The following is a 72,089-nucleotide window of genomic DNA, read 5'->3' on the forward strand; positions in this document are numbered from 1 at the left end:
ACAATCCTGTTGAGCTCGTAGGGCTTTTAAGACTTCTGTGTTTGGAGAATGCTTATCTATGTTTGGCTAAGACGTATCTTTCGTAGCAACGTCCGTATTCTTATGTGACATCCTGTTTTCCAGATCAAAATCGTGGTCGTTGTCAAGGTTCTCTGCCTTAATGATGGGATGACTTCCAGGTTCCCTGGCAATGGTGCCAATATTCCGAGGGTTACCCAAAGTGGTAGGTCAATCTTGAACGAGATCTGTGATGGTGGTCAGAGCTGACGTGTCCGACTTGTTGGACTTGGTGGTGTTGCTGATCCTTCGTCACCGGAGGGTGGTAGTACCTGCAAGAGACTCCAATGCTTAAGTTAGCACATGCTTTAGGCAAGTTTTTAGTAGAATCAGAGTATGAGTTATACCTAGGTGCTCCAGTGTATTTATAATGGTGGAGAATGATCGATAAGATAAGTTAGTTATCTTATCTTATCATTTTGGGGTGCCGCCTTGTCTTTCTAGGCTTTGTCGCCTTTAGATTTGTGTTGTGCCCCCTTTTTTGGGCTTGCTTTGGGCTTCCATGGCGACCTGGCCAAACTCTTTGGGAAGAGGTCGGGGAATCCCAACCTGAAGAGGTCGGCTGGCTTGTCTTTTATCAGCCCGGGTTGTATAGCTCGACCCAAGGCATGAACAATGCCCCCAACTATTTTTCTGAAAGATGTCACACTGGACACCTCTGATCATGCTTTAGAGGCCCTCTTAGATATTCCGTATATTCTTCCGACTCGTGACGTTTTCCCTCAGATAGTGAAGGAATTAACATTGGGCAAGCTTTCACTAGATGTGGTTCTGAAAAAGATTGGCACTCCTGATGCCAAATGGGAGTACAGCGGAAGAGACAATGCAGTCCCACAGAGCATTACATGCATTGACCTAAATCTTGAGGCGAGGATATGGCAACAGATCATTGCCGACTACATTCTATCGAGCATGCATGCCACACATATTAGGGTCCGTGTGGTGGTTTTGCTTTGGGCTATTTTGGAGGGGAAGAGGATCTCTGTTCTTCCCCTTATCCGAGACTCGATGTAGAAGGTAACTCAACAGCAAACAATATTCCCTTCCCGTCGATGATCACCAGATTAGCCGCCTTATCTGGAGTGGAGAGATGTCCGACAGACCAGATGTCTGTCTTCATCAGTAAGCAGCCATTCCTATCATACGGTGACTATGAGGGACCGCCACAAAAGAAGAGGAAGACCATTGAGCCGCCATAATCAGCAGAGCCCTCAGCACCTTCTGCACCTCCTGTGCCTACACCTCGACCTCAGACACCCTATGACCAGGGTCCGGTGATCATTGAGACTCTTCACCGCTTTGAGCGCTGCAATGCTCGCTGATTTCAGCAGATCGCGGTGAAGTTTGAGGGTCGTGACAACTGGGCCACCTCCTCCAAATATGCTAAAGCATGAGTCCGAGACCGAGGAGCTGGTACCGGAGGAGCCAGCAGCTGAAGCTGGCTAGGCAATCGAGCCCCCAGAGTAGAGAGCGGAGGAGCCCACAGTTGAGGAGGATATAGTTCAGAGAGTTGAGGAGCTGGCTGCTGAAGCCGAGCCGAGAGTTGAGACAGTAGCAAAGCCAGCTGGTCAGGCAGCTGAGGAGCCGGCAGCTGAGCCCACCTCAGAGCCTTCCAGCGCCATCATAACATCATTGTGTTTCAGCGTCATCACCACCCACCACCGCCATACGGTGGAGCTTAGCAGAGCTGATCACCCCATACTGATTTTTGGCATGGAGGACTGTGCATGATTTAAGTATGGGGAAGGATCTACGATTTTTAGGTGTAAACATTCTCTCCTGAACACTTTGCATTTAGTTTATTTTGAGTTTTATTATGCTTTTGTAGATATTTACAGCACTTTACTTTTGCTACATTTTAGTACTTTGGTATATATATATTAGTTGTTTCTAGTTATATTTAGTATTGCGGTTTCATTTTGGTACATATATACATATTGCACTTTATTTTGCTTGGTATATAGTCATAGTATAGATATAGATTGTAATTGGATGATGTGAATGGCATGTGCCTAGCTCATTTTGGTCCTAATTGTTCATGTTACATTTTGCTTGTTGAAAATTAGGAAAAGAACTAGAAAATTTTGAAAAATTGGCATCCATCACAACATACATACATACATATAGGAAATAATTGTGGTGAAAAACAACAAAAATTTCCAAGAATTTTGTTTCAAGAGCATTCTATTAAATTGATTTGGAAAATTGCTTTCAAACTTGCTTGAATGATTTTTATGGAACATAGGAGAGTAAAAGAACAAATACCTTGTGAAGTTTTGAGCTTATATTGAGTGGTTACACATTTTAACCACTAATTTTGTTCATTGTGCGTTATATCTTTTCTATGATTGTAATCTTGGTTTTGCTTGATTCTTTAGTTCCAATGATTGATGTCTTGGATTGCATTGAGCATGATTGAGGCCATCTTTATTTAAAGCCTACTTTACCCATATAGCATACCCTTTGCATTTACAATTGTTAAGCCCTTTGAGCTTTAATTATCCCATTGTTCTTGACATTAGCACATTACAACCTTAAACGAAAAACCATGATTTACCTTGGATTGTATCCTTGATTAACTTAGGTTAAGGAGTGTGTAATATTTAAATGTGGGGGAATTTTGGGAAACATTGGTAGTGAATGAAAATGTTTAATTTGGGTATTTCGTTAAAAATTTTAGAAAATGGGAACAATCATGTATGAACTACTAAACCATATGCATTTATTTAAAAAAAACTTCATTAATAAAAAGGGAACAACAATTGCCCCGAAGAAAAGAAAAGTGAATAAGGAATGCATATGTGATGTGAATGATAAATCATACATGAGTGTTTCTGAAAAAGAAATGATGGAAGGTTAGGATTGCATTTTGTTTTGATTTGATTGATATAGGTTGAGTTGGAAGTTTAAACTAATCAAGGATTCAATCATTGTAGTCCACTTAGCCATATCTATCCCACCTTTACCCTAACCCCATTACAACCCTAATAAGTCCTCATGCTAATTGCATTCATGCATCACTTTTTTGTTGATTGTTAGATGAAAAGCAAACCCTTGAAAGCATGATTAAAGGAGATTTGAGTGAATTGACCCCTAAACACCGAGTGATTATAGTGTATACACACCTAGTGAGGGTTCAATTACTCAATTCTATATTTTCATACCTCTTATCATGCATTCTTGCAAGTTGCTTCATTTTGAAATTTGAATCAATTCTCTAGATTGTGGTTGCATTGGACTATTTCCTTGCTTGGCCCTATTTGTCTATACTTTCTTAGGAATTTGATTGTTTCTTTTCACCGACTTTATAGGAAACTATATATATATATATATATATATATATATATATATATATATATATATATATATATATAGGTATATATAGTATATACATACTTGCATGCATATAGATAGTTGCATTTAATAAGTTGATTGCCCCTTTTTATCCTTCTCCTTGTTGGTTTATCATGAGGACATGCTATTATTTAAGTGTGGGAGAATTGATGACTCCATATTTGATGACATATTTTGACTCAATTTGGATGGATTCTAGCACATAAACTCACACTTAAGTACCTAAATAGTATACTTTTGTGTTTTGTCCCTAATTTGATCCTAAATGTGAAAACATGCAATTTTGTGCTTAAATTGAGCAAATTAATTCCACTTTTATGCCATTCGATGCTGTGATATGTTTTGTGAGTGATTTCAGGTCATTGAGGCAAGTTTGGCTAGGCAAAAGTGGGAGAAAGCATGTAGAATGGAGAAAATATGAAGAAAACAGGGAAAAGCACACACAGCGAAGTGCGTGTGCGCACAAGAAGGAATTTACATGTGTGCGTGTGCACGACCACCTGTGCGTATGCACAGGTCCCTATTCAACAAAGTGTGCGTATGCACACATCTGTGCATATGCACAGGTCCTTACACGTGATTTCATTAATGAATCACGTGCTTCATGATTTCTGAGGCCTCTTGGCCCATTTTGGAGGGCTGAACTGAATTTGGATGCTATATGAAGGGGATATCAATATATATGAAGAAGGGAATTTTTTGGAGGGAGAAGGAGAGGCTTAGGGGGGCTAACTTAGATATTTTTAGACAGTAATTAGGAGTAGGAGTAGGAGTAATGTAGCATTGCTCTCTTAGGGTTCCATTTCCATTTCCATTATAGCATTTTATAGTAAGCTTTGATTTTGGATTTTACTCCTTTAATTGTAAGTACTCTTAATTTTCTTTTTAGTTATAGCAACATTTACTTCCATTTCCTTTTAGTTCAAGTTACTTTGTTCATAATTGCAATTTTAAGTTTCTTGAAGTTTTGATTGATAGATTTATGTTTCATGCTTCCCTTATGTTTGATTTCTTATTTGTATTTCGTTTTGTTGATAGTTGGTTAGTTTTCTATTTTTTTTTTGCAATTTTCCATGTTTCACTTTTATGCACACAAGGTGTTTGTGAAAATGCCAACTCTAGTGTTTGAGTAGATTTTCCCACCTTGGCTTGGGATTTGAGTTCCTAGGATACTAGAGTCATAATGTCCGACATTTAGTGATAATTCTTGGGTAGTTAGTTGACTTTTGTTTCCATTTACACTAGCTTTTTATCAACTAGCTTGGAAAGTTAGCTAGGACTTATGGATTAAGGTCAATTATGCTTGCTTGACTTACTCCTCGATGATTGGGGTTAATTGAGCGAGATCAACTCATCATAATTATCATAATTGTGGTTATGGTGATGGTAGGATTCCTTGGATCCTCATTATTCCCAAGTCAAGGCTCTTTTATGCAAATCTTAGCATTTTCACTAGTTTTGATCTTATTTCCTTTTTACTTACTTTAATATCAATTTTGATCATGTCATAGTTCTTTTACTTCTTAGTTCTTTTAATCGTTTGTTCTTTGATTTGAAAACCACCCCTTTTTGTCCTTCCACAACCAAGAGCGTAACACCTCCAATTGCATTCCTATGAAGAACGATCCGAGGTTGAATTACTCTTGAACTCGATTTATATTTGGGTTGAATTGTGATAACATTTGATTGATGCTCAATTATTGGGTTTGGACTATACTTGCAACGGACAATTTCATCTTTTAGTGTGAAAATCCAGATCCATGCTATTGGGTGTTTGTCACATTGCTTTTGTTTTTTAAATGTATGATTAAATAGTGCATATTTGAAGTTGAAATGTTAGAGTGTTGGCTCTTGAAAGAGTAAAGGAAAAAAGAAAAATATTATTGATAATCTGAAAAATCTAAAAATTGATTCTTGAAGCAAGAAAAAGCAGCAAAATGAAAAAGAAAAATCATGTTGCAAAAGAAAAAAATTAGATGCATGAGAAAAAAAATTATATAAATAAAAAGCAGAAAAATCCATTACTGCCAAAAATGCAGGAAAAGGAAGCAGATTGAAAATGCTAGTAACCCTTTAAACCAAAAGGCAAGAGTAAAAAGACCTAAGGCTTTGAGCATTAATGGCTATGAGGGCCTAAAGGAATAAAATCCTGGCCTAAGCGGCTTAATCAAGATGTCCCTAACAATGTGCGTGTGACATGAAGGTGTCAAGTGAAAAGCTTGAGACTGAGCGGTTAAAGTCGTGGTCCAAAGCAAAAAGAGTGTGCTTAAGAACTCTGGACACCTCTATCTAGGGACTCTAGCAAAACTGAGTCACAATCTAAAAAGGTTCACCCAGTTAAAGTATCTGTGGCATTATTGTATTTGGTGGTAATACTGGAAAACAAGGTGCTTAGGGTCACGGCCAAGACTCTGAAAGTTGTGTTCAAGAATAAAAAAGAGCTTAACTAGGAGAGTCAATAATATCATCTGGATTATAAGTTCCTAAATATGCGAACCATTTTGAGTTTCATTGGATAATGAGATGCCAAAACTATTCAGAAGCAAAAAGCTACTAAGTCCCGGTCAACTACTATGTTTTTAGTTGCTTGGGGACAAGCAATAGTTTAAGTTTGGTGTTGTGATGAGCGGATATTTTATACGCTTTTTGGCATCATTTTCATATAGTTTTTAGTATGTTTTATTTAGTTTTTATTAAGTTTTTATAGGTTTTAGTGTTAAATTCATATTTTTGGATTCTACTATGTGTTTTTGTGCAATTTCAGGTAATTTCTGGCTGAAATTGAGGAGCTAGAGCAGAAGTCTGATTCAGAGACAGAGAAAGCACTACAGATGTTGTCCGAATCTGACCTACCTGCACTCGGAAGATCTTTTCAAGAGATACAAAAGTCCAAATGGAGCGCTTTTAATGGCTATGGAAAGCTGAATTCCAGGGCTTTCCAGCATTGTATAATAGTTCATACTTTACTTTGGATTAGAAGGTCCAAATTTGGGGTCCAACGTCAACTTTCTGCCCCATTCAAAGCGTCCAGTGCCCAAAGAGCAGAGACCGGCGTCCAAACGCCCAGAGAGGACCCCTAGCTAGCGTTCCACACCCAAGAGACCTCATAGCATGTGGATCGCATCAAAGCTCAGCACAAACACTCACCAAGTGGGCCCCAAAAGTAGATTTTAGCACTAAATAGACTGTTTTACCCTTACTAGTCATATGTTCTGTATGTAAGAGTTATTTTACACAATGCTTCAGACGTCTTTTTGGAGGATACACATTATTTTCGAGTTTTACATTATTTTCACATCAGTATGAGTTTCTAACCCTCCTATGTTGAGGGGAAGAGCCCTGCCGAGTCCTATAAATTAATTAAAGTATTACTGTTTCTTCTCCGATCCGTGTTTGATCTGTTTCTAAGATGTATATCCGATCTTCATCATGGTGAATAGGATGATCGAACAATCAGCTTTTTTCATCACACTAAGACAAACGTGCCTGACAAACACCCGTGTCTACTTGGATTTGTGTGAATACATGACTGGAAAGTACGAGCCAACAGATATGTTTATACATCTCTTAGACGGTTAATCCACGACTTCGTTGGGGACTTCTCGAGACACCAGTTCAGCCGATTTCCAGGGAGATGAAGGTCTCCATGGTATAGGCTAGAATCCAAAGAAGTAGCGTTCTCTGATCCGAAAGATTCGACCTTGTCTGTGGCATTTTGAGCAGGATTGCCAGGAGAATGAACTGCTAGTGCTTCACCCTTCGTCAGATTGGATGACCACGGCCAATGGCATTCAATCTGTAGCAGAGGAGATTAATGACCACGACCCATGGCGTTGATCACATACAGCCTGCCATAGAAGACATCACTTACAAGCAAAGAAGATAGTAATACCAGAGTTAATTCAGAAAGGCAAAGCAGTTGTAATCCTTAACTCTATTCCCATTATTGATTCCATTTAATTCCTTATTCCTATTTATCATCCAAATATTTGATATAAAACGTAATTTACACAATGTTAAACCAACTCCTTCTGATCCGCCTGACTAAGACCTATAAGATAACCATAGTTTGCTTCAAACCAACAATCCTCGTGGGATTGACCCTGATTCGCTCAGGTATTACTTGGACAACCCAGTGCACTTGTGGGTACAACAATACGAAGGTGTGGGGATTCGTGCTACCATCCTACTAAAAAAATTTCACTGAATTCAAATCTCACCTTTAAATTTTCTAATTAATACTTCTAAATGTTCGAACCTATTTTGCATAATGAAATTATTATTTTATTTTATTTTGTTTTAAATAGTTGTTAGCTTTCAATTCTTACAATTCTTGCATCGGAAGACACCTGGTGCACGAAATTGCAATCATACTTTTGCAATCCCGCACAACTAACCAGCAAGTGCACTGGGTCGTCCAAGTAATACCTTACGTGAGTAAGGGTCGATCCCACGGAGATTGTCAGCTTGAAGCAAGCTATGGTTATCTTGTAAATCTTAGTCAGGATATCAGAAATTATCAGGATTGATTGTGAAAAGCAAAAGAACATGAAATAAGTACTTGTTTTGCAGTAATGGGGAACAGGTTGAGGTTTTGGAGATGCTCCATCTTCTGAATCTCTGCTTTCCTACTGTCTCCTTCTTCAAGCACGCAAGGCTCCTTCCATGGCAAGCTGTATGTAGGGTTTCACCGTTGTCAATGGCTACCTCCCATCCTCTCAGTGGAAATGTTCAACGCACCCTGTCACGGCACGGCTATCCATCTGTCGGTTCTCGATCAGGCCGGAATAGAATCCAGTGATTCTTTTGCGTCTGTCACTAACGCCCCGCCTTCAGGAGTTCGAAGCTCGTCACAGTCATTCAATCATTGAATCCTACTCAGAATACCACAGACAAGGTTTAGACCTTCCGGATTCTCTTGAATGCCGCCATCAGTTCTAGCTTATACCACGAAGATTCCGGTTAAAGAATGCAAGAGATATCTACTTAATCTAAGGTAGAACGGAGGTGGTTGTCAGGCACACGTTCATAGTTGAGAATGATGATGAGTGTCACGGATCATCACATTCATCCGGTTTAAGAACAAGTAATATCTTAGAATGGAAGCAAGCATGATTGAATGAAAAACAGTAGTAATTGCATTAATCCATCAAGACACAGCAGAGCTCCTCACCCCCAACCATGGGGTTTAGAGACTCATGCCGTGGAAGGTACACAAAGAAACGTGTAAAGTGTCATGAGGTACAGATACAATGTCAAAAGATCCTATTAATAGTGAACTAGTAACCTAAGGTTTACAGAAATGAGTAAATGACAGAAAAATCCACTTCCGGGCCCACTTGGTGTGTGCTTGGGCTGAGCATTGAAGCTTTCATGTGTAGAGACCTCTTCTGGAGTTAAACGCCAGCTTTCATGCCAGTTTGGGCGTTTAACTCCAAGTTTTATGCCAGTTCCAGCGTTAAACGCTGGAAGTTCTGAGGCTGATTTGCAACGCCGGTTTGGGCCATCAAATCTCGGGCAAAGTATGGACTATTATACATTGCTGGAAAGCCCAGGATGTCTACTTTCTAATGCCGTTGAGAGCGCGCCAATTGGGTATTTGTAGCTCCAGAAAATCCACTTAGAGTGCAGGGAGGTCAGAATCCAACAGCATCTGCAGTCCTTTTCAGCCTCTAAATCAGATTTTTGCTCAGATCCCTTAATTTCAGCCAGAAAATACCTGAAATCACAGAAAAACACACAAACTCATAGTAAAGTCCAGAAAAGTGAATTTTAACTAAAAACTAATAAAAATATACTAAAAACTAACTAAATCATACTAAAAACAAACTAAAAATAATGCCAAAAAGCGTATAAATTATCCGCTCATCACAACAACAAACTTAAATTGTTGCTTGTCCCCAAGCAACTGAAAATCAAAATAGAATAAAAAGAAGAGAATATACTATAGACTCCGAAATATCAAAGAAACATAGTTCCAATTAGATGAGCAGGACCAGTAGCTTTTTGCTTCCGAACAGTTTTGGCATCTCACTTTATCCTTTGAAGTTCAGAATGATTGGCATCTATAAGTACTCAGACTCAGATAGTGTTATTGATTCTCCTAGTTTAAGTATAATGATTCTTGAGCATAGCTATGTCATGAGTCTTGGCTGTGGCCCAAAGCACTTTGTCTTCCAGTATTACCACCGGATACACACATGCCACAGACACATAATTGGGTCAACCTTTTCAGATTGTGACTCAGCTTTGCTAAAGTCCCCAATTAGAGGTGTCCAGGGTTCTTAAGCACACTCTTTTTGCCTTGGATCACAACTTTATTTCTTTCTTTTTCTTTTTTTCTCTCTCTCTTTTTTTTTCGAAATTTTTTTTTTTGAATTCACTGCTTTTCCTTGCTTCAAGAATCAATTTGATGATTTTTCAGATCCTCAATAACAGTTCTCTTTTTCCCTCATTCTTTCAAGAGCCAACAATTTTTAACATTCTCAAAGCAACAAATTCAAAAGACATATGCACTGTTCAAGCATTCATTCGGAAAAACAAAAATTATTGTCACCACATCAAACTAATTCAACTAGTTTCAAGGATAAATTCGAAATCCTGTACTTCTTGTTCTTTTGTGATTAAAGCATTTTTCATTTAAGAGAGGTGATGGATTCATAGGACATTCATAGCTTTAAGACATGAATTTTAAATTTTATTAATTATGAATTAAGAACAAGACTCAAAAATAGATATAAGATGAGACTAGAGAAAAAATAGAAAACAGGAAATTTAAATAGGCTCCTAATGATAGAGGTTTTCACAGAGTTAGGACTCAACAACCTTGATTCTGAGAAGTGGATGCTCCCTCCACTTGAGGGGAGAGCTTTTGGCGTTTTATCTCTTGAAGCTCACGCCCCTGCTTCTCTTGTTCCTTCAGCAATTTGCAGAGCATGCAGTTCTGATTCTGCTGTTCTTCCTTAAGTTGCTCCATAGTTTCTTGCAACTTGGTGATAGATGCTTCCAGGCTGGCCTAGTAGCCAATTTCAGGAAATTCAGGGAGGAATTCCTGCGCCCTCCTTTTGATAGAGTTATCTTGTGTTTGTCCTTCCATTGACTTCTTGGTGATTGGATGTTCAATGGGTATGAATTCATCTACTCCCATCTTTACCCCAGCCTCTTTACAGAGCAAGGAGATCAGGCTTGGGTAAGCCAGTTTGGCTTCAGTAAAATTCTTATTTGCAATTGTGTAGATCTCACAAGCAATCACATGATAGACCTCCACTTCTTTTCCAAGCATAATGCAATGAATCATCACTGCTCTCTTGATAGTGACCTCAGAACGGTTGCTAGTGGGCAATATGGAACGCCCAATAAAGTCTAGCCAACCTCTTGCAATTGGTTTGAGGTCTCCCCTCTTGAGTTGGTTTGGGACACCCTTTGAATTGGTTATCCACTTAGTTCCAGGGAGGCATATGTCCTCTAGAACTTGATCCAACCCTTTATCTGCTCTCACCATTCTCCTATTAAAGGATTCAGGATCATCTTGCAGTTGAGGTAACTTGAAGATCTCTCTTATTTTGTCCAGATGGAAGTACATAACTTTCCCTCTGACCATGGTTCTGTAGGTATGGTAAGCAGTTCCAGTCATTCTCTGCTTATCTGTTAGCCACAGATTTGAGTATAATTCCTGAACCATATTCCTTCCAACCTTTATCTCAGGATTGGTTAGAACTTCCCATCCTCTGTTTCGAATTTGCTCTTGGATCCCCGGATATTCATCTTCTTTCAGATCAAATTTAACTTCCGAGATCACTAACCTCAGACCCATTATTTTGTGATAATGGTCTTCATGTTCTTTAGTTAAGAACTTCTCTTGATTCCAAAGATTCTTTGGATTATTCTCTTTCTTTCCTCTTAAATTGGTTTGTTTTCCCTTAGGAGCCATGATCTTGATGAATCTTGGCTTAGTGATCACGGAAAAGCACACCAAACTTAGAGGTTTGCTTGTCCTCAAGCAAAAGAAAGGAGAGAAGAGAGAGAGGAGAAGAGCAAATTCGAATGGTGTGGGGGAATGAGGAGGCCGAACTTGTTTTTATAAGGGGGAAAGGAGATTTCGAAAAATTGAAAAGAGATTTGAGAAGATATGGAGAGGATTTGAGAAAAGGGTGAGTTTTTGAATAAGATTTGGGGTTGATTTGAGATAGATTTGAAGAATGGTTTTGATTTTTGAAGATTTGAAAGTGGATGATGAAAAGTTGAAGTGTATTTATGTAGAAAGGTATGGGTAAGAAAAGGAAAGTTTGAAAAAATTTGATTGAAAAATGAAATCTTGGTCCCCCACCTTTCTGGCGTTAAACGCCCAGAATGGCACCCATTATGGCGTTTAACGCCTATTTGTTGCCCCTTTTGGGCGTTTAACGCCCAGCCAGGTGCCCTGGCTGGCATTAAACGCCAGAATCCCCTTTGTCACTGGGCGTTTTTCTAAACGCCCAGGATGCTGCACACCTGGCGTTAAACGCCCAGAATGGTGCCCATTCTGGCGTTTAACGCCCAAAATGGCATCCTCACTGGCGTTAAACGCCCAGAATGGTGCCCATTCTGGCGTTTAACGCCCAAAATGCCCCTTACTGGCGTTTTTTTGCCAATAAGTTCTTTTTGCCTGCTTTTTGCGCTGAATCCTTCTGTAACTCTGTGAATTCCTTCATTTTTGCTACTTGCCTCTGTAAAAACAAAACATATGACCTACTAATGACTGGGTTGCCTCCCAGCAAGCGCTTCTTTACTGTCTTTAGCTGGACCTTTACTGAGAATCACTCAAGTCTCAGTTTTGAGCATTCCTGCTCAAAATTGCCTTCAAGATAATGCTTGATTCTTTGTCCATCAACAATGAACTTTTTGTCAGAATCAATATCCTGAAGCTCAACATATCCATATGGTGACACTCCTGTAATCACATACGGACCCCTCCACCGGGATTTAAGTTTTCCTGGAAACAATTTGAGCCTAGAGTTGAAGAGCAGAACTTTTTGTCCAGGCTCAAAGACTCTGGTTGACAACTTCTTGTCATGCCATTTCTTTGCCTTTTCCTTATAAATTTTTGCATTTTCAAAGGCATTGAGTCTGAACTCTTCTAGCTCATTCAGCTGGAGCAATCTTTTTTCACCAGCTAACTGAGCATCCATGTTTAGGAATCTGGTTGCCCAGTAGGCTTTATGTTCCAGTTCCACGGGCAGATGACAGGCCTTCCCATACACTAGTTGGTATGGAGAGGTTCCTATAGGAGTCTTGAATGCTGTTCTGTATGCCCACAGAGCATCATCCAAACTCTTTGCCCAATCCTTTCTTCGGGCTATCACAGTCCGTTCTAGGATTCTTTTTAATTCTTTGTTTGAGACTTCAGCTTGCCCATTTGTCTGTGGATGATAAGGAGTTGCCACCTTGTGGCTAATTCCATATCTGACCATAGCAAAGTATAGCTGTCTATTGCAGAAATGAGTGCCCCCGTCACTGATTAGTACTCTGGGAACACCAAACCTGCTGAAGATGTGTTTCTGGAGGAATTTCAGCACGGTCTTGGTATCATTAGTGGGTGTAGCAATTGCTTCTACCTATTTAGATACATAGTCCACTGCCACCAGAATGTAAGTGTTTGAGTATGATGGTGGGAATGGACCCATGAAGTCAATTCCCCATACATCAAACAATTCTATCTCTAATATCCCTTGTTGAGGCATGGCATATCCGTGAGGCAAGTTACCAGCTCTTTGGCAACTGTCACAGTTACGCACAAACTCTCGAGAGTCTTTATAGAGAGTAGGCTAGTAGAAGCCACATTGGAGGACTTTAGCGGCTGTTCGCTCACTTCCAAAATGTCCTCCGTACTGTGATCCATGGCAGTGCCATAGGATCCTTTGTGCTTCTTCTCTGGGTACACATCTGCGGATCATTCCATCTGCACATCTCTTAAAGAGATATGGCTCATCCCATAGGTAGTACTTGGCATCTGAAATTAATTTCTTTCTTTGCACTCTGCTGTACTCCTGGGGTATGACCTCACAGCTTTATAGTTTGCAATATCTGCAAACCATGGAGCTTCCTGAATGGCAAAGAGTTACTCATCTGGGAAGGTCTCAGAGATCTCAGTAGAAGGGAGGGACGCCCCAGCTACTGGTTCTATTCGGGACAGATGATCAGCTACCTGGTTCTCTGTCCCTTTTCTGTCTCTTATTTCTATATCAAACTCTTGCAGAAGCAACACCCATCTTATTAGCCTGGGTTTTGAATCCTGCTTTGTGAGTAGGTATTTAAGAGCAGCATGGTCAGTGTACACAATCACTTTGGATCCCACTAGATAGGATCTAAACTTGTCAATGGCATAGACCACTGCAAGTAACCCTTTTTCTGTGGTTGTGTAATTCTTCTGTGCGTCATTTAGAACACGGCTGGCATAATAAATGACGTGCAGAAGCTTGTTATGCCTCTGTCCCAGCACTGCACCAATGGCATGGTCACTGGCATCACATATTAATTCAAATGGCAATGTCCAATCTGGTGCAGAGATGACTGGTGCTGTGACCAGCTTAGCTTTCAGGGTCTCAAACGCCTGCTGACACTGTGTGTCAAACACAAATGGTGTGTCAGCAGCTAGCAGGTTACTCAAAGGTTTTGCAATTTTCGAAAAATCCTTTATGAACCTTCTGTAAAATCCTGCATGCCCCAAAAAGCTTCTGATTGCCTTAACATTGGCAGGTGGTGGTAACTTTTCAATTACCTCTACCTTTGCCTTATCCACCTCTATTCCCCTGCTTGAAATTTTGTGCCCAAGGACAATTCCTTCAGTCACCATAAAGTGACATTTTTCCCAGTTTAAAACCAGGTTAGTCTCTTGGCACCTTTTCAGGACAAGTGCTAGGTGATTAAGACAGGAGCTGAATGAGTCTCCATATACTGAGAAGTCATCCATGAAGACTTCCAGGAATTTCTCCACCATATCAGAGAAGATGGATAACATGCATCTCTGAAAGGTTGCAGGAGCATTACACAGACCAAAAGGCATCCTCCTGTAGGCAAACACGCCAGAAGGGCAAGTAAATGCTGTTTTCTCTTGGTCCTGAGGGTCTACTGCAATTTGGTTGTAGCCTGAATAGCCATCCAAAAAGCAGTAATAATCATGACCAACTAGTCTTTCTAGCATTTGGTCTATGAATGGTAAAGGAAAATGATCCTTTCTGGTGGCTGTATTGAGCCTTCTGTAGTCAATACACATACGCCACCCTGTGACTGTTCTTGTAGGAACCAGTTCATTTTTTTCATTATGAACCACTGTCATGCCTCCCTTCTTGGGGACAACTTGTACAGGGCTCACCCAGGGGCTATCAAAAATAGGATAAATAATCCCAGCCTCTAGTAATTTAGTGACCTCTTTCTGCACCACCTCCTTCATGGTAGGATTTAGCCTCCTCTGTGGTTGGACCACTGGTTTGGCATTATCCTCCAACAGGATCTTGTGCATGCATCTGGCTGGGCTAATGCCCTTAAGATCACTTATGAACCACCCAAGAGCTGTCTTGTGTGTCCTTAGCACTTGAATCAGTGCTTCCTCTTCCTGTGGATTTAAAGCAGAGCTTATAATCACTGGAAAAGTGTCACCCTCTCCTAGAAATGCATACTTCAGGGATGGTGGTAGTGGTTTGAGTTCAGGTTTGGGAGGCTTATCCTCCTCCTGAGGAATTTTCGAAAATTCCTTTGTTTCCTGTGGTTCTTCTTGATCAGGTTGAACATCCTTGAAGATGTCTTCAAGCTCTGATTCTAGGCTTTCAGTCATATTGATCTCTTCTACCAGAGAGTCAATAATGTCAGTGCCCATGCAGTCATTTGGTGTGTCTGGATGCTGCATAGCTTTTACAGCATTCAACTTGAACTCATCTTCATTGACTCTCAGGGTTACTTCCCCTTTGTGTACATCAATGAGAGTTCGTCCAGTTGCTAGGAAAGGTCTTCCTAGAATGAGAGTTGCACTTTTGTGCTCTTCCATTTCCAGCACCACAAAGTCAGTTGGAAAGGCAAATGGCCCAACCTTAACAATCATATCCTCTATTATGCCTGATGGATGTTTAATGGAGCCATCAGCAAGTTGGAGGCATATCCGGGTTGGTTTGACTTCTCCAGTCAACCCAAGCTTTCTGATAGTGGATGCAGGTATTAGATTGATGCTTGCTCCAAGATCACATAGGGCTGTCTTGGTGCAGGCACCTTCTAATGTGCATGGTATCATAAAGCTTCCTGGATCTTGAAGCTTTTCTGGTAAACTTTTCAGAATGACTGCACTGCATTCTTCAGTGAGAAACACTTTTTCAGTTTCTCTCCAATCCTTCTTATGACTTAGGATCTCTTTCATGAACTTAGCATAAGAAGGTATTTGCTCAAGTGCCTCTGCAAACGGAATCTTTATTTCAAGAGTCCTTAAATAGTCTGCAAAGCGGGCAAATTGCTTATCCTGTTCTGCTTTGCGGAGTTTCTGAGGATAAGGCATCTTGGCTTGATATTCTTCAACCTTAGATGCTGCAGGTTTATTTCTTACAGAAGTGGTTGAAGAAGCCTTTTTAGAGGGATTACTGTCAGCACTCTCAGGTGTCTGATCCTCCCTTGGCATCTGAACGCCAGGAATGGGTGAAGATTGGGCGTTAAACGCCAACTTCTCTCCCTTTTCTGGCGTTTGAACGCCAGAACTGGGTAAGGAATGGGCGTTTAACGCCAGCTTTCCTTCCCCTTCTGGCGTTTGAACGCCAATAGCATTCCTCTCTGGGCTCTTACCGTCCTCAGAGGGATTTTGAACAGTGGTTTGGTTGTCCTCTGTCAATTGTTCCTTATTTGGCTTTTTGCTCTTTTGAGCAGTGTTATTCAGTGTCCTACCACTCCTCAGTTGAACTGCTTGACATTCCTCTGTTATCTGTTTAGATATTTGCTGTTTTGCTTGATTCAACTGTAGTTCTATGTTCTTGTTAGCAACTTTAGTTTCATGGAGTATCTCTTTAAATTCTGCTAGCTGTTCTGTCATCAGGAGCAATTGTTGATTAAGCTCAATCATCTGTTCTTGAGGATTAGGATCAGTGACTACTGCCATGACTTCCTCTTTTGGAGAGAACTCATTGCTAGAGTACAAATATTGGTTTCTAGCAACAGTGTCTATAAGCTCTTGAGCCTCTTCAATAGTCTTCCTCATGTGTATAGATCCACCAGCTGAGTGGTCTAAAGACATCTGAGCTTTTTCTGTAAGCCCATAGTAGAAGATGTCTAACTGTACCCACTCTGAAAATATTTCAGAGGGGCATTTTCTTAGCATACCTCTATACCTCTCCCAGGCATTGTAAAGGGATTCATTATCCTCTTGTTTAAAGCCTTGGATGTCCAGCCTTAGCTGTGTCATCCTCTTTGGAGGGTAAAAATGATTCAGGAATTTGTCTGATAACTGTTTCCATGTCTTTATGCTTGCTGTAGGTTGGTTATTCAACCACCTTTTAGCTTGATCTTTTATAGCAAATGGAAACAGTAATAGTCTGTAGACATCCTGATCCACCTCTTTATCATGTACTGCGTCAGCAATTTGTAAAAACTGTGCCAGAAGCTCAGTAGGCTCTTCCTGAGGAAGACTGGAATACTGGCAATTTTGCTGCACTATGATAATGAGTTGAGGGTTTAGCTCAAAGCTGCTTGCTTTGATGGGAGGTGTACAGATGCTACTCCCATATGCAGCTGTAATGGGGTTAGCATATGACCCCAGAGTCCTTCTGGACTGATCAATCCCACTTAGGTCCATAATGGATAAAGGGAAGTGATATGGATTGCAAACAGATAAATTTTGTTGTTTTTTTTTTGAATTAACCGAAAAATTAAAATAAAATAAAACAAAAAGAAAATAAATTAAAAATTCGAAAATTAAAAGCAAATAAGATCAAAGCAAATTGAAAACTGAATCAATTAGTTAATTAAAAAGATTTTGAGATTAGCAATTAGAAAGATATGATTGAAAAAAATTTTTATGAAAAAGATTTGATTTTTGAAATGAAGAAAGAGAAAAACAGCAAAATGACACCAAACTTAAAATTTTAGAAAATCAAACACAACTTTTTTTCGAAAATTTTAAAGGAAAAACACAAAGAGGACACCAAACTTAGAATTTTTACGGAACAAAAAGGGACTAAAGACATGCAAATTCGAAAATTTGAAGAAAAACAAAAGCATGCAATTGACACCAAACTTAAAATATGAAACTAGACTCAACTAAAAGACTCTAAACGAACAAAAATAAAACAGTCCTAATCTAAGCAACAAGATAAGCCGTCAGTTGTCCAAACTCGAACAATCCCCGGCAACGGCGCCAAAAACTTGGTGCACGAAATTGCAATCACACTTTTGCAATCCCGCACAACTAACCAGCAAGTGCACTGGGTCGTCCAAGTAATACCTTACGTGAGTAAGGGTCGATCCCACGGAGATTGTCGGCTTGAAGCAAGCTATGGTTATCTTGTAAATCTTAGTCAGGATATCAGAAATTATCAGGATTGATTGTGAAAAGCAAAAGAACATGAAATAAGTACTTGTTTTGCAGTAATGGGGAACAGGTTGAGGTTTTGGAGATGCTCCATCTTCTGAATCTCTGCTTTCCTACTGTCTCCTTCTTCAAGCACGCAAGGCTCCTTCCATGGCAAGCTGTATGTAGGGTTTCACCGTTGTCAATGGCTACCTCCCATCCTCTCAGTGGAAATGTTCAACGCACCCTGTCACGGCACGGCTATCCATCTGTCGGTTCTCGATCAGGCCGGAATAGAATCCAGTGATTCTTTTGCGTCTGTCACTAACGCCCCGCCTTCAGGAGTTCGAAGCTCGTCACAGTCATTCAATCATTGAATCCTACTCAGAATACCACAGACAAGGTTTAGACCTTCCGGATTCTCTTGAATGCCGCCATCAGTTCTAGCTTATACCACGAAGATTCCGGTTAAAGAATGCAAGAGATATCTACTTAATCTAAGGTAGAACGGAGGTGGTTGTCAGGCACACGTTCATAGTTGAGAATGATGATGAGTGTCACGGATCATCACATTCATCCGGTTTAAGAACAAGTAATATCTTAGAATGGAAGCAAGCATGATTGAATGAAAAACAGTAGTAATTGCATTAATCCATCAAGACACAGCAGAGCTCCTCACCCCCAACCATGGGGTTTAGAGACTCATGCCGTGGAAGGTACACAAAGAAACGTGTAAAGTGTCATGAGGTACAGATACAATGTCAAAAGATCCTATTAATAGTGAACTAGTAACCTAAGGTTTACAGAAATGAGTAAATGACAGAAAAATCCACTTCCGGGCCCACTTGGTGTGTGCTTGGGCTGAGCATTGAAGCTTTCATGTGTAGAGACCTCTTCTGGAGTTAAACGCCAGCTTTCATGCCAGTTTGGGCGTTTAACTCCAAGTTTTATGCCAGTTCCAGCGTTAAACGCTGGAAGTTCTGAGGCTGATTTGCAACGCCGGTTTGGGCCATCAAATCTCGGGCAAAGTATGGACTATTATACATTGCTGGAAAGCCCAGGATGTCTACTTTCCAATTCCGTTGAGAGCGCGCCAATTGGGCTTCTGTAGCTCCAGAAAATCCACTTCGAATGCAGGGAGGTCAGAATCCAACAGCATCTGCAGTCCTTTTCAGCCTCTAAATCAGATTTTTGCTCAGATCCCTCAATTTCAGCCAGAAAATACCTGAAATCACAGAAAAATACACAAACTCATAGTAAAGTCCAGAAAAGTGAATTTTAACTAAAAACTAATAAAAATATACTAAAAACTAACTAAATCATACTAAAAACATACTAAAAATAATGCCAAAAAGCGTATAAATTATCCGCTCATTAACACCCGAAGAGGCTTGATGCCAGGGCATTTTGGCCAGTTTCACTGACCTTTTCTTTACTGTTTTTAGGTAATTTCATGCATTTTCTTAGGAAATAAGTTAGTTTTGGGCAGATATTCACTCAGACCTTGATTCAAGCATACATTGTGCATTTTACATTGTTTCATGAGGATTTTGCATGATTTTAATGACAAAATTGTATATTGCATTACCCATGACTTGGACTAGAACTTTGATGCACTCTATTGCTTGATTTCAGGACCAAAGGAAGCAAGGAATGGGAGGTAACTTGCAAAGTTAAGGAGAAAAGTAATTGCCAAAAACACTCTCAAAAGCCATCAATGCCCACGTTAAAGAGTCACGTTAACTAAGTTAACGTGAACTCTAACGTGGAGAAGAGAAGTTGAGCCAACATTAGTGACACTCAACATTGTCACTAACGTTGGCAATTGCTCACAAATGGCCACGTTAGAAGCCACGTTAACCTAGTTAACGTGGCCTCTAACGTTAAAGGGGGAAGAGAAGTCAACGTTAGTGACACTCAACATTGTCACTAACGTTGGCCTAAGGTGCAAAGAGCCACGTTAACCCCCACGTTAACTTGGTTAACGTGGGAGCTAATGTAAGAGACGGAGAGTTGTCGAAAACGTTAGTGACACTCAACATTGTCACTAACGTTGGAGCAACCACACAACCCCCAAGAGCCACGTTGACTTCCACGTTAACTTGGTTAACGTGGAATCTAACGATGAGGAATGAAGAATGAGCCAACGTTAGTGACACTCAACATTGTCACTAACGTTGGGATGGCTAAGAATGGCCACGTTAGAAGCCACGTTAACCTAGTTAACGTGGACTCTAACGTGAGACCTAGGGGCACAATTGAACGTTAGTGACAATGTTGAGTGTCACTAACGTTCTCGAAGGTTGGCAAAAGCCACGTTAGAAGCCACGTTAACCTAGTTAACGTGAGCTTTAACGTGAAGCAAGAAGGGGCACACTTGAACGTTAGTGACAATGTTGAGTGTCACTAACGTTCTCGAAGGCTAACAAGGCAACGTTAAAAGCCACGTTAACCCAGTTAACGTGGGCTTTAACGTGAGGCAAAGGGGTGCATGGCAACGTTAGCGACAATGTTAAGTGTCACTAACGTTCTCGAACTTGTATTTTCATTAAATGATAAAAACCCCTAATGTCTTGAGCTAAAGTCTATGCCCACTTCACACTATCTCTCTGCAAGTAAGCCAAGCCCAATTGAAGAAAGGAACTGCTTCAAACTCAAAGATCCAGAGGCCCAAGACTTGAAGAGCTAACTAGAAGCTGAGAAGAGTAGTATATATAGGAGTAGTTTTGAAAGAGAGAGGAGCTTTTGGGAGGAGCTAGGACAGAGAACTACTCTTTGTATTTACTTTCTTTGTACTTCTAGCTTTATCATGTATTCTCCATCTTTGATTTTGATTTCTAGAGCTATGAACAACTAAAACCCTTTCATTGGGTTAGGGAGCTCTGTTGTAGTTTGATGGATCAATACTAATTTTCTTATTCTTCTTCTATCTTTCCTTTTGATTTTACTTGAAAGCTTTCGATCCTCAGCCAATTGGATAGTTATCTTGGAAAAGAAGCTATTCAAACATGGATCTCTTCGGATCCTTGAAAGAGGAATTAAGAGATTAGCTAGAAATGCTTTCTCATGCTAGACCAAATTGAGTATGGATGGGTATATGGCTATAACCCTCTAAGCATTTGATTTGGGAAGTGCATGTGGTATAATCAGTGACCACACTTCATCTCTTCTCATGAACAATTGACCAAGGAATTGGCTATTGATCAAGATTTGAGAGATTGAATTGCAAGAAATTGTGATTCAATCACTTAAGATTGCCAAGGAGATCAATGAGTGCATTGATTGAGGAAGAGATGAAAATGAAATTGATCCGGAGAATGCAACATCTCCTAAGCCCAATGAACTCCCCATTTCTGATCTTACCCATTCTCTTTATTTTCTGCAATTTACTTTTATGAGCAATTCCCCCATTCCCATTTACAATTCTGCTATTTACTTTCAGTCATTTACTTTCCTGCCATTTTAATTTCTGTAATTATCAACTCTATTCATGGATTCGCTCAACTAGATTATTCCTCTAATTAAAGTTGCTTGATCAATCAATCCCTGTGGGATTCGACCTCACTCTATTGTGAGTTTTTACTTGACGACAAAATCGGTACACTTGCCGAATGGAGATTTGTTGAGAGACAAATTTTCCCCCGATCAAGTTTATGGCGCCGTTGCCGGGGATTGATTGTGCATCGACAATGATTACATTAGAGGATCACTAGATTGAGCATTTGTATTTTGTTTGATTTAATTTTCTGTTTGGTTAATTTGCTTTCCGTCTTAGTTTAATTCTTCCCCTCCCCTGTTTCTGAGTTTTTCTTTGCTATTTACAATTCAGTTCACTAACCCACTAACTGTTTGATATATTGCATCACTGACACTAACAAGTTATTCTAACAAGATACTTTCTGCATTGCTTTTCTTGCTTGTACTCTGTTGGTTGTATGACAGGGAGAAGAAGCGGAGCTTCAACTTCCTTTGATTCTGAACCTGAGAGAACCTTCTTAAGATTCAGAAGGGAGGCAAAAGAAAAACGTGTAGTGGGTGCTGAAGAAGAAGAGGAACACTTTGAAAAATACTTTGAAACAACCATGGAGGACCATCGTGAGGAAGAGGTGCACAACCATGGTGGAGGAGATAGAGCAAATCCTGGTGGGGAAGATAGAAGAGTCTTGGGCTCTTACATTAACCCAAACCCAGGGAATTGCGGAAGTAGCATCCAAAAACCAACCATCCATGCCAACAACTTTGAACTAAAGCCACAGCTCATCACCCTCGTTCAGAACAATTGCTCGTTCGGAGGAGGTGTTCAAGAAGACCCCAACCAACACTTAAACACATTCCTGAGAATATGTGACACAGTGAAGTCCAATGGCGTTCAACTAGACGTCTATAGACTGTTGTTGTTCCCATTCTCTCTCAGAGACAAGGCAACCAAGTGGTTGGAGTCTTTTCCAAAGGATAGCTTGACAACTTGGGATAATGTTATGAACAGATTCTTGGCAAGATTTTACCCTCCTCAACGAGTCAATCGGCTGAGAGCTGAGGTCCAAACTTTCAGGCAACAAGATGGTGAGACTCTATATGAAGCATGGGAGAGGTTTAAAGACCTAACAAGGAGATGTCCATCTGATATGTTCAACGAATGGGTGCAGCTGCACATCTTCTATGAAGGACTGTCATATGAATCTAAGAAGGCCGTAGACCATTCATCCGGAGGTTCTTTGAACAAGAAGAAGACCATCGAGGAAGCCATAGATGTCATTGAAACTGTAACTGAGAATGACTACTTCTATGCTTCCGAAAGAGGGAACACTAGAGGTGTAATGGAGCTGAACAATGTAGATGCTCTGCTTGCTCAAAACAAGCTCATCACTAAGCAGCTAGCTGACCTCACCAAGAAGATGGAGAGAAGTCAAGTGGCAGCAATCACCACTTCAACTCAAGAGGAAGCAAGTGAAGAGGAAGAAGGCACTCAGGAGCAAGCCAACTACAATGAGAATTCACCTAGATACAACCATGATCCATACTCCAAGACCTACAACCCTGGATGGCGGAATCACCCAAACTTTGGGTGGGGGAATCAACAAGACCAAGGCCAAGATCAGAGACGTCACAACCCCAACAACACAGCTCCCCAACAATTCACACAGAGGACATACCAACAAAACCACAGCAATACATCTCACTCTTCTACCTCTACCCCCAACATACATTCATTTGATGACCAAATCTCTAAAATTGAAACCCTGCTTGAGAGCATATGCAGAGACATCCAAGACAGTAAAGCATTTCGAGAGGAAGTGCAGTCAAATATGCAGAACCAAGATGCTGCCATTGAGAAGCTTGAAACACAAGTTGGTTACCTATTCAATCGAACTTCTAGCAACAATAGAAGTAAAAAGGAGAAGTGTCAAGCTATCACTCTAAGGAGTGGGAAGGAACTGAAGGGATTTGACCAGAAGAAACTAGAAGAAGAGTCAATTGACGAAGGAGAAAGGCAAGATGGAGATCAGAGCCCAACTTCTAAAAGTCAAAAAGAAGAAGGGAAGCTGAAGCCGGATGTCCCGAGAGTTCCATACCCTCAACAATTGAAGAAAAAGGGGGATGACAACCAATTTTTGAGATTTTTAGAAATCTTCAAAAAGCTACAAATCAACATACCCTTTGCTGAAGCAATAGAACAAATGCCTCTCTATGCCAAGTTCTTAAAGGAGCTCATGACTAAGAAGAGAAGCTGGAAGAACAACGAAACTGTGATACTGACCGAAGAATGCAGTGCTATCATTCAGCACAAATTACCCCAGAAATTGAAGGATCCAAGGAGTTTTCAGATCCCCTGTGTCATAGGTGAGATCACGGTAGAAAAGGCTCTTTGTGACTTAGGAGCCAGCATCAATTTGATGTCAGTAGCTATGATGAGGAAGATGAATATCGAAGAGGCTAAACCAACAAAGATGGCCCTACAATTGGCAGACCGATCATTCAAGTTCCCTCACGGCATAGTAGAGGATTTGTTGGTAAAGGTGGGAGAGTTCATATTCCCAGCAGATTTTGTGGTCCTGGATATGCAAGAGGAACCCAATGCTTCCATTATCCTGGGGAGGCCTTCTTGGCCACTGCAGGAGCTGTCATTGACGTCCAAAAAGGTGACCTCACCTTGAGATTACACAATGAAGAGATGACCTTCAACGTATTCAAGGCCATGAGTTACCCACCAGAGCAATTCGGGGAATGCATGAGGTTAGATGCGCTTGAGGAAGAAGTACATGAGGACTTTGAGGAAGAAGAACCTGAAGAGCCAGAGAGGGTAGTAGGGGAGGAATATGAATCAAGTGAAGAGGTTGCAGCAATAGAAATTCATACACAAGAAGTGCCCAAGGTGGAAAATCAAAAGTCAGAGGCACCAAAGCTTGAGCTCAAAGCAATGCCACCTACTCTCAAATATGCATATTTGGGGAAAAACGGAAGTTACCCAGTAATCATAAGCTCATCCCTCAACCAGGATCAAGAGGATGAACTACTCCAAGTACTACGGAGGCACAAGGATGCCAATGGATGGACGCTTGCTGACCTGAAAGGAATAAGCTCAGCCATATGTATGCACAAGATACTGCTAGAAGAAGATGCCAAACCATCCATTCAATCTCAAAGGAGGCTGAACCCAATTTTGAAAGACGTGGTGCAGAAAGAGGTTATGAAGTTATGGCAGGGAGGGGTGATATACCCTATCTCAGACAGCCCATGGGTCAGCCCTGTACATGTTGTCCCAAAGAAGGGAGGAATAACTGTAGTTCCAAATGAGAGGAACGAATTAATTCCTACAAGGACCGTCACTGGATGGCGGATGTGCATAGACTACAGAAAACTCAATGAAGCTACACGAAAAGATCATTTCCCGCTTCCATTCATGGACCAGATGTTGGAACGACTTGCAGGCCATGCATTTTATTGTTTTCTCGATGGCTATTCAGGATATAACCAAATAGTGGTTGATCCTAGAGACCAAGAGAAAACCTCCTTCACATGCCCATATGGAGTGTTTGCCTATAGGCGCATGCCATTTGGGCTATGTAATGCACCTGCAACGTTCCAACGCTGCATGCTTTCTATCTTCTCGGACATGATAGAGAAATTCATTGAAGTTTTTATGGATGATTTTTCAGTATTTGGAGATTCTTTTCCTAGTTGCCTACATCACCTAGCCCTGGTATTGAAGAGATGTCAAGAGACCAATCTGGTTTTGAACTGGGAAAAATGTCACTTCATGGTGACAGGAGGAATAGTGCTTGGTCATAAGGTTTCTAACCAGGGTATTGAGGTGGACAGAGCTAAAGTGAAAATTATTGAAAAACTTCCTCCACCCGGTGATGTCAAGGCAATTAGGAGCTTTTTAGGGCATGCAGGTTTTTACAGAAGGTTTATTAAGGATTGTTCAAAGATAGCAAAGCCCTTAAGCAATCTCCTTGTAGCTGACACACCATTTGTCTTTGATGAAACATGCATGTTGGCTTTTGAGAACTTGAAAATGAGGCTATCCTCTGCACCTATCATCTCCCCACCTGATTGGAACTTACCTTTTGAACTAATGTGTGATGCATCTGATTATGCAATAGGGGCAGTGTTAGGACAGAGGAAAGATAGCTTAGTCCATGTGATATACTATGCCAGCAAGGTCCTTAATGATGCTCAAAGAAATTATACCACAACCGAAAAGGAACTGTTGGCAATAGTATTCGCATTTGACAAGTTTAGATCATACCTCATTGGTGCAAAAGTGATTGTTCTCACAGATCACACGGCACTTAAATATTAGTTTGCTAAGCAAGAATCAAAACCAAGACTAATAAGATGGATCTTATTGTTGCAGGAATTTGATATTGAAATCAGAGACAAGAAAGGAGTGGAGAACAAGGTAGCAGATCACCTCTCCAGAATCCCTCAGGATGAAGGTGGGGGACATGATACTCAAGTGAACGAGCTCTTCCCTGATGAGCAGTTGATGATAGTTCACAAGGCTCCATGGTTTGCAGACATAGCCAACTTCAAGGCAACTAAGGCTTTACCACCAGAGATACATAAACATCAGAAAAGAAAGCTCATGAATGATGCAAAATACTTTGTCTGGGATGAGCCATATCTCTTCAAGAAGTGTTCAGATGGAGTCCTCAGAAGATGTGTTTTGGAAGAAGAAGGACGAGAGGTGTTATGGAATTTCCACAGCTTAAGTTATGGAGGCCATTTTGGAGGGGACAGAACTGCAGCAAAGGTTCTACAAAGTGGGTTCTTTTGGCCAACCCTTTTCAAGGACGCCAAGAACTAGTAAAAAGTTGCAACGAATGCCAAAGAGCATAAAATTTGCCCAAAAGAAATGCCATGCCACAAAATTTCATTCTAGAGCTGGAACTGTTTGATGTGTGGGGAATAGAGTTCATGGGGCCATTTCCAACTTCATATGCAAACAAGTACATCTTAGTAGCTGTGGATTATGTCTCCAAGTGGGTGGAGGCAATTGCAACTCCAACAAATGATAACAAGGTGGTTATGAACTTCCTCAGGAAGAATATTTTTAGCCGGTTTGGAGTCCCAAGAGCCCTCATCAGTGATTGAGGGAGCCATTTTTGTAACAGACCATTAGAGGCCCTTCTCCTATGATATGGGGTAAAACACAAGGTAGCCACACCTTACCACCCCCAAACAAATGGACAAACTGAGATCTGCAACAGAGAACTAAAGAGAATTTTGGAAAAGACTGTGGGTGCATCAAGAAAGGATTGGTCAAAGAAGCTGGATGATGCTCTTTGGGCATACAGAACAGCATTCAAAACACCACTTGGAATGTCCCCATATCAGCTGGTGTACGGTAATGCCTGTCACTTACCACTGGAGCTAGAACACAAAGCTTTATGGGCTATCAAGATACTAAATTTTGATAGCATTGCTGCTGGTGCAAAGAGAATCTTGCAGCTGCAAGAGATGGAGGAATTCAGGTCACAAGCCTATGAGAATACCAAGATGTACAAGGAGAAGGCAAAGAGAAGACATGACTCACATCTTGCACCCAGAAGTTTTGAAAGGGGGCAGCGAGTACTCCTATACAATTCCAAACTAAGGCTGTTCCAAGGAAAACTCAAATCAAGGTGGTCCGGGCCCTTTCTTGTCACAAAGGTCTCGCCGTACGGGCATGTAGAAGTCATGGATGAAGGGTCAGAAAAGACTTTTACAGTGAATGGACAAAGACTCAAGCATTATCTGGGTAACATGGGGAAAAACCCCAGAATGAAATACCATCTCAAGTGAGTGAGGACTCGTCGAGCTAGCGATGATAAAAAAGCGCTTTGTTGGGAGGCAACCCAACCTCAGGTAGTCATTTTCATCTTCATTTCAATAAAAATCACAAGTTGTTTCCCCTGTATTGCAAGGAGCTAAGTTTGGTGTTTCACACCAGAACAATCAAAAGAGACAGTGTAATTCTAAGTTTGGTGTTCCACCAAAAGGACATTTAGTTAGAATTACACCTGCTCCCAAAACACATTGCTAGCTCTAACCAATAGAGGGAAACCACTTACATGTAGTTAGACTTTAGTTAATCATTGTTTTGTTAACAACAAGATATGAGTTATCAGCGTATGTGCAAGATTGTGTACTAAACAAGGAACTAAGTTTGGTGTTCACATACCAAATCAAGTTCATAAGACACAAGCACATGCAAGCTAATTATTCCTCAAGTGCTTTGGGAACAAGCAACTTCCAATAACTTTACAGGAACCTTATGGTGCACCCTCGCTCAAGGAAGCAAAGAGCAAGAGGAGAACGAAAAGAAGGTGATTAGAAGTTGTCACCTGAAGGTTGTATTGTCACTTAATTCCATATATTTACAGTTCGAACATTGGAAGCTCAAATGCAATCTTGATTAATGATTACCAGTGAGGCCTAAACATTTTTTATTCTACCTTGTTGTTGAGCATGGTCCATGAACTCTGGTTTAAGTGTCACTACTTCTTTCCCTTATTTACTTGTAAGCTTGTCTATTTGTATGAAGAAGAGAATATCTATGTTTACAAAAGACCAGAAAGGAGTTCATAATGTGGAAGTGCATTCATGAATTTTTGGGGGTAGTCATAAGTTAGCTAAGTTGGTTCAACCACAAGGTTAGGATGACAACTATCTATCCTGAATGCTTTACTTTTGATATACCCATGAGACTAAGATAACAACAAGATCCTAATAAGAGAAAAGGGAAAGAACAAGGGAAGTGAAAAACAAAAGAAAAAGAGTAAGCAATAAGGCTAGGCACCAATGGTTTACCCTAAGACATGTGTCTGTGGTGCTCCTGTGTGAGGGATCTACTTGGATGAATAAGCTCTTTGGGGTGCTTCATCACCTGGTAACTTGGGTTAACTAACCCGGGATTATCAGCTGAAAATCCACTATCAAGAATAACCCTCACCACAGAGCATTTAGTAACCCAAAGAGGTGCTGGACACCAAGGTCTAAAGGAAAGAAAATAAATAAACTATATGCCTGTGGTGTGTATGTATGGGGGAGAGACTTGAGTAAGTAAGTCCTTAGGGGTGCTTCAACACCTAGCACCTTGAACCAACTGGTTCGGGAGTGTTGGCTGAAAGCTTATCCTAAAGAGTTGCCCCCTTACAAAACACTTAGCCTAAATAACACAAACAGCCCATGAAATAACAATAAAAGGATCAATAAATAAAGGTCTCATGGGATATAACAAAGTGAGTATTTTAGGAGATGATAAAGGTCTGAAAGCCAATAGTGGAATGAACCTAAGTTGCTATGCATGAAACCACCATAAAATCAGTAATATGACTTCCACAAGAATGACTCATTTCTCTGGAGATTCCATTCATCATTCTCTTGTTCCAGTACTTGCTTAGGGACAAGCAAGCTTTAAGTTTGGTGTTGTGATGCCAGGGCATTTTGGCCAGTTTCACTGACCTTTTCTTTACTATTTTTAGGTAATTTCATGCATTTTCTTAGGAAATAAGTTAGTTTTGGGCAGATATTCACTCAGACCTTGATTCAAGCATACATTGTGTATTTTACATTGTTTCATGAGGATTTTGCATGATTTTAATGACAAAATTGTATATTGCATTACCTATGACTTGGACTAGAACTTTGATGCACTCTATTGCTTGATTTCAGGACCAAAGGAAGCAAGGAATGGGAGGTAACTTGCAAAGTTAAGGAGAAAAGTAATTGCCAAAAACACTCTCAAAAGCCATCAATGCCCACGTTAAAGAGTCACGTTAACTAAGTTAACGTGAACTCTAACGTGGAGAAGAGAAGTTGAGCCAACGTTAGTGACACTCAACATTGTCACTAACGTTGGCAATTGCTCACAAATGGCCATGTTAGAAGCCACGTTAACCTAGTTAACGTGGCCTCTAACGTTAAAGGGGGAAGAGAAGCCAACGTTAGTGACACTCAACATTGTCACTAACGTTGGCCTAAGGTGCAAAGAGCCACGTTAACCCCCATGTTAACTTGGTTAACGTGGGAGCTAACGTAAGAGATAGAGAGTTGTCGAAAACGTTAGTGACACTCAACATTGTCACTAACGTTAGAGCAACCACACAACCCCCAAGAGCCACGTTGACTTCCACGTTAACTTGGTTAACGTGGAATCTAACGATGAGGAATGAAGAATGAGCCAACGTTAGTGACACTCAACATTGTCACTAACGTTGGAATGGCTAAGAATGGCCACGTTAGAAGCCACGTTAACCTAGTTAACGTTGACTCTAACGTGAGACCTAGGGGCACACTTGAACGTTAGTGACAATGTTGAGTGTCACTAACGTTCTCGAAGGTTGGCAAAAGCCACGTTAGAAGCCACGTTAACCTAGTTAACGTGAGCTTTAACGTGAAGCAAGAAGGGGCACACTTGAACGTTAGTGACAATGTTGAGTGTCACTAACGTTCTCGAAGGCTAACAAGGCAACGTTAAAAGCCACGTTAACCCAGTTAACGTGGGCTTTAACGTGAGGCAAAGGGTGCATGGCAACGTTAGCGACAATGTTAAGTGTCACTAACGTTCTCGAACTTGTATTTTCATTAAATGATAAAAACCCCTAACGTCTTGAGCTAAAGTCTATGCCCACTTCACACTATCTCTCTGCAAGTAAGCCAAGCCCAATTGAAGAAAGGAACTGCTTCAAACTCAAAGATCCAGAGGCCCAAGACTTGAAGAGCTAACTAGAAGCTGAGAAGAGTAGTATATATAGGAGTAGTTTTGAAAGAGAGAGGAGCTTTTGGGAGGAGCTAGGACAGAGAACTTCTCTTTGTATTTACTTTCTTTGTACTTCTAGCTTTATCATGTATTCTCCATCTTTGATTTTGATTTCTAGAGCTATGAACAACTAAAACCCTTTCATTGGGTTAGGGAGCTCTGTTGTAGTTTGATGGATCAATACTAATTTTCTTATTCTTCTTCTATCTTTCCTTTTGATTTTACTTGAAAGCTTTCGATCCTCATCCAATTGGATAGTTATCTTGGAAAAGAAGCTATTCAAACATGGATCTCTTCGGATCCTTGAAAGAGGAATGAAGAGATTAGCTAGAAATGCTTTCTCATGCTGGACCAAATTGAGTATGGATGGGTTTGTGGCTATAACCCTCTAAGCATTTGATTTGGGAAGTGCATGTGGTATAATCAGTGACCACACTTCATCTCTTCTCATGAGCAATTGACCAAGGAATTGGCTATTGATCAAGATTTGAGAGATTGAATTGCAAGAAATTGTGATTCAATCACTTAAGATTGCCAAGGAGATCAATGAGTGCATTGATTGAGGAAGAGATGAAAATGAAATTGATCCGGAGAATGCAACATCTCCTAAGCCCAATGAACTCCCCATTTCTGATCTTACCCATTCTCTTTATTTTCTGCAATTTACTTTTATGAGCAATTCCCTCATTTCCATTTACAATTCTGCTATTTACTTTCAGTCATTTACTTTCCTGCCATTTTAATTTCTGCAATTATCAACTCTATTCATGGATTCGCTCAACTAGATTATTCCTCTAATTAAAGTTGCTTGATCAATCAATCCCTGTGGGATTCGACCTCACTCTATTGTGAGTTTTTACTTGACGACAAAATCGGTACACTTGCCGAATCTTGAGAGACAAATTTTCCCCTGATCAAGGCTTTGGAGTTGATAGAGGCAGTGGCTAACAACCACTATATGTATGCCAATGAGAGAACAGTGAAGAAAGAAGTCACGAAACTAGACACATTAGATGCCCTGTTAGCACAAAATAGGGCTATGTCCTAATAAATCAATTCACTCACTAAACAATGGGGCATATGCAAGTTTTAGCCGGAAAAGCACAAGTCACAATATACAATTTGTGTGGAGAAAATCATAAAGATGAAGAATGTGAGCTATTCAAAGATGACCAATATCCCTCTGAACAAGAAAATTATATGGATAACTTTTTAAGAAATCCACAAAATGACCATTCTCAAAGACATATAACCCAGGCTAGAACAACCATTCAAATTTTTTATGGGAAAATCAAGGACAGAGGAACTTTAACACTCCATATCTACAAGGAACATCTTTATCACAATCACAAAATTTTCAAAAGCCTCCTACAAAAACCACCTTGGATAGTTTTTCCAAAGAATTTATGCAACAAACCAAGGAATTCATAATGGAGACTGATGAATAAAAAATTGATGGTGTAGAATTTCACAAATGAAATCTCATTGTAAAGTATAGTTTCCAAACCAATAATATTCTTTTCATACAAAAATTTGTTTGTCACAAGTACAAACCCCTAAAATCTATAAACCGAAGTATTTAAACCTTGGGTCATTTTCCCTAGGAATTGCAATAAAGTATTCTTATTATTGGTTAGAGGTATCTTTTGGGATTTTTGAGATAATAAACATGAAATGTAAATTGCATTGGAAATAAACTAACAAAGAGCTCTAGGCAAGGTATAAAAATTAGAAGTCCTATCCTAGTTATCCTTATCAATTGTGATGAGAATTATCCATTGCTCCCACTTAGTTAACCTTTAACGATGGAGGAAAGTCAAGTGGATGAATTAACTTGAGTCTACAAGTCCTAGCCAACTCATAATGAAAGGCTAGCTTTAGTGGCATTCAAATCAATTAGCAACTTTTAATTATCAATCAACAAAGGAGTTTGACAACTCAAGAGTCACTAATTACTCAACCAAAGCCAAAAGGAACAAAATCTATGCTAAAATCCAACCAAACATTTCATCAAACACATGGAAGACATAAAAGGAAAGTAAAATGAATTAAGCAATTCAACAATAAAGGAACATGAATCATAAATTACATTGAAAGAGAAATAGAAGAAACAAAAGTGTAGCAACATAAAAGTAGAGAATTAAAAGAATTAAATGCAAAACTAGAGAGAGAGGAAAGGTAGGAGAAGAAGAATTACAAAAGAAAAAGTGAATCAAAGCATGAAATTAACCTAGATCTAAGAAATTCTAATCTAGATCTAACCTAATCCTAATCCTAGAGAGAAGTGAGAGCTTCTCTCTCTAAAACTAACTTCCCCTCCAAAACTAAACTCAAACTAAACTAATGTGTAAAAAGCTTGTAATTCCCCTTCAGTCCTTGACTTCTTCATCATATATTCTCTTTCAATCAATTACACGTTCACTGCCCTCAAGCAATTCAACATTCAAGCCTTTCAAGTTTCCAACAAGATTCAACATTCACCAATTCTAGGTTTTATTGATCTAATTAGTTATTTAACTCGATATTTGCGTGTTCAATCCCTTAATTCTTGTGGAAATGATATCCACTTACCGTAATATTACTTGAACGCTCAAGTACACTTGCCGGTATCCGTGAGCTTCACGTTTCGCTCATCAGAAAACTAGATCATCATTTATGCTAAAGTATCATGATAAATGTTTGTAACTTGTATTATAAACAAATTACTTGCAACAAATTTAGAAAAATGTTCAACTTCTATACATATTTCATTATTCTAGTATGCTTTTAATCGCATAGCGAACAATTGACCCACAAGGGATGGAAAGAATTATTATGACATATTTTCCCTTTAGGTCAAATAACTAATTTACAAAGGTCACCAAACTAATTCCAAGCTTAAGAAAAGCCAAATTATGGATCAATTATGTTATCATATTATGTAAAATGAACATACTATCAACTTTTTTTCTTTTTTTTTTTTGGGGATAACTACACTACTTTAAACCTAGATTTTGCAGCAAATTTACTTGTCCTTCTGCATGCTTCAATACTTTTGAACAGGCTCTTACAAAGGTTTAAGTTGGTGCTTGCATTGTTGTTGAGACCAATACGCGTGTGCGGCTAAGACCCTATCCAAAAGCTCTTGAGGTACAGGTTCTCCTCTTCTTTGCTGAGGGGAGATTCTTGCTGTGTGCACCAATGTCTTCCACTTATCCTGCAGCATTTATATGGTCATGGAAGAGTTAACAGAATGCAATTACTTTGATATCTCATTTTAAACTATGTTTCCTAAGTTTTACAAGACAGAAAATACAGAAACAAGAGATAGAATATATTGAGATAATGATTGGAAAAAAAGTGGAGTGTAGGCATTTTGATGTATTTTGAATATGTTTGCGCTTGATCTTTCTCTCCACATTTGGGTCGAGATTTACAATAAATGTTGAAAAAGAAAGAAACAAGAGATAGAAAACAAGGCTGAAAATTACACAAACTTTCTCTCAAAATAGTAACATTTGGCATGTTTGTTTATTTACATCTCCAGATAAGTATTTTTCTTGGTGTTTCTATGCTTCTATCCCAGGATAATTCAAATAAATGCTCCATGTTGTAAGTTATCTCTTCCAATATCTTGTAGAGAAAACCTTTGCGTATACTCCCACTACTGTTTTGTCTTATATTTGTGTTGTGTTGTTGTAGTTATCTACATTGTGACTAGGTATTTTTTTTCTTTGTGCTGTAGCAAATTATCTTTGAAAAGAAAACTACTTTTTTTGGAAATAGTTGACACCTGCTCTAATAAATTTGATATGTAAATAACTAGAAAATACCTTCGTATGAAATTCACATGTTTCGTAATTTCACATAAATTTTTTTGGACAATAGGACAAGGTTATCTTTTCTATTTGTGTGGGATGTTTTAATAATCTCTTAAGAGTATGTTTGGTTTGTATTTTTTTTTCTTTTTACTGTATTCTGTTTTTTAAATTTTGTGAATAAAAAAGTGAAAACAGCAAAAATAATTTTTTTTTTCACTAAATTATGAAAACAGATACCAAACACGCCCTTATCCTCTCTATTTTAAATTTTTTATTTCTCATTAATATTTTCTCTTTATCAAGAATAAATGGTAAAAATTGCTTGAAGTAGCATTGGTTAGAACCATCGTGCAATTAGGCATTTTTAACTTGTTGCAAGAGATTTCAATTTACAAAATCTTTAGTGCATAAAATAAACCACTTACCTTCAAATCCACATAAGTTCGATGCTTTGCATGATCGAAAGCACGTTGTTTGACATCGCGCCACCTGTAATCCGCAAGTAACGCTTGATAGTTAGTACCATACAGTTACAACTTTTAGCACTACACATCAACAGGAGCAAAAGAAAAACAAAAAGTATCTCATCAAACAAACCTTCCAGTTCCAAGTTTTTCAACTGCCTGAACCAATGCTTCTACTTCAAGGACAGAGAAAGGCCTCCTAATTCGACGCTGTCCGAAGTCAGGATTCCCAGATTTGCGCCGCAATGGGACCACAGCTAATGCTTGCATGTTAATGGCAGGAACTGCTACTAGAGCACGACACTTGGACATGTTATTGTTTGCTGAAGTATCTGCTACAGAGGAGGCCAATTTGAGATCACCTTCAGCACAACTTTCAATTTTGATCAGAGAGCGTTCTTGAGATACATTATATGTTCCCTGTTGGAACATTAATGATGTTGATTGCCTGTTTATTCAACATGATCAATTTAGTAACTGCTCATATGATAGGACAACCAAATGCTGACCACATAGACTTTACCCTTGATTTAAAATAAAAAAGTACAAACCAACCCAAAATAACCAAATTACCCTCATTTTCATCTCTTCCTCTCTTATATACTTCGTGAAGATGAGGGTATTTTAGTTATGGTACACAAAGAAAATTAATCAAAAAGCAACTATAACTTACCTTATTTAATATTTATTATTTAACATTCATTAATTGTTATAACAATTATTGAATGCTAAATAAGATAAGTATTGTTTTATTTTTTTTTCTCTTTAATATTATTGTTTAGTTTTTTAAAGGTTGGTTTACACTATTTTTAAAATAGTTTAATTTTGATACCTAACAATATAAAATATATATATATATTTTTTGCTAATCTAATGTTATATAATTAAATGTATGTATAAAACTTTTTTACATTAATAGTGCATTAAAATTAAATTATTTTGCAAATATCAAGGGTTAAGTATGCACAATTTTAAAATCAGTACGGTAAAGTGCACATAGCTTATAAACATGTTAATGCTAGATTGAATAGTTACCTAGATAACTTTTGTTGTGGACTAGAAGTTAAATAACAAGGGTCTTCATTGTACGAAGGTGAAGAAATCCTAGTATGTCTTGGCTCCAACATGAACCCTAACCTATGACGTTTGTCATCTTGGCATATCCCTGTCTGAATCAGAGTTTTGTTGTCGTCTCGAATCTTCTTTCCCTGCAAAAGGATGCCGACATGTAGTTCATCTCCTAGTATAGTTGTCACAGCCTCCATCACTGTCCTCTGGAAAACAATAGTAACAAAGCAAGCAAGAACAAACAAAAGAAGACACTGATTAAGACATATTAAAGTGGTCTAATATTATTCAAAAACCATATATATTATGATATAATAAGTACATAATATTGTTGTTGTTTTTTAATTGATACCCTTCATGCATAGATTCAAGAACATCATTCGTAATATAGTAAATAAATCATATTACTACTATCTCTCAGATTTTTACATACCTTCAGTGATCCAATTGTTGCAGTTTCTGGTATATCAATGAAAAGCTCCGGGACTTTGAAGGATTTTATGCTAAGCTTCACTACAAATTATAATGAAAGCCATTTTAGAACCTTAAACAAGATGTTGGACAAAATTAGGATTAAATATTAGCAATCATTTCCTCAAGTTTCTTACCATTACAACCCTTGGATCCAGGATGAAGCTGTTGACCAGCTATAGAGGACGATTCTTCAATCCCTGCATGTAATAGTTTCAATTATTTAGCCAGAAAAATCAAATAATAATAATAATAATATTAAAAAGCAGGCAGTGATGCAATGTTGCACCTGTACCATGGATTGTGCTATTAACTTTGCTGTCTGAAAAATCAAATACGCCTTGACACTGAGAGCCTCTATCGGATGTGGATGATGAGGTCTGATTAAAGAACTTCCTCTTCTTAAATGGATACATGCGTTGTAAATTTTCGAGTTCAGAGTTGTCTCTACTATTGTTCTCATCTAAAAGACAACACAACAATTAAGAGCAACATATTGCTTGTATCATAATTATGAACTCTTATAAGTCAACAGCAAGTAGCGTACCACTTGCAATAGGACTTGCATCCTTCAGTTTTGGTGTGTCTAGTGGTGGACTCGATATCTTATTCCTCAAGTTTGATTGAGTGCACCGAGCAAAGTTTTCGTCATTATCTGTATTAACTAATTTCCTAGCAGTGGAACCGCCGTGCGAAGAATCAAGATGATTGCGACACTCTGGCAAAGGCTTTTCCACATTATTTTCCAAAGTGCAATCTTTAAATACCCTATGACCTGGTTCAGTAACTCCGACATAGCTGCCTTTGATATGGATGATTTTCTCATTAGAATTTCTTCTTTTCATGCCTCCATCTTCTCTCTCAAGGACATTTTGTCCTTGCCCTTCAAGATGGCTGCCATGAGAAAATAAAACATCCATTATTCGGGCCACATTTTCGCACACCACAATACTAGCATTTATAACCATGAAATTTTAATACGCTAGCAAATTTAACCAAACAAAACTAGTTTTATATCTACGAAAGATGATTTCTATATGACAAAAGTATCTAAATATTAACTTTATTTATGAGTAAACTTGTCAATATTCTGAACATTTATAAATAGAAATAACAATTTTTCATTTTTCAATGAAGTTAGTTTTGTTTAGTCATGAGTAGATTTGTTAACATTCTAAACTTTCATAGATAGAAATGATAGTTTATTTGATGATTACTAATTTCCAATGCCATCAAGATCATGGAACAAAATTGTTCATAAGCAAACAAAAAACTATTTAGACATGTACCTTTGGTTGTCATGTTCTCCTTGCAAACTAGGGACACAAGTAGTGGTAGTTTTGCTACACGTCCCGTGCGTGAAAAGGTCCCCCTTAAACAACCCTACTGTTTCATCATTCTCTTTCTCCTTTACATCATTACCATGAAAAAGATCAGCTTCTTTTGCAAAAGAAGTGTTTTCAGGGTTGGAACTCTCGTTTGCATGCAAGAAATTGCCAGCTACGCTAGCTAGAATTTCGAAAGCATGTATATGACTGCTGTCGCGCTTCTTCCGGATGGAACCCCTCCCCTAAACCATTTATTAGAACAATGATAATGATGTTAAAACTTCTGCACATAATGCAAATAAAAAAGTAGTTGGGGGCAAAAAAAAATAATTTTATTACCCTAACAGATCTTGAAGCTCTAGGAATGACAGGCACATGATAGCCATCAAAACTATAGTTCATCCTCTTCTGCAACACCATATCTCACAAAAGCACTCCTATAAGACAAAGTCATCAGATAAAACAATTAAACTAGCTTCATTCAGTTTGCGAAACACCAAAGATTGGCACCTGTATCACCACAATAAAAAAAATAGCGCTTAATTCAATTTAGTGAAAGAAAACCAATTCCAATACCAAAGACTAAGAATTGCATTTTGAAAAGGGAGCAAGAAAAATGACAATTTTGAATTTAAGAATAAAAATACTTTTACAAGAGTTAAAATGAGTGATTGAATAAGAACAAAAGAATAATCTTAAAGGAAAATAATGCCAATTTTAAACCAAAATTGAATGAATAATATAGCTTGCCATAAAAACCATGGCAACAACTCTTTAGTAATGGATTGCATGATAATGACATTATCAGTTGCTGCAATCATAAATCTATCATTTGAGATAAGGTGCCACCATTATAGAGTAGTCACAAAAAATATAAAAAATAAATAAATAAAGTACTGAATGTTACAGTATAAGATCACCATCACTTCACCCCATGTTAAACACACTTTGATCAGGTTTGAAACTCAAGCACATATACCCTTCAACATTTTAGAGGAAGGGAAAAAAGGGATCAAATATGAAGAAACACAACAATAAAAAAGGGACGGAAATAAATGAATACATGCTTCAAACATAAGCATTCAAAATCCACAATTTGTAACATAATGATCTTTGTTATTATCTCCACAAACTTACATGGAACATAATTAAGGACAACACCAACAATAACCAAATAGAACCCTGGACAAGAAACCAAGGTTTTAAAAAATCATATATTATGTACAGCATCATGCTCATTTTTTTCTTCTTAAAATATGATTTCTATATGGATCTTTTAGAACCTTGTGTGACACTTTTTAAGGAGACAACTCCTGACAAAAATTTAAATAAATACATGAATGTATGAGAGAGAGAAAGACAGATCAAGTTTTCTTTTATCCTAAAAGAGAATATTAAGGATATATAATTTACACAAATGAAATGAACACGGAAAAATAAAATGGAGAAGAAAGAAAGAAGCATTAAGCAATGCAAATTCCCACACTAACACAGCCAACAATTGATCAATTGAAAAGAGTCATAACCATGTTGAATAATTTTGCACAAAAAAGAACATCATCCACTAACCATTTTTTTCTCTTTTCGTTTTTTTTTTTTTTTAAATGTGCAGAAAGAAATGTTCACGGGAAGGAGAACAAAGAAAAAAAAATATTCTAGAATTTTTTCTCACCTAGAAAGTTGGGCTATGTCTGATCAACAAAAACCCCCTGAAAACCACCTTAAAGGCTTGTGTTCTTAAACCCCTCACAACCCCAACTAACTATTTCTAAAAGTTTGACCACTCAATAATCCTAGGAAGGGTGTAATCGGTTGCAATCAGCGAGTGTGACTGGCTATAGCAGGTTGTAAGAGCAAAACCCACTTGTGAGATTGGAAACAGTTACCTCGGTTTGGGGTGATCCACTCACTCCTCAAGCCATGGGAGTTCTCCTTCTTCCACGTGGCACACTCTCCACTCATTTGGGTTCCATCTTATCTCATTCACATTTCTTATCACACACAAAAAACATGATTGAATGGGTTTCAAAGCTTTGAGCCACACTTCCTTTGCTTGTCCCCAACAGTAGTTCTCCAAATTTTCAAAGCCTTTGACAAAGTAATACAACTGAGAATTAGCTAACAATTTTTTTTTTCTTTTCTCATTTTTTTCCAATTTTTTTAGGCCAAAAACAATTCAGTGGCGCTAGGTTCACTCTTTTGCATGGTTGTAACGAAATAAATTGCGTGAATTGATGAGATTCAAATCGTTTTACTTAATTTACATGAAAATGTTGTTTAACACGTGCTAACGTAATTTTCTAATGCAAAATGAAGTTGAGGATGCATATGGTTTCATATATATATCATAATATATCTCCACCAAAAAAAAATATAACATAATATATAATAGAATATAATTTTGATACAATGTAGATACAAATGTAATTTACATTTTGAATATAATTTTGATTTATTATTATTATTATTATAAAATAATTTTATAAATACATTTAATTACATAAAGTCACATTAACAAAAATAAGGATTTTTTACATTGACGGTATAAATATTCAAAAGAACGAATAGACGATTGTGTAAAATAATTTACACTATTAGTATATTAAAATTTAACACTTTACAATATATATTGAATTATTATGTTTGTCTTCTAATTTAATATATTTTAGTTAACTAACTGTTTTTTAAAATTTAATAAATATAGATACGTGTTTGAATGATAATGTAAAAAGTGTTAAATGTATATAAAAATACATAAAAAATAATCTCTTTTAATGTCTTTTGTTAGACATTAAACCTTTTAAACATTTTTAGAGGGAGAGGAGTATTTAAAATTAAGGGTAAAATAATAGTATTTTGGTTTCTAATATTTGAGTTAAATTTTAATTTGGTCCTTAATTTTAAACATTGTATTTTTGTTCCAAAAAATTTTAAATGAATTTAATATTATTCTATTCTTGAATTTGACACGAATAATTAATAGAATGATTAATATGGATGTTAACAATGTTATTGCTAAGTCATATATTTTTTTGTGTGATAAAAAAATATAACGAAAACCTTCTTATAATACTTCTTGTTGATTTTTTTTCTTGTAAAAAAAATTCAAATTCTATTAATCAATTATCAACTTTCCAGAATCAAGGAAAAACTTTTACTTGTGTACCAAAATTAAATATTATTGGCTCTTTAATATGCTAATCGTTCGTGTCAAATTTAATTACGTGACAAAATTGGACACATTTAAAATTTTTTGAGATTGAAATAGAAAATTTGAAACTAAAATAAGACGTTTAAAATGCTAGTTACAATAGGGTCTAGTTCAAATGTTAGGAACCAAAATAATATTTTAACTAAAAATTAATTATATTTTTTGTAACATAAAAAAATCTCATTTGAATATGATTCTATTCCAATAAAAATTTTATGATTGTTATCATGTGAAGATACTTTATTTTGACTATTGAATGATAAATTATAAGATTTAATTTTTTATATGTTATAAAAGTGGTACCTTTATTTAAAGTGTAGTTAAACAAATAAATTATACTTCTTAAACAAAGATCATAATGAGAAGATGTTTTTGACATCTTCATTAGAGTAGTTCCTTTGAATATAAATAAACTACGGGCGAAACAATTTCCAAGTTATAGTGACCCAAAAAATGCTTATAAGATGGGAAGCTTTTCACATGTTTCCAGTGTACTTTTTGGAATATGACTATTCAATTGTTTGTAACCAACCAGATTTAATATAAAAAAATACAAATGGTCTAAGATTTAAGAAAAGAAAATTTTGTAGACATTCACAAAGAAATTGTATGGTAGGCATGCAATCGTTACATCTTTTGGACAGTTTAATTGATTTGAAAATGTCTTTTTTGTCTAAATTAGCTTCAAACTAGTTTAGGTAGATATATTTAAAACACATCATTAGGTGAGTTAGGCTGATGATTTTTATTGTAAAAATTTCTATTCTTTTATAAAAAATGAGCTTACATATTTGCTTAATAGAAAATAATACTCTACTAGTAAGGTAAGTGTTATTAATTTGGTTCATTGGAAAAAAATAAAGAAAAATGATATATTGATGAAATTGTCACTAAATATATTTTTAATTTAATTAATTGAATGTAAAATAAGTTAAAAATATATATTTTTTAAATGAATAGAACAATAAATAAGACAATTTTAATACTAGTATAAGCTAAATTTAATTGCTCAAGTAAATACTACTGTAATAATATTAATAAAAATTTGTGCAAGAATAATATTATTTATATTTTAATTTTATCAACTAAACTCATTTCAAAGTATAAATATTAAATTTAATGTGCTAAATTTTTAAGGATGAAATAAAATTTCACAATAAATTAATTTTATCTGATATTTATTAATTAAAAAAATAAATTTATTAAAATCTTTTTCAATAAATTAATTAATGATAAACCTTAGGAAAAAAAGCTAATCTCATCGTTCTTAGCTTGTTAACTAAATTATGATATAGGATAGTAGTATAGATAATTTTATGATCAGAATTTATCAAGAAATAACTTAGAAATTAACAATAAATAAATAATAAGAGTTGATAGAAAAAATAAATAATAAATTTTGTGCATAGCTAACGTTATTGGTGAAAAATATTTATTAAAAAAAATAAAATATTAAGTCATTATTGGTGAAAGACTTATGTAGGCTTACTTCATTAAAATTTTTACTTTTTAAAAATAATTTATAAAAGTTAGTTTTTAAAAGATAGCTTTTTAAAAAAGTGTAACATTTATGTTTGGTAAATCAAATTAAAAATAACCTTTAATAAACATAAGTAATAACAATTACATTTAGTAAAATAACTTTTAAAATTTAAAAAAACTATAAAAGACATAAATTTAAGCGTTAAATTTGAAAATTCGTTAATACATGAGGTTATATTAGACTTTTAAATTTTAAAAAGTATAAGCCAACTTTAAAAAGCTCTACTTTAGTTGTTTTCAAAAAAGTTTCTTGATCTTTTAAAAGTTGCAAACACAAGTACATACTCTTTTTGATTTACCAAATACAAAATGAAGAGTTTATGCTTTTAAAAATCACAAACACCTCTTCAAACAATTTTACCAAACCAAATCGTAGTCAAATTTAAAAAATAACTAGAATTATAAACTCACGAATTTTGTAAAGCTATAATAAATTAATTTTTGTGTATATAAGAAACCATTTAATAAAAAAATTCAAAATAAATATTAAATCTATTTTATTTTATTAACTAATTGTTTACACTTGTAAGTAGTTAAAGATAATTACTTATGCTACTTATAATTGATTAGATAAAAAATTTTAGAATCATAATTGTTCTAAATCAATATTCTTTTGTTTGAGTCATTTTTCCTATTTTATTTTATAATAAAATTTAGTTTAACATTTTAAAAAATAATGATAATTCTTATCAAAGAAATAAATGAGTACATATGAACTTTTTCGTTGTGATTTTTTAGAATCTGTTTAAAATAATCATCTTTTAATTTATATTGCAATAAGTATTATTATTAATATTTTTTTCATACCCTATGATAATTAAGAAAAGTAAACGAAACGAAAAGGATCTTAATTAATGTTAGTAAATTAAAGATAGATGGACGAAAAAAATATTAAATAAAAAAATATATCAATTTTACTATTAAGATGTATGTGCAATAATTTTTACTTATATTATGTGTTAGTTTTTCAAGATAATAATATTTAGTTTCACCTTTAATATATTATAAATAAATAGATAAACAAAATCAAAGAAATAGAAAATTTACAAATTAAAGAATGAAAAAAAATCATTTTTAATATACTAATTGTTTACACTTGTAAGTAGTTAAAGATAATTACTTATGCTACTTATAATTGATTCCATTCCAATGTCGTCTGATTGGAGAGGAACTATACCTTACTAGTAAATTCACAGCAAATGATATATCAGGTCGTGTATTATTAGCAAGATACATTAGCGCTCCAATGGCACTAAGATATGGTACTTCAGGACCAAGGATATCTTCATTCTCTTCTTTAGGACGGAATTGATCATTTTCCACATCCAAAGATCTTACGATCATTTGGGTACTCAAGGGATGTGACTTATCCATATAAAACCTTTTCAAGATTTTCTCTGTGTATGTTGCTTAATGAATAAAGATCTCATTTTTTGTATGCTCGATCTGCAGGCCGAGATAAAATTTAGTACTTCCAAGATCTTTCATTTCAAACTCTTCTTTCAGAATTTTTATAATTGTTGGAATCTCTTCAGGAGTTCCAATGATATTTAAATCATCAACGTACACAGGAATTATAATGAATCCAGATGTAGTTTTCTTTATAAAAACACATGGACAGATATCATCATTCTTAAATCCGTTTTTGGCCAGATACTCAGTAAGATGATTATACCACATTCGTCCATATTGCTTTAGACCATATAAAGATCTTTGCAATTTGACTGAGTATAACCCTTGCGAATATTCATTGGATGGTTTGGATATCTTCAGTCCTTCAGGGACTTTCATATAGATATCACGATCTAATGAGCCGTATAAGTAGAATGTTACCACATCCATTAAATGCATATGCAGTTTATGATATGCAGGTAAACTGACCAAATAATGCAATGTTATCACATCCACTATAGGGAAATACGTTTCTTCATAATCTATACCGGGCCTTTGTGAAAAACCTTGTGTCACAAGTCAGGCTTTGTAGCACACAACTTCATTTTTCTCATTTCATTTTCTCACAAATAAACACCGGTATCCAACAGGTTTTACATCTTCTGGTGTACGGACTACAGGTTCAAAGACTTCACGTTTTGCAAGTGAGTCTAATTCAGCCTTCATGACTTCTTTCTATTTTGGCCAATCATTCCTTTGTTGACATTCTTCGACTGATTTTGGCTCAAGATCCTTACATTCATGCATGATATTTAATGCCACATTATATGCAAATATTTCATTGACAATTGTCTTATTTCGGTCTCATTTCTCTCCTGTAAAGACATAATTTATCGAGATCTCGTCATTTTCACAATTTTCAGGAACCTGAACGTCTTCTAGCGTTAAAACTATATCAGAATTTTGGATAACTGCAGGTGTCTCTATTATGTCTTTTTCAACAGGAATATTATTTAACACTTTTCTCTTTCGATAACTTTTGTCTTTGGAACCGACAGGCCTACCACGCTTCTGGCGTGTATTTGCTTTGGTGGCAATTTGTCCAATTGGGACATCAATTCGAAATGGGGCATTTTCTGCTGGTATATACGACTTGGTTATCCTCTTTGTATCAGAAAATGTATCAGACAATTCATTTGCTATTCTTTGTAAATGTATAATCTTTTGAACTTCTAGTTCACATTGCCCTAATTGAGGATCTAAATGCATCAATGATGATGCATTCCAATTAAGTTCCTTTTCAGGAAGCTTATTCTCTCCCCTAATGTTGGAAATTTTGATTCATCAAAATGACAATCCGCAAATCGGGCTTTAAATACATCTCCAGTTTGTATCTAAAGATACCTCACTATAGAGGGATAATCATATCCAACATATATCCCCAATTTTCTTTAGGGTCCAATTTTAGTGCGATTAGGTGGTGCAATGGGAACATATATCGCACACCCAAATATCCTTAAATGGGAAACACTTGGCTGCTGACCAAAAGCTAATTGCATAGGAGAAAATTGATGGTAACTCGTTGGCCTCAAACGAATAAGTGCTGCGGCATGTAAAATAGCATGCCCCTAAACCGAGGTTGGGAGATTTGTTCTCATAAGTAAGGGTTTAGCAATTAATTAGAGGCGTTTAATAAGTGATTCTACTAACCCATTTTGTGTGTGAACATAAGCTACTGGATGTTCAACACTTATTCCATTAGCCATACAATAAGCGTCAAATGCTTGGCAAGTAAATTCACCAGCATTATCAAGATGAATTGCTTTGATTGGATTTTCTAAAAATTGTGCTTTTAATCGAATAATTTGAGCCAGTAATCTCGCAAACACCAAGTTGCGAAAAGATAATAAGCACACATGTGACCATCTCAAAGATGCGTCTATCAGGACCATAAAATATCTAAAAGATCCACATAGTGGATGAATAGGTCCACATATACCACCTTGAATCCTTTCTAGGAATTCAGGGGACTCAAATCCAATCTTTACTGGTGATGGCCTTAAAATTAACTTTCTCTGAGAACATGCAGCACAACAAAATTCACTAGATTTAAGAATCTTCTGGTTCTTTAGTGAATGTCCATGAGAGTTTTCAATAATTCTCCTCATCATGGTTGTTCCCGGATAACCCAATCTATCATGCCAAGTTATGAATTCATTTAGGCTAGTAAACTTTTGGTTTACAATGACATGTGATTCAATTGCACTAATCTTAGTATAATACAATCCAGATGAAAGTGAGGGTAATTTTCTAATATAACTTTTTTTATTTAAATCATGAGTTGTGATACATAAATACTCATGATTTCCCTCATTCATTGTTTCAATATGATATCCATTTCGGCGAATATCTTTGAAACTCAACAAGTTCCTCAAAGACTTGGTAGATAATAGTGCATTATTTATTACAAATTTTGTTCCTCCAAGAAACAAAATTATAGCTCTTCCGAAGCCTTCTATCACATTGTCTGAGCCAATAATAGTATTAACATACTTTTATTTTGGCACAAGATGGGTAAAATATATATTACTTTTAAGAATAGTGTGCGAACTTGTACTATCCGCAAGACAAATATCTTCAGAATATGTCCTTGCCATTTTTCTTCAAACACAAATGATAATAATTATAAAATGAGTAAAAATACATGCATAGTAAAATTATTCACATGAATACTTAACTAACACACACATATCAAACTATTCCATCATTGATCAAATGGCCAATATTTCCTTCAAAATCCTTAAAGAAATTAGATACATCATAATGCGTGGTGAAATTTTTATCATTTGAAACAAAATTTGTTTCCTTTCCTTTGTCATCCCTTTTCAAGGATGCTTGATAAAGATCAATTAGGTGCCTTGGGGTACGACAGGTACGTGATCAATGGCCCTTTCAACCACAACCGAAGCATTTATCCTCAATTGATTTACTTTACCCATTGTTTCTTTCTTTATCACACTTCTGGTGAGATCTTTTGTGAACATAATTTCTTTTTCTTCCATAATTTTTCTCGTTACTAAAACTTTGCTATTTACCTCTTCTGGGGTAATGATTTGCTGCATTTACTTCAGGAAATAGGGCGACACCAGCTGGGCGCGCTTCATGATTTCTCAAAAGTAACTCATTGTTGCGTTCAACAATAAGAAAGCAAGAAATTAACTCAGAATATTTTTAAATTCTTTTTCTCGATACTGCTGCTGCAGGAGCACATTCGAGACATGAAAGATCGAGAAAATTTTCTCTAACATATCGGGCTTGAGGAAGTATCACCGTCTTTTGATGATTGTACCTTTCTTCAAGGTCTTTCCACAGATCTGCAGGATCTTTTAATGTGGGATATTCATTTTTCAATTATACGTCAAGATGACAACGAAGGAAAATTATGGCTTTGGCTTTATCCTTCTGGGATATATTATCTTCAACATGGATTTCAGCATCTATATCCATGATAAATAATTATTTTCAAATATATCAAGAGCATTAAATTCAAGATGAGAGAGCTACAACATAATGAAAATTTGTTACCTAAAGTCTTCCTAAAATTTGATCAGAGTCTCGTGCTGATAATGTGTAAAATAAATAAAAGATATACTAAATATAAAATAAAGATGTGTAAATAAAAGACTCTAGTATTAATATAATTAGTTCAATAGAAATTATTCATATATTTATAAGTAGTAACAAAAGAAAGAGAGAGAGAGAAACTATTCGTAGAGAATAAAGAGAAAGAGAGAAAATTTTTATTGATTGTGTGTATATATGATTTTAGATCATGCCCTATTTATACATGCATAAAGAATTTGTTTTTCAACCTTCATTTAATATGATTCTCTTGAAAATAGGCATTTACATCCTTCATTCTTATCACAACAATTTGCAACTTAATCGTAGATAAAACATTAAAATTCCAATAAAGTAAGTGGAACACATGAAAACTTTCCTATAGGATGAATGTGCTCATTTTTTTGCTTTTTCTTCTTTCGGTAATGTGCTTTAATATATGCTTTTTATAAAAGTTAATTGTTTTATTTTATCGTTGATCGTAGAAACGCAGAAAAGTATAAAATGAATTTCAAAACAAAAAAGATAATTAAAAATAATGTAATTTTGAAAACTATTTTTAGTCAAGACAAAAAAGATCACTTATATTTTGTGTAAAAGGAAAATAGGTATACTCCAAGAACAGAATAATGGATATCGTATAACATTTGATTGTAGGGAAAACTTTCCTAGTTGAATTTTATAGAGTTTAGATCTATCAATGAAGAAAATATTCTTCTTGCACTTAAAATAGCCAAACATTTTCATTGTTAAATAAACATAAAAAAATATCATAAAAAATAAAAACAAAAAGAAAGAAAAGTTTATTTCCAAATTAATTTGGAAATAAAAGGAAAAGAACCTCAGACTAAGACAAGAAAGAGAAATAATGATAAAGCATTGCGCGATGAGACATAAGAAGAGGAAAGTGAGTGACGGGAAGACGATTATGATAGTGAGACTCGGAAAGTGAGTGACGGGAAGACTAATGCTATGTAACTATGCTATGTTAATTTGTGACTTAAATTTTCTAAAAAAAAGTGCGTGCGGGTGTGTATTTTTTTAATCTCATTTTTGGACATTAATTTTTAATCTTTTATTGACACCTTCTTAATTTTCCATGGTTTTGAAAATCGGATTAGATTAGTCGGTCGGATCAGTTCAACCATGAATCGGTAGTTATAACGATTTGGTTTACATGTAAAAACTGTTCTGATAAAAATTGGCAAAAAATCTCTGAATTAGGAGTGTTCGTGGTGCAATTTGATTCAATTTTTGAGAGAAAAGTCATCCGATCCAATCGTTTAATTAAAGTGCAGTTCGGTTTGGTTCGATTTTTTTATCGAGGCCATCCGAACCAAATCAAACCAATTAAATTCGGTTTGGTTTGATTCGATTTGTTCGGTTTTTTCAATCAATTTAAAAAAATATTATCATACTATTCCACAAAGTCATAACATTGAAATCAACAAACACAAATATACAATAGCTAACAAAGTCTTGATCCAATGAAATTTAACGACAAAATGAATTTAAATACGACAATTAAAGAAGTTTAAAAGTTCAATAGTCAACACAAGTACACAACTAAAAATAAATATAAATTTCCATCGAAAGATAACCAAGTTATGGTGTCTTCTCCAACAAAACAACTAAACTTCTTTATGCAAACCAACCTAAAATCAAAAAGCAGTTACATAATAAGAACAATAGTAGTAATAATAATATAGCACTAGTAGAAAAGAGTAGAAACACAACAACAAATAAATTAAACAATGATCAAGAGCAGAAACACAACAACAAATAAAGAGCAACACATAATAATAGAGGTAAATACCAAATCGGTACTTGAAAGATTCTAGCACTGACAAAATAGTACCTAACTTTTGTTATTGACAAAATAGTCCCTAAAAAATTTTAAAATTTGATAAGCGTGTCCCCGAGCTCGCTGGAGCAAATCTTTGGCAAGCACATTGCTGACATATCCACCGTATTCTGGTGACATGGCAAACCATTCTCCAAACCTTAATCCTTTCCTTCCAACGTAGACTCCCTCTCCATCTCCCTCCCCATCGCAGTCCTCCCCCTACCCAATGCAACCCCCTCCCTCTTTCTCCCCATCGCATCCCCCATTTCCTCTCCCTCCCATCACACCCCCTTCCCAATGCACATTCCCCCCTCTTTCTCCCTCCCCATCACAGCCCCCTCCCCAACGTACACTCTCCCTCTCTCCCTCAACAACACCACTCGCAGCAACAATCACCTCAACATCAACAACAACAACAACAACAGTCCCAACACACATTTCCCTCTCTCTCCCCATCACAGCAACAATCTCAACAGCAATAGTAACCTCAACTGTAAGAGCACCATCAAAGACCACCGCCACCACCATCGGAGCTAGAACAAGACGTAGAATAGTCGCATCCCCTCAGCTCCTCAGCCTTTCTCTCTTTCTCTCTTTATATTTATATATGCATGTTACGTGTTTGTGTAAATATTTGTGTGTGTGTGAATGGATATTGTTATTGTTATTGTTATGGCCCTCCGAGAAGAGAAGAAAGGAAGGAGGGAAAAGAGAGAAGGAGGAACAAGCAAAGTTAGGTTATGAATGTACAGGTTCTTCTGTTAGTTTTATTTGGGATTCTAATGGTGTTGTTTTTGCTGTTATTGTTGCTTTTGTTGCTGCAATTAGGGAGGTAGAGGAAAAGGGGAGTGTGCATTGAAGAAGGGGCTGCGATGGAGAGGGAGAGGGAAGGGGGCTGCGATGGGGAAGGAGTGTGCATTGGGTAGGAGAAGGGCTGCGATAGAGAGAGAGGAAGGGGGAGTGTGCGTTGGGGAGGGAGAGGGAAGGGGGCTACGATGGAGAGGGAGATGGAGGGGGAGTCTGCGTTGGGAGAAAGGGATTGGGTTTGGGGCATGGTTTGCCAGGTCACCAGAATACGGTAGCTATGTCAGCATTGTGCTTGCCGGAGATTTGCTCCGACGAGCTCGAGGACACACTTGTCAAATTTTAAAATCTTTTAGGGACTATTTTGTCAATAACAAAAGTTAGGTACTATTTTGTTAGCACCAGAATCTTTCGGGTATAGATTTGATATTTACCTCCATAAAAATAATAATATAGCAATAGTACAAAATCAAGTGCAGAAACACAACAAATAAATTAAAGCCAGAACAACAAATAAATTGAACAATGATCAGTGAACCAGCAATCAAAATAATGAATCAATAACAATGAAATCAATGAATTAATAACAAATAAAACAATAAAACAATAAATTTTCCTAATAAACAACGAAACACAAATAAAATAATGAATTGAACCAGCAATAAAAATACAACCAGCAACAATGAAATCAATGAATCAATAACAAGTAAAATAATAAAACAAATTACTTAATTCATGTATTATTGTTGCAATATCTTTGAAACTAGAACAAGATGGATGGATGTTCTGTTATGCTCAATAACTGTCTAATCTATATCAACTACTTATTTGTTCTTATAATTATGCATTATGAGTTTGGATCAAAGAACACCTAAATCATAGTATTATTATGTTAACCATAAACAACTACCCTCTGTTGGCTCTCTACCCTTTTTTATGTTGAATCTTTCCTCTTCTAGTTAATAGAAGAATCTAACAATGATGAAGCTAGTTTGGAGACTAAAGATCGATATGAAAAACATTTAAATAATTACATACCTAACTCAGAGGCTCGGGCTCCATGTCTCGATGGTGCTGTGTTGGGTGGCTCGGTGCTGCAGGTGGCCAAAAATGGTGTTGGGGGTGGTGCCGATGTATGTCGACGACCGTGACTCCGTGAAGGTTGTGCTAGCTAGGGCCCGATGGTGGTGTCCGCGAGGAGGAAAGGTTCAATGGCACTGTGAAGAAGGCTTTGACGGCGCTGGGAAAAAGGCTTCTGCGTCGCTGTCAGGTGGTGGGAGGAAGGGCTTCGAGCTCGAGACTGAGCATGCGAGAGTGCGAGATAGAGAGAATAGAGCTAGGTTTACATTTAGGGCAATTAGGTATTTGGGGGTGGAGGTATTAGGTCACGAGTCAGGACACTCAGGAGACAGGAGTCATGTTTTGGGGGTGGGGTGGGGGGGTTGGTTTTTTAAGGCTTTTAACATACCGGTTCGGTTCGGTTGGAGTTTTCATGATCAAAACCAAAAACTAAACCGAACCGCAATAAAAATAGCAAAATGTATTTTTTTGTTTTTTTGGTTTTTAGTTTGTTCGGTTTTCAATTTTTTGGTTTGGTTGGTTAGTTTAGGTAGGTCCAGATTAGTTTTGAACACCCTTACTCTGAACCAATTGAAAACTGGCCGGTTGAACCGAAACTGGAATCGGCTAGTTTGAAGGAAACGACACCGTTTCAAAAAAGAAAAGTCCCCTTAAAACCTTCACTCTCTTGTCTCTTTACGTGACCCCAACCCGTTCCTTCCTGAATCAGAAAGCAACCCTAGCCTCCAAATTCTAAAGGCTCAAATAATAACCCTATCCTCTACCACCGCCATTGTCTTCGTCGACAAGCTTCACCGTGGTAGCCTTCGTCTTCGACTCACTATCGTTGTCTTCATCTACCACTCTGCCCTCTGGTCGCCATCATCCTCGTCTACCCTCTGGTTGTCGTCGCCATCGTCTACTCGGTGAAGGTCAGTGCTGAGTGCTAGTGTTGTCTCTTTTTAGCGCCACAACACCGCCGTTGTGCTTGTTCACGGGATCATGGTGGAGCACACCCGAAGAACCACTAGCACCACCCTCGTTCATTGTGCCACCACCGTTCATCGCACCTCCGTCCTTGTTGGCATTCACCGAGGCACCGACCTTGGTGCCATTGCTTCGCTCCGCTGTGCAACAACAGATCCACAGTGAGTTTTGCTCAATTGAATTTTTTAGGTCTAAACTTTCAATGTGCAATTCTATTATTTCTTCCACTGCATTTCTGAATTTTAAATTTTTGCATGAAGTTTTTTAGTTGATGCAATTGGTTCTGTTGTTGCCGAATTTGTGTTGCCGCTTTATTACTAATTTGTAATCATATAATTTCTATTGTTGCCGATTTTTCATCTAAAATTGTGGTTAGTAATTGCTGAATTGTTGCTTAATTCTGGCAAGATTGAAGGCATATCTAGTTAGCTATGATTGAACCATCTTTGACCTTTTCCTTCCATAACTTGAATCATTGAATGATTAGCTATGATTCCATTCTTTATCTAGTTGTTCTGAACTCTATATTCTTGATGTTGTTGAATCATTGAATGCTTTTTTTGGGTTAATTTTTGGAAAAATGTAATTAATTTTTGTTAAAATTATGCTAAGATTTTGCTAAAATTGTGATCGGATAAAAATCTTGTTAACTTTATTAAAATTATATTTAAAATTTTGTTAAAATTTTGTCAGAGCTTTTATTTGTTCATTATGATCAGTCTTTTGTTAGAGAAGAAATAAATTTGTCATATTTTTTAATGAAGAAATAGATGAATTGAATTAACTCAATTAACTAAATAAGTAGTTGAATGAATATTTGTTATTGGTTTGGTTAATTCAATAAATTTTTGTTTGTTTCTTGTGACTATCTTAATGAGTTCAATAGTGATATAATAACTAATGAATGACAAATTGTTAATAATTGATGAGATAGTATTGAGTTAAGAAATTAACTAAATTAATTTAATGATGACAAACATTATTTTTAGTGGGTTAAACACTCAATTAGTTTTTAATTGAATTTGATTAAGTGTTACAGGCCAAAGAAAAACAAAGCAGCAGCCCAATTGGATGGAAAATAAAACCAAGGCTGGTGCGCTACAAAACAATAACGGCCCAAAGGAATCAAAGTAATGAAATCAGATGGGCCAAATAAATCAAACGGGCTGAATGAATCATGACCGACTGGTGCGCGAAATTGTGATTCACTACACAACTTTGCACAACTAACCAGCAAGTGCACTGGGTCGTCCAAGTAATACCTTACGCGAGTAAGGGTCGATCCCACGGAGATTGTTGGTATGAAGCAAGCTATGGTCACCTTGTAGATCTCAGTCAGGCAGACTCAAATGGGTATAGATGATGAATAAAGCATAAAGATAAAGATAGAGATACTTATGTATATCATTGATGAGAGCTTCAGATAAGCGTATGAAGATGCCTTCCCTTCCGTCTCTCTGCTTTCCTACAGTCTTCATCCAATCCTTCTTACTCCTTTCCATGGCAAGCTCATGTAGGGTTTCACCGTTGTCAGTGGCTACCTCCCATCCTCTCAGTGAAAACGTCGCCTATGCTCTGTCACAGCATGGGTAATCAGCTGTCGGTTCTCGGTCAGGCCGGAATAAAATCCATCGATTCTTTTGCGTCTGTCACTAACGCCCCGCCTGCTAGGAGTTTGAAGCACGTCACAGTCATTCAATCATTGAATCCTACTCAGAATACCACAGACAAGGTTAGACCTTCCGGATTCTCTTGAATGCCGCCATCAGTTCTCGCCTATACCACGAAGACTCTGATCTCACGGAATGGCTGGCTCGTTTGTCAGGCGAGCACTCGTTTGTCAGGCGATCAACCATGCATCGTGTATCAGGAATCCAAGAGATATTCACTAAGCCTTGATTGCTTGTAGAACAAAAGTGGTTGTCAGTCACCTTGTTCATGAGTGAGAATGATGATGAGTGTCACGGATCATCACATTCATCAAGTTGAAGAACAGGTGATATCTTGGAACAAGAACAAGCGGAATTGAATAGAAGAACAATAGTAATTGCATTAATACTCGAGGTACAGCAGAGCTCCACACCTTAATCTATGGTGTGTAGAAACTCCACCGTTGAAAATACATAAGAACAAGGTCTAGGCATGGCCGTGAGGCCAGCCTCCCAAATGATCTAAGAACTAGATGTCCCAAGATGATCTAGAGATCTAAAGTGATCAAAAGATGAAAATACAATAGTAAAAGGTCCTACTTATAGAAAACTAGTAGCCTAAGGTGTACAGAGATGAGTAAATGACATAAAAATCCACTTCCGGGCCCACTTGGTGTGTGCTTGGGCTGAGAAATGAAGCATTTTCGTGTAGAGACTCTCCTTGGAGTTAAACGCCAGCTTTTATGGCAGTTTTGGCGTTTAACTCCCATTTTGGTGCCAGTTCCGGCGTTTAACGCTGGAATTCCTGAGGGTGACGTTGAACGCCGGTTTGGGCCATCAAATCTTGGGCAAAGTATGGACTATCATATATTGCTGGAAAGCCCAGGATGTCTACTTTCCAACGCCGTTGAGAGCGCGCCAATTGGGCTTCTGTAGCTCCAGAAAATCCACTTTGAGTGCAGGGAGGTCAGAATCCAACAGCATCTGCAGTCCTTTTCAGTCTCTGGATCAGATTTTTGCTCAGGTCCCTCAATTTCAGCCAGAAAATACCTGAAATCACAGAAAAACACACAAACTCATAGTAAAGTCCAGAAAAGTGAATTTTAACTAAAAACTAATAAAAATATACTAAAAACTAACTAGATCATACTAAAAATATACTAAAAACAATGCCAAAAAGCGTACAAATTATCCGCTCATCACAACACCAAACTTAAATTGTTGCTTGTCCCCAAGCAACTGAAGATCAAATAGGATAAAAAGAAGAGAATATGCAATGAATTCCAAAAACATCTATGAAGATCAGTATTAATTAGATGAGCGGGGCTTTTAGCTTTTTGCCTCTGAACAGTTTTGGCATCTCACTCTATCCTTTGAAATTCAGAATGATTGGCTTCTTTAGGAACTCAGAACCCAGATAGTGTTATTGATTCTCCTAGTTAAGTATGATGATTCTTGAACACAGCTACTTATTGAGTCTTGGCCGTGGCCCAAAGCACTCTGTCTTCCAGTATTACCACCGGATACATACATGCCACAGACACATAATTGGGTGAACCTTTTCAGATTGTGATTCAGCTTTGCTAAAGTCCCCAATTAGAGGTGTCCAGGGTTCTTAAGCATACTCTTATTGCCTTGGATCACAACTTTATTTCTTTCTTTTTCTTTCTTTTTCTCTTTTTTTTTTGTTTTTTTTTTCACTTGCTTTCTTCTCTTTTTTTTTTCTTTTTGTATTCACTGCTTTTTCTTGCTTCAAGAATCATTTTTATGATTTTTCAGATCCTCAATAACATGTCTCCTTTTTCATCATTCTTTCAAGAGCCAACATTCATGAACCACAAATTCAAAAGACATATGCACTGTTCAAGCATACATTCAGAGAACAAAAGTGTTGCCACCACATCAAAATAATTAAACTGCTATAAAATTCAAAATTCATGCAATTCTATTCTTTTTCAATTAAGAACATTTGTTTAAGAAAGGTGATGGATTCATAGGACACTCATAACTTTAAGGCATAGACACTAATGATCATAAGACACAAACATAGATAAACATAAGCACTAAAATTCGAAAAACAAGAAAATAAAGAACAAGGAGATTAAAGAACGGGTCCACCTTAGTGATGGCGGCTTGTTCTTCCTCTTGAGAGTCTTATGGAGTGCTTGAGCTCCTCAATGTCTCTTCCTTGTCTTTGTTGCTCCTCTCTCATGATTCTTTGATCTTCTCTAATTTCATGGAGGAGAATGGAGTGTTCTTGGTGCTCCACCCTTAGTTGTCCCATGTTGGAACTCAATTCTCCTAGGGAGGTATTCAGTTGCTCCCAGTAGTCTTGTGGAGGAAAGTGCATCCCTTGAGGTATCTCAGGGATTTCATGATGAGTGGGGTCTCTTGTGTGCTCCATCCTCTTCTTAGTGATGGGCTTGTCCTCATCAATAGGGGTGTCTCCCTCTATGTCAACTCCAACTGAATAACAGAGGTGACAAATGAGATGAGGGAAGGCTAACCTTGCCAAGGTGGAAGACTTGTCCGCCACCTTGTAGAGTTCTTGAGCTATGACCTCATGAACTTCCACTTCTTCTCCAATCATGATGCTATGAATCATGATGGCTCGGTCTAGAGTAACTTCGGACCGGTTGCTAGTGGGAATGATTGAGCGTTGAATAAACTCTAACCATCCTCTAGCCATGGGCTTGAGGTCATGCCTTCTCAATTGAACCGGCTTCCCTCTTGAATCTCTCTTCCATTGTGCGCCCTCTTCACATATGACTGTGAGGACTTGGTCCAACCTTTGATCAAAGTTGACCCTTCTAGTGTAAGGATGTTCATCTCCTTGCATCATGGGCAAGTTGAATGCTACCCTTACATTTTCCGGACTAAAATCCAAGTATTTCCCCCGAACCATAGTAAGATAATTCTTTGGATCCGGGTTCACACTTTGATCATGGTTCTTGGTGATCCATGCATTGGCATAGAACTCTTGAACCATCAAGATTCCGACTTGTTGAATGGGGTTGGTAAGCACTTCCCAACCTCTTCTTCGGATCTCATGGCGGATCTCCGGATATTCACCCTTTTTGAGTGAAAAGGGGACCTCGGGGATCACCTTCTTCAAGGCCACAACTTCATAGAAGTGGTCTTGATACACCCTTGAGATGAATCTATCTATCTCCCATGACTCGGAGGTGGAAGCTTTTGCCTTCCCTTTCCTCTTTCTAGAGGTTTCTCCGGCCTTGTATGCCATAAATGGTTATGGAAAAACGAAAAAGCAACGCTTTTACCACACCAAACTTAAAAGGTTTGCTCGTCCTCGAGCAAAAGAAGAAAGAAGAGAGTAGAAGAAGAAGAAATGAGGAAGAAGGGAGTGGCTTATGTATTCGGCCAAGGAGGGGAGAAGTGGTGTTTAGGTTGTGTGAAAATGAAGGAGTGAAGAAGGGTATTTATAGGAGAGAGGGGGGTTAGGGTTCGGCCATTATGGGTGGGTTTGGGAGGGAAAGTGGTTTGAATTTAAAGGGTGAGGTAGGTGGGGATTTATGAAGGATGGATGTGAGTGGTGAAGAGAAATATGGGAGTTGATAGGTGAAGGGTTTTTAGGGAAGAGGTATTGAGGTGATTGGTGAATGGGTGAAGAAGAAGAGAGAGAGTGGTGGGTTGGTGGGGATCCTGTGGGGTCCACAGATCCTGAGGTGTCAAGGAAAAGTCATCCCTGCACCAAATGGCACTCAAAATCACGTTTTGAGCCATTTCTGGCGTTAAACGCCGGGCTGGTGCCCATTCCTGGCGTTTAACGCCAGGTTCTTGCCCTTTTCTGGCGTTTAACGCCAGTCTGGTGCCCCTTTCTGGCGTTAAACGCCCAGAATGGTGCCAGACTGGGCGTTAAACGCCCAACTGCTAGCCTCACTGGCGTTTAAACGCCAGTGGGTTCTTCCTCCAGGGTGTGCTATTTTTCTTCCTGTTTTTCATTCTGTTTTTGCTTCTTCAATTGATTTTGTGTCTTCTTATGATCATCAACCTACAAAATAAGATAAAATAACAAAGGAAAATATATAAAATATAACATTGGGTTGCCTCCCAACAAGCGCTTCTTTAATGTCAGTAGCTTGACAGAGGGCTCTCATGGAGCCTCATATTTTCTCAGAGCAATGTTGGAACCTCCCAACACCAAACTTAGAGTTTGAATGTGGGGGTTCAACACCAAACTTAGAGTTTGGTTGTGGCCTCCCAACACCAAACTTAGAGTTTGACTGTGGGGGCTCTGTTTGACTTTGATTTGAGAGAAGCTCTTCATGCTTCTTCTCCATGGTGACAGAGGGATATCCTTGAGCCTTAAACACAAAGGATTCTTCATTCACTTGAATGATCAGTTCACCTCCATCAACATCAATCACAGCCTTTGCTGTGGCTAGGAAGGGTCTGCCAAGGATGATAGATTCATCCATGCACTTCTCAGTCTCTAGGACTATGAAATCAGTAGGGATGTAATGGTCTTCAATCTTCACCAAAACATCCTCTACAAGTCCATGAGCTTGTTTTCTTGAGTTGTCTGCCATCTCTAGTGAGATTCTTGCAGCTTGTACCTCAAAGATCCCTAGCTTCTCCATTACAGAGAGAGGCATGAGGTTTACACTTGACCCTAAGTCACACAGAGCCTTTTTGAAGGTCATGGTGCCTATGGTACAAGGTATGGAAAACTTCCCAGGATCTTGTCTCTTTTGAGGTAATTTCTGCCTAGACAAGTCATCCAGTTCTTTGGTGAGCAAAGGGGGTTCATCCTCCCAGGTCTCATTTCCAAATAACTTGTCATTTAGCTTCATGATTGCTCCAAGGTATTTAGCAACTTGCTCTTCAGTGACATACTCATCCTCTTCAGAGGAAGAATACTCATCAGAGCTCATGAAAGGCAGAAGTAAGTCCAATGGAATCTCTATGGTCTCATTTTGAGCCTCAGATTCCCATGGTTCCTCATTGGGGAACTCTGTGGAGGCTAGTGCACGCCCATTGAGGCATTCCTCAGTGGCGTCCACTTCCTCTCTTTCCTCTCCAGATTCGGCCATGGTTATGGCTTTGCACTCTCCTTTTGGATTTTCTTCTGTATTGCTTGGAAGAGTACTTGGAGGGAGTTCAGTAATTTTCTTGCTCAGCTGTCCCACTTGTGCCTCCAAATTCCTAATGGAGGACCTTGTTTCAGTCATGAAACTTTGAGTGGTTTTGATTAGATCAGAGACCATGGTTGCTAAGTTAGAGGGGTTCTGCTTAGAATTCTCTGTCTGTTGCTGAGAAGATGATGGAAAAGGCTTGCCATTGCTAAACCTGTTTCTTCCACCATTATTGTTATTGAAACCTTGTTGAGGTCTCTCTTGATTCTTCCATGAGAAATTTGGGTGATTTGTCCATGAAGAATTATAGGTGTTTCCATAGGGCTCTCCTAGGTAATTCACCTCTTCCATTGAAGGGTTCTCAGGATCATAGGCTTCTTCTTCAGATGAAGCATCCTTAGTACTGCTTGGTGCATTTTGCATTCCAGACAGACTTTGAGAAATCAAATTGACTTGTTGTGTCAATATCTTGTTCTGAGCCAAAATGGCATTCAGAGCATCAATCTCAAGAACTCCTTTCTTCTGACTTGTCCCATTGTTCACAGGATTCCTTTCAGAAGTGTACATGAATTGGTTATTTGCAACCATTTCAATGAGCTCTTGAGCCTCTGTAGGCGTCTTCTTCAGATGAAGAGATCCTCCAGCAGAGCTATCCAAAGACATCTTGGATAGTTCAGAGAGACCATCATAGAAAATACCTATGATGCTCCATTCAGAAAGCATGTCTGAGGGACACTTTCTGATTAATTGTTTGTATCTTTCCCAAGCTTCATAGAGGGATTCACCATCCTTCTGTCTGAAGGTTTGGACTTCCACTCTAAGCTTACTCAATTTTTGAGGTGGAAAGAACTTTGCCAAGAAGGCATTGACTAGCTTTTCCCATGAGTCCAGGCTTTCTTTAGGTTGAGAGTCCAACCATGTTCTAGCTCTGTCTCTTACAGCAAAAGGGAATAGCATAAGTCTGTAGACCTCAGGGTCAACCCCATTAGTCTTGACTGTGTCACAGATTTGCAAGAACTCAGCTAAAAACTGATGAGGATCTTCCAATGGAAGTCCATGGAACTTGCAATTCTGTTGCATTAGAGAAACTAACTGAGGCTTAAGCTCAAAGTTGTTTGCTCCAATGGCAGGGATAGAGATGCTTCTCCCATAGAAGTCGGAAGTAGGTGCAGTAAAGTCACCCAGCACCTTCCTTGCATTGTTGGCATTGTTGTTGTTTTCGGCTGCCATGGGTTCTTCTTCCTTGAAGAATTTGGTCAGGTCCTCAACAGAGAGTTGTGCCTTAGCTTCTCTTAGCTTTCGCTTCAAGGTCCTTTCAGGTTCAGGGTCAGCTTCAACAAGAATGCCTTTGTCTCTGCTCCTGCTCATATGAAAGAGAAGAGAACAAGAAAATGTGGAATCCTCTATGTCACAGTATAGAGATTCCTTGAGATGTCAGAGAAAAAGAAAAATAGAAGAAGGAGTTAGAAGAATTCGAACTTGATTAGATAGAGTTCGAATTGTGCATTAAGAAGGAGTGGTACTCCATAAATAGAAGGATGTGAGAAGGAGGGAAGAGAATTTTCGAAAATTAAGTTAAAAAGTTTGAAAACATTTTGAAAAACACTACTTGATTTTCGAAAATAAGAGTGAGAAAGAAATCAAGTGATTTTTGAAAAAGATTTTGAAATTAGAAATTAAAAAGATTTGATTGAAAACTAATTTGAAAAAGATGTGGTTAAGAAGATATGATTGGTTTTAAAAAAATGTGATTGAGAAGATATGATTTGAAAAACATTTTAAAAAGATTTGATTTGAAAACAATTTTAAAAGATATGATTTAAAAAAAAATTAATGACTTGCCTAACAAGAAAAGATATGATTCAAACATTAAACCTTTCTCAACAGAAAAGGCAATATACTTAAAATGTTCAATCAAATCATTAATTGTTAGTAAGTATCATTAAAAAAAAGGAAAGAAATTGATTTTGAAAACAGTTGATTGAAAAGATATGATTTGAAAAAGATTTGATTTTGAAAAACTTTGAAAACTTGAAAAAAATTGATTTTGAAAACAAAATCTTCCCCCTTGTGCCATCCTGGCGTTAAACGCCCAGAATGGTATCCATTCTGGCGTTTAACGCCCAAAATGCTACCTTTTTGGGCGTTAAACGCCCAACCAGGTACCCTGGCTGGCGTTTAAACGCCAGTCTGTCCTTCTTCACTGGGCGTTTTGAACGCCCAGCTTTTCTGTGTAATTCCTCTGCTGCATGTTCTGAATCTTCAGTCCCCTGTACTATTGACTTGAAAATAGAACCAAGATCAAATAAACAAGGCATGCAAGACACCAAACTTAAGATTAGACACTAGACTCAAACAAGAAACATAAAATATTTTTGGTTTTTATGATTTTTATAAATTTTTTTGTGCTTTTTCGAAAATTATATGAAAATAGAAAATAAAGGTTTCAGAATTCTCAATTTGAATATCCAGGAATCATTGCAATGCTAGTCTAAGACTCCGGTCCAGGAATTAGACATGGCTTCACAGCCAGCCAAGCTTTCAAAGAAAGCTTCGGTCCAAAACACTAGACATGGCCAATGGCCAGCCAAGCCTTAGCAGATCATTGCTCCAATAGCAAGATTGATAGAGATCAACAAGCTATTGTGATGATCAGTTGAAACCTCGGTCCAATAAGATTAGACATGGCTTCACAGCCAGCCAGATTTCAGCAGATCACCATGAAACACTAGAATTCATTCTTAAGAACTCTGAAGAAAAATACCTAATCTAAGCAACAAGATGAACCGTCAGTTGTCCATACTCAAGAACAATCCCCGGCAACGGCGCCAAAAACTTGGTGCGCGAAATTGTGATTCACTACACAACTTTGCACAACTAACCAGCAAGTGCACTGGGTCGTCCAAGTAATACCTTACGCGAGTAAGGGTCGATCCCACGGAGATTGTTGGTATGAAGCAAGCTATGGTCACCTTGTAGATCTCAGTCAGGCAGACTCAAATGGGTATAGATGATGAATAAAGCATAAAGATAAAGATAGAGATACTTATGTATATCATTGATGAGAGCTTCAGATAAGCGTATGAAGATGCCTTCCCTTCCGTCTCTCTACTTTCCTACAGTCTTCATCCAATCCTTCTTACTCCTTTCCATGGCAAGCTCATGTAGGGTTTCACCGTTGTCAGTGGCTACCTCCCATCCTCTCAGTGAAAACGTCGCCTATGCTCTGTCACAGCATGGGTAATCAGCTGTCGGTTCTCGGTCAGGCCGGAATAAAATCCATCGATTCTTTTGCGTCTGTCACTAACGCCCCGCCTGCTAGGAGTTTGAAGCACGTCACAGTCATTCAATCATTGAATCCTACTCAGAATACCACAGACAAGGTTAGACCTTCCGGATTCTCTTGAATGCCGCCATCAGTTCTCGCCTATACCACGAAGACTCTGATCTCACGGAATGGCTGGCTCGTTTTTCAGGCGAGCACTCGTTTGTCAGGCGATCAACCATGCATCGTGTATCAGGAATCCAAGAGATATTCACTAAGCCTTGATTGCTTGTAGAACAAAAGTGGTTGTCAGTCACCTTGTTCATGAGTGAGAATGATGATGAGTGTCACGGATCATCACATTCATCAAGTTGAAGAACAGGTGATATCTTGGAACAAGAACAAGCGGAATTGAATAGAAGAACAATAGTAATTGCATTAATACTCGAGGTACAGCAGAGCTCCACACCTTAATCTATGGTGTGTAGAAACTCCACCGTTGAAAATACATAAGAACAAGGTCTAGGCATGGCCGTGAGGCCAGCCTCCCAAATGATCTAAGAACTAGATGTCCCAAGATGATCTAGAGATCTAAAGTGATCAAAAGATGAAAATACAATAGTAAAAGGTCCTACTTATAGAAAACTAGTAGCCTAAGGTGTACAGAGATGAGTAAATGACATAAAAATCCACTTCCGGGCCCACTTGGTGTGTGCTTGGGCTGAGCAATGAAGCATTTTCGTGTAGAGACTCTCCTTGGAGTTAAACGCCAGCTTTTATGCCAGTTTGGGCGTTTAACTCCCATTTTGGTGCCAGTTCCGGCGTTTAACGCTGGAATTCCTGAGGGTGACTTTGAACGCCGGTTTGGGCCATCAAATCTTGGGTAAAGTATGGACTATTATATATTGCTGGAAAGCCCAGGATGTCTACTTTCCAACGCCGTTGAGAGCGCGCCAATTGGGCTTCTATAGCTCCAGAAAATCCACTTTGAGTGCAGGGAGGTCAGAATCCAACAGCATCTGCAGTCCTTTTCAGTCTCTAGATCAGATTTTTGCTCAGATCCCTCAATTTCAGCCAGAAAATACCTGAAATCACAGAAAAACACACAAACTCATAGTAAAGTCCAGAAAAGTGAATTTTAACTAAAAACTAATAAAAATATACTAAAAACTAACTAGATCATACTAAAAACATACTAAAAACAATGCCAAAAAGCGTACAAATTATCCGCTCATCACCGACCCAAGCCCGAATTGATCACTCAAAGCTGATCCCTCCAAATTGCTTTCACCAAAAGCAACGTTCACCTTTTTTCTCTTCGGTCAGAACTCAGAGAAAGAGAGAGAAAGCTTAGTTCCTAAGCTGTTCACCAATGAAAAAAGAAAGAGAAGGATTAAGCTAGAAAGGCAGAGGTCTAATCACCCACATCTAACCATATCAAGATAAGTCAAAAGCTAATGGTGATTCATTTCCTTCTACATGCATTTTATTTTCTTCTCTTCATCTTCAACTTTTTGCCAATCCAATTTGGGATATATGGGAAAGATGATCTCTGATAAACACTACTGTGAATCAAAGGCCAAGATTGTGTATTGGGGACCAAGTAGTATTTCAATGGTTTAGATCTGGGTTTACCATTGAAAATATTTTTCTTTGCTGTCCTGAGACTTTCGGTCAAGAAAGGAGGTCAAAACCAAAGTTCCTAATTTGAGGATTATTGGAAGAAAGTGAAAAAGTAATTTGGTAAAGCTCACAGCTCGAGGAGTTGACCTGGAAGAGAGCAACTCAGCCACATGCAAGGAGATACAAAACAGAAAAATTTTATTTCTGCTAAGCCAAGGAGAGATAACCAGTGTTTTGAGGTTTATGTTCTGAGAAGAGTTCTCTGAAGAAGTTCATCGACTTGGACAGTGCTTCCTAGTCAAAGGAGCATTCCGCTAGAATGAGGAACTAAATCAGAGGCAAGCAAATCTGGTTCATCACATAGTAAATAGGTTGTTGAAGCATCAATCTCCTTCATATTTTACAGATTGTAATTTCTTTTCAATGTTTATCTTTCTGTAATTTCTTAAGGTAAAAGGCTGATGAGAGAGTCATTGAAATAGGCTAAGAGTGGAAAGAGGCAGAGAGAAACACTTGAGTGAAAAGCCTAGAGTAATTTCAGAGTTCTTTAGGTTGATTCTATGTCTTGTATCTTGTACCAGTGAGGTACCCCTTTCTTAATTGGGTGAGCACTAAGAGTGAAGAGTTAGGTATTAGCATAACCAAGTCAAGTTAGGTTAGAACTTGAGAAGGAAAGGATTGTGTTAATCTTGTGGAATCGGTGTATGTAATACTTTAACTATAGTAGAAATTCCACCACTGTTGTGGTGGAGACTGGATGTAGGTTGTATTGCACAAGGCAACTGAACCAAGATACATGATGGTGTCAGCTTCTCTGTTCTCTTCTCTGTTCTGTTTTCTGATATTTATGAGACAATTGAAATTGTCTCATAAATTTTTCACTGCTGAGTTCGAACAGAATCAAACTGAAAATTTGTTTTAAAAGGTTATTATTTAAAGTTTAAAGAAGGTCATAGATTCAACCCCCCTTCTCTAAGCCTTCTAAAACCTTCAATTGGTATCGAGAGCCAAGGTCTCAAGAATCAAGCTTCACCGCTTGGAGCAAAGGTCCAATGGTGAATAACTTGGGCACAACCACAGTTGGCTACACTCTAATTGAAGGCCAATCAAACAACATGCCACTCTTCTTCAACAGGAAGAATTATGCCTACTGGAAAGAGAGGATGAGGATCTTCATTCAATCCATTGATTACAACATATGGAAGATTATTGTGAGTAGCCCTAAGATTTCAACAAAAATAAGTGCTGATGGAGTGGTGACTCCAAAAGAAGAAGTTGAATGGAATGATGACGACAAGAAGAAAATGGTGCTGAATGATAAAGCCATCAACCTTCTTCATTGTGCTATCAGCTTTGATGAGTACCGAAAGGTCTCTAGATGCAAGACAGCCAAAGAAATCTGGGAGAAACTCCAGGTTACACATGAAGGCACTAAACAAGTCAAAGAAACGAGGATTAATATGCTACAAAAAGAGTACGAGATGTTTAATATGAAGGATGGAGAAAGCATTGATGAAGTGTTTGATAGATTCTCAATCATAATCAACAACCATGATGCTATGGGAATAACCTACTCATAACAAACCCTAGTGAGAAAACTCCTTAGAAGCCTCATAAAGGAATGGGAAACTACTGCCACTGTCCTAGCCGAGAGCAATAACCTAAGCTCTATAACCTATGATGAGCTGAGAGAAAAATTCCTTGCCTATGAAGCCACACACACAAACCCATACTCAAAGAAAAAGGGAATAGCCCTCAAGTCAAAAATAGAATAAAAAGAGAGTGAATCTAGTGATGATATTTCAGATGATGAACTTGTGTTTTTTGTTAGGAGGCTTAGAAGGATAATGAAGAACAAAGGCAAATACAAGGGTTCAAACTCAAAGGAATACAAGAAGGACTTGAGTAAGGTGACTTGTCATCATTGCAAGGAGGCTGGACATTTTAAGCTCAATTGTCCAAAGCGCAAGAAGGAGGTCAAAGGGAAGAAAGAAAAGAAGAGAGTGCTCATGGCATCTTGGGAGGATCTTGAGAATGACTCGAATGAGGAAGAAGATTTTGAAGGTGAAGATAAAATCTGTTTCATGGCTGGTGATGATCATCTTGATGAGATAAATTATTATGACTTATCCATAGATGATTTACAAGCTATAATTGATGATCTTACACTAAATTCTTCAAAATTATTGGAAAAATACACTAAGTGTAAAGTTGAAAAAGAAATGTTGAAAGCTGAAAATGATTTTTTAAGAGAAAAGGTGAAGGAAACTGTATGTGCTTTGGATATTATTGAAGAAAACAGATTTCTAAAATCTGAACTTGAAAAACTAAAAGGAAAGCACATTGTGGATCCTTCTCAAGAGCTTATTGCTGAAAATAAAAGATTAAATAAAATGGTTAAAAGGCTAAATGGTGATTTAGCAAAATTTTCTCAAAGTTCTAGTAACTTGGACAAATTACTTGCAAGTCAAAGACCCCGGTTTGAAAAATCTGGTTTAGGTTATGTAACCAAAGAAAGTGCAGTTTCTAATGATTCCTCTATGAAATTTGTGGTTTTTCATCAAAAACTAAATCAAATCCCAACAAACTGGGTCTTGGATATGTTCCCACACATGAGGAGGAATTTGATGAATTTTACACTAGTAAAACTGAGCCATCATAAAAAACTGAACCTACATCAAATAGGTTAGGTATGTGGTACATTTAGAATAATGAGTGATGAGCAGATAATTTATATGCTTTTTGGCATTATTTTTAGGTAGTTTTTAGTATGATTTAGTTAGTTTTTAGTATATTTTTATTAGTTTTTATGCAAAATTCACATTTCTGGACTTTACTATGAGTTTGTGTATTTTTCTGTGATTTCAGGTATTTTCTGGCTGAAATTGAGAGACCTTAGCAAAAATCTGATTCAGAGGCTGAAAAAGGATTGTAGATACTGTTGGATTCTGACCTCCCTGCACTCGAAATGGATTTTCTGGAGCTACAGAAGCTCAATTGGCGCGCTCTTATTTGCGTTGGAAAGTAGACATTTTGGGCTTTTCAACAATGTATAATAGTCCATACTTTGTACGAGATTTGATGGCCCAAACTGGCGTTCCCAAGTTAGCATAAAAATTCTGGCGTAAAACGCCCAAACTGGCATAAAAGCTGGAGTTAAACGCCCAAACTGGCACCAGAGATGGCGTTTAACTCCAAGAGAAGCCTATGCACGTGAAAGCTTCAATGCTCAGCCCAAGCACACACCAAGTGGGTCCCGGAAGTGGATTTCTACATCATTTACTTATTTATGTAAACTCTAGGTTACTAGTTCTCTATAAATAGGACCTTTTACTATTGTATTTTCATCTTTGGATCATCTTTTGATCTTTTGATCACTTTTGGGAGGCTGGCCATTCGGCCATGCCTAGACCTTATTCTTATGTATTTTCAACGGTGGAGTTTCTACACACCATAGATTAAGGTGTGGAGCTCTGCTGTTCCTCATGAATCAATGCAATTACTACTGTTTTCTATTCAATTCAAGCTTATTCTTGTTCTAAGATATTCACTCGTACTTCAACCTGGTGGATGTGATGATCCGTGACACTCATCATCATCCTCCCCTATGAACGTGTGCCTGACAACCACCTCCGTTCTATCTGCGAGAGCTTGAGTGTGATCTCTTGGCCTCTTAGTTCACGATGCATGGTTGCCTCTCCTGACAACAGAGCTTCCATTCCGTGCTATCAGCGTCTTCGTGGTATAAGCTAGATTCACATGGGCAGCATTCTTGAGATCCGGAAAGTCTAAGCCTTGTCTGTGGTATTCCGAGTAGGATCTAGGATGGGATGACTGTGACGAGCTTCAAACTCGCGAGTGTTGGGCGCAGTGACATTGTGCAAAAGGATCAATGGATCTTATTCCGACATGATCGAGAACCGACAGATGATTAGCCATGCGGGAAACTGTAGAGGACTATTTTCACTGAGAGGATGGATGGTAGCTATTGACAACGGTGATCCACCTACATATAGCTTGCCATGAAAAGGAGTATGCATGATTGGATGAAGGCAATAGGAAAGCAAAGGCTTAGAGGGAACAAAGCATCTTCATACGCTTATCTGAAATTCCCACCAATGAATTGCATAAGTATCTCTATCCTGTTTTATGTTCTAATTCATCTTTTAATTATCAAAACCCCATAACTATTTGAATCCGCATGACTGAGATTTACAAGATGACCATAGCTTACTTCAAGCCAACAATCTCCGTGGGATCGACCTTTACTCACGTAAGGTATTACTTGGACGACCCAGTGCACTTGCTGGTCAGCTGCACGAAGTTGTGTATCACAATTTCGTGTATCAATGAGGTTGCTTTCAAAAATCCACATTTCTACAACAAAACCTCATATTCAAAAAGTCCAAAAGCTTTCAAAAATTCTGGTTAGAATGCTTTTACAAAGAGGAATAATTATAACAAAAATCATTTTGTCAAAAGAAAAACACCTCTTCCAAAAACCAGAAAATTCCAATCCTTTAATCATTTCCAGCATAATAAATCACCTCAATTTCAACAATACACATAAAAAAATCATTGTTTCAACTGTAAGAAATTTGGTCACTCATATTCACAATGCTTCATTGAAAAAAGAATTGTGGGAAACTAAATTTACAATGTTGTGTGTGATTTCAATGCACTTGGGCAATCAAGATGGATTAACTTCAAAGGATCCAAATTAATTTGGATACCTAAGGTTACTTGAAGTTTTTAATGCAGATTTGCCTATCATCCAAGAACAAAAGGGATATGTGGTACTTGGATAGTGGATGCTCAAGGTACATGACTAGAAGGTTAACTTTCTTCATCAAACTAAACAAGTATGATGGAGGTTTTGTGATCTTTGGAGACGATGGAAAAGGTAAAATAGTTACTGTTGAAAAAGTAGGTAATAATCACTCTACTTTCATTGATGATGTCTTTTTGGTAAATGGCTTGAGGCACAATCTTTTGAGTATAAGTCAATTGTGTGATTTGGGTTATTTGGTGACTTTCAAAAGACTTGAATGCTGTGTTGTAAATGAAAAGACCAATGAAGTACCTTTTATTGCTAAGCGTTGTAATAATGTGTATGGACTTACCCTTGATGAACTAAAGGATCAAAATGTAGCTTGTTTTCATTCTAAAGAATCTGAAAAGTGGCTATGGCACAAGAGATTGGGACATGCAAGTATGTTATCAAATAAACAAACTTGTCAAGAAAGGATTAGTAAGAGGTCTTCTTTTGATAAGGTTTGACGAAGACATCACTTGTGATGCTTGCCAAATGGGAAAACAAATAAAGAGTTCATTTAAATCAAAGGAAGACATCTCTACTAAAAGACCACTTGAATTACTACACATTGATTTATTTGGTCCAACAAGAACTCAAAGCTTAGGTGGTAAACATTATGGTTTAGTAATTGTAGATGACTAATCTAGGTTTGATTGGGTTTTATTTTTTGCACACAAAAATGAAGCCTTTTCGGCATTTAAAGTTTTTAGCAAGAAAACTCAAAATGAAAAGGATTTAAAGATCTCTTATATAAGAAGTGATCATGGAATTGAATTTTAAAACCAATTATTTGAATCTTTTTGTGAGGAATTTGGAATATCTCACAACTTCTCTTGTCTAAGGACACCACAACAAAATGGCGTTGTGGAAAGAAAAAAAATAGAAGCATTCAAGAAATGACAAGAGCTATGCTTTGTGAGAGCAATGTTAAAAAATTCCTTTGGGCTGAAGTGGTTAACACAGCTTGCCACATTTTGAATAGAACCATCATAAGAAAATTTTTGAAGAAAACTCCTTATGAACTTTGGAAAGCTCACCCTTCAAACTTAAACTACTTGCATATCTTTGGATGTAAATGTTTTGTTCTAAATAACAAAGACAATTTAGGAAAATTTGATCCAAAGTCGTATGAGTATTTATTTGTAGGATATTCCACAACTAGTAAAGCATATAGAGTTTATCATCAAGATACTAGAATAATTGAGGGGTCCATACATGTTACATTTTGTGATACTAACTTAGTTCATAGTATTTTGGAAGAATGTGATGCAGAAAATCAGGTTCAAAAGGAAGATGAAACAACACAAAATCATGAAAATAAAAATTTTGGACAAACTGAACCAGAAACTGCAGCTGTTGAAAATCCAACAAGAGACAATTTCGTTTTGTCTCATGAATCTGAAGGAAATCCTGAAACCAATAGTTCCCTAAATCCCTTGGTGACTGAATCTACCTCCAAGTTTACCAGACCTCGTGAATGGAGATTCTTGAAGAATTATCCTGAGAAATTTGTCATTGGGGACGTCTCTCATGATGTTAAAATTCGGTCTTCAACTAGAAAGGCAAATGAAGAATCAAACATTGCTCTTCTCTCTCAAATGGAACCTCAGAATGTCAAGCAAGCCCTTGATGACCCTTCTTGGGTAAAGGCAATAGAAGATGAGCTTCATGAGTTCGATAAGAACCAAGTTTGGACATTGGTTCCAAGGCCGAATGGAAAGAAAGTGTCTGGCACCAAGTAGATATTTCGGAACAAGCTGGGAGAGGATGGTAGCATTGCAAGAAACAAAGCAAGGCTAGTGACACAAGGATATGACCAAGAAGAAGGAATAGACTTTGATGAGTCCTTTGCCCCTGTTGCCCGAATGGAAGCCACATGACTTCTTTTAGCTTATGCTTCTTTTTGTAGTTTTAAATTATATCAAATGGATGTGAAATATGCATTCTTGAATAGTGTGATAGATAGAGAAGTGTATGTGGTGCAGCCACCTGGTTTTGAAAATAAAGAATTTTCTAACCATGTTTTCAAATTATCAAAAGCTCTGTATAGTTTGAGACAAGCTCCTAGAGCTTGGTATGAGAGACTTAGCTCTTTCCTTTTGAAAAATGGTTTTCAAAGAGGTACTACAGACACAACTCTATTTATCAAGAATTCTAATGATTCTTTCATTCTAGTCCAAATTTATGTTGATGACATTATTTTTGGATCAGCCAAAAAATCCCTTTGTACTGAATTTCGAAAACTCATGACAAGTGAATTTGACATGAGTATGATGGGTGAACTTAATTTTTTCCTTTGGCTACAAATTAAGCAAACTGAGAATGGTATTTTTATTCATCAAGAGAAGTATGCCAAGGAACTAGTTAAGAAATTTGGTATGAAAAATGCCAAACCCATGGGAACTCCCATGCACCCTAATTCAAAATTAGAAAAGGGAGAAACTGAGAAAGATGTAGATGAGACTAGGTATAGAGGAATGATTGGCTCTCTTATGTACTTAACTTTCTCTAGACCTGACATTGTGTAAAGTGTTGGAATGTGTTCAAGATTCCAATCTTAACCAAAAGAGTCTCATCTTTCTGCAGTTAAGAGGATCATTAGATATGTTCATGGCACATCCAATTTTGGTTTATGGTATCCTAAGATTGATGATTTTTCTGCAGTTGGTTATTGTGATGCAGATTTTGCTGGTGATAGAGTTGATAGAAGGAGCACATCAGGATTATGTTGTTTCCTTGAAAAGTCCTTGAATGTTTGGTCAAGTAAGAAGCAGCCAACAATGGCTTTTTTCACTACAGAGGCTGAGTATATAGCTGCTTCTTATTGTTGTTCTCAGCTTATATGGTTAAAAATACAGCTTGCTGATTATAAATTAAATGCTGAAAATATTTCCTTATTGTGTGATAATATGAGTGCCAATAATATTTCAAAGAACCCAGTTTTGCACTCTAGAATGAAACATATTGAAGTGAGGTTTCACTCAATAAAGATAACATGTTCAAAAAGGGGGATGTTAGCATTCAATTTGTTAAATAAGAATAGCAATTAGCATATATTTTTACTAAGCCACTCGCTGAAGACAGGTTCTCTATGCTTAGGACTAGTCTAGGGATTTTGAGTTATGATTTATTGTTTGAAAATTGCTTATGTGTTTGTTGGAGTTTTTACCTCATGAACAGGTATGAGACAATTCTGGGCTTATGAAGAACCTTCTCTTAAACAGTATTCTTTGGGCTTCACTGCACATGCTGAATCATCTGTGCCAACCTTAAAATTCAGAATCTAGGTGCTCTAATATGTTTCCTTAAACCAAACTATCTATGGGCCCAATATGAGTGTTACATGATCCATTTATTTGTTTTATCTTAGTTTATTTTTATTAAGTTTTATTTAATTTCTTTTTGTCCTTCAGTTAAAAGGTTTCAAATTTAAAATTACTTTTCATTTTACTTTTTAATAAAATCAAATCTTTTCTTTTGTGATGTCAAGTCATTTCAAAGTCAAATCAGAGGTGATACAATTGCATGTTTTAAGAAAAAAATTTTGGTGCGGTTACCAACACTTCTTCTTCTCCTTTCATAACTCCTCCTCAAACTCTTCAGTTTCCCCCACTACCTTTATTGCTTCTCTTTGCTCAAAACCAGAAACCAACCAAATGAGGAAGAAAACTATTTCACAAAAGCCTCCTCGTGAAAAGATCTTCAAGCTTCCTGCAAAATAAAAACCTTCCACTCGCTCTCAAGACCGAACCTTCACTCCTTCTGCTTCTCCTCCTACCTCACCTCCACACTCGGATCCCATGGCTCGCACTAAGAACCCCTCAAGGTTTCCACCCTCAGCCAAGTAGACGCTACCACCAAAGGAACCTCC

The 72,089-nt window shown here is 37.5% G+C and overlaps 2 protein-coding genes and 1 non-coding gene across 3 annotated transcripts; 2 read left to right on the forward strand and 1 right to left on the reverse strand.

The window, feature by feature from the left end:
* The first annotated feature begins 24,098 nt into the window (after nt 1-24,098).
* On the forward strand, nt 24,099-26,240 carry LOC130975192 (uncharacterized). The gene is made up of 4 exons (XM_057900016.1): nt 24,099-24,855; nt 25,195-25,323; nt 25,534-25,694; nt 25,788-26,240. Exons 1-4 carry the CDS (start codon nt 24,099-24,101, stop codon nt 26,238-26,240), a joined length of 1,500 nt encoding a protein of 499 aa, XP_057755999.1.
* Nucleotides 26,241-33,222: 6,982 nt separating this feature from the next.
* Nucleotides 33,223-37,727, reverse strand: LOC130975193 (telomere repeat-binding protein 5-like). Its single transcript, XM_057900017.1, has 10 exons — nt 37,647-37,727; nt 37,269-37,549; nt 36,527-36,873; nt 36,269-36,442; nt 36,117-36,179; nt 35,942-36,021; nt 35,476-35,714; nt 34,574-34,888; nt 34,402-34,465; nt 33,223-33,372 (listed from the first exon to the last, which is right to left on the reverse strand). Exons 1-10 carry the CDS (start codon nt 37,725-37,727, stop codon nt 33,223-33,225), a joined length of 1,794 nt encoding a protein of 597 aa, XP_057756000.1.
* A 21,504-nt stretch (nt 37,728-59,231) lies between these two features.
* Nucleotides 59,232-59,339, forward strand: LOC130977675 (small nucleolar RNA R71). Its single transcript, XR_009085358.1, has one exon. It is a non-coding gene; the product is annotated as a small nucleolar RNA R71 (small nucleolar RNA).
* The last annotated feature ends 12,750 nt before the right edge of the window (nt 59,340-72,089 follow it).

This window comes from Arachis stenosperma, chromosome 4 (assembly GCF_014773155.1).
Source record: "Arachis stenosperma cultivar V10309 chromosome 4, arast.V10309.gnm1.PFL2, whole genome shotgun sequence".
Classification (NCBI taxonomy): domain Eukaryota; kingdom Viridiplantae; phylum Streptophyta; class Magnoliopsida; order Fabales; family Fabaceae; genus Arachis; species Arachis stenosperma.

What these genes read in the sequence shown, in the direction of transcription:
- LOC130975192 (XM_057900016.1), top strand. Translation starts at nt 24,099, where the DNA reads ATGACCTTCAACGTATTCAAGGCCATGAGTTACCCACCAGAGCAATTC. An exon ending in GAGCTTTTTAGGGCATGCAG is followed by an intron (nt 25,324 to 25,533) that starts GTTTTTACAGAA and finishes ATTATGCAATAG; the next exon opens with GGGCAGTGTTAGGACAGAGG. An exon ending in CATACCTCATTGGTGCAAAA is followed by an intron (nt 25,695 to 25,787) that starts GTGATTGTTCTC and finishes TTATTGTTGCAG; the next exon opens with GAATTTGATATTGAAATCAG.
- LOC130975193 (XM_057900017.1), bottom strand. Translation starts at nt 37,727, where the DNA reads ATGGTGTTGCAGAAGAGGATGAACTATAGTTTTGATGGCTATCATGTG. An exon ending in TAGCACAATCCATGGTACAG is followed by an intron (nt 36,180 to 36,268) that starts GTGCAACATTGC and finishes TATTACATGCAG; the next exon opens with GGATTGAAGAATCGTCCTCT. An exon ending in GAACTTATGTGGATTTGAAG is followed by an intron (nt 33,373 to 34,401) that starts GTAAGTGGTTTA and finishes TAAATGCTGCAG; the next exon opens with GATAAGTGGAAGACATTGGT.